At 36.0% G+C, this 72,089-nt stretch overlaps 1 protein-coding gene across 2 annotated transcripts; it reads left to right on the forward strand.

Annotated features, from left to right (window-relative positions):
• The first annotated feature begins 530 nt into the window (after nucleotides 1-530).
• LOC131029901 (ultraviolet-B receptor UVR8) lies at nucleotides 531-43,099 on the forward strand. Of its 2 annotated transcripts, none has more exons than XM_057960567.2 (6): nucleotides 531-866; nucleotides 17,083-17,367; nucleotides 17,453-17,802; nucleotides 40,744-41,145; nucleotides 41,396-41,783; nucleotides 42,058-43,099. In XM_057960567.2, the coding sequence occupies exons 2-6, from the start codon at nucleotides 17,128-17,130 to the stop codon at nucleotides 42,298-42,300; spliced, it is 1,623 nt and encodes a 540-aa protein (XP_057816550.1). In that variant the 5' UTR covers nucleotides 531-866; nucleotides 17,083-17,127; the 3' UTR covers nucleotides 42,301-43,099. The 2 variants fall into 2 exon arrangements, with proteins under 2 accessions (XP_057816550.1, XP_057816551.1); XM_057960568.2 differs by having other exon boundaries at nucleotides 531-761.
• The last annotated feature ends 28,990 nt before the right edge of the window (nucleotides 43,100-72,089 follow it).

A 72,089-nucleotide genomic window follows, 5' to 3' on the forward strand; every position in this document is an offset into this window, starting at 1 on the left:
ATTGAGCGATGAGGATTTTGGCTCTCCACGTAATATTAGCCCCAATATACACTTTTTGATGGTGATCCAAAGTGGGATTGAACTCATTAATGTAATACTTCTTCTTTTTCCCTAGCCCTTTACCCCACATCTGCTTGTGAAATTTATCCAACACAAAAGTCTTTATCTCCTTGCTATTTGAGGGGCACATATTAAAAAATATATGCCATTTGCTCATCCATATTTTGTTTTGCTGCATCCAAGTCTTCTTTCTTTTACATAATACCTCTCTAAAAATAATATTGGACCATCTATCTTCTTTCATTTGCTCAATTCTTTTTAGATAACATAAGAGACACATCATAGCGAGAGCTTTAAAAGAAACTAAAAGAAACTTAAAAAAAACAATAACTAATCAAATTCATTTGGAGGCAAGGGCGACCATTGAGCTATGGAGCCACGTGGATAATGCAATAATTTAGAACTCCACATAACTCCACGTCGGCGGAGAGGTGATGTGAGAAAGGCGAGGCATGCTCCGCCTCGCCCCTGATCAAATCACCCACTTTATTAAATATATTTTATAGCAATTTTTTTTTTTATATTTCCAACGCTTTGCAATGCAATTGAATTGAGCAATCTTTGCATTGCATGGGCCTAGACTTAAAATAGCGGTTTGATTCCATGATAATTATCACTCTCCTCTTTTCCTTGTTTTAGTTTTACAGAATTGTGTCTGTCTGCAGTTGGGAATCAGCTAAATTTTCTCATCACTCTCTGAGGTGCTCATTTGGAATCGAACCCCCTACCTCTTAAGTTACTGGATTTCATATGCATGTTTTCTGGGGTTTCATTGTCGCTATTTGAATCTCAAATTATAACATTCGGTATACTGGGCTCCTTTTATTCTGCTCATTGTTTTTTGATGTTTTATAGTTTTAAATTTATTTGTACCTTGGTGTGATTAAATGCAATTTATGCTGCGGAATGAAAGGGAAAAATGTATTTCAATTTTTTCAGTTTTCTGTTTTAGTTGTCTGCCTTGCACAAGATTTTTCCGTTTTGGTATTCATTTTTTAATTTTTTCTTAGATGGTGGACATATAGCTTCCTTTCTTATAATTGATATTGCCTGGTGGGTATTCTATTGAGTTGGGCAATTACAAGCTGAATGGTAGGCCACCTTTCACATTTGAGAATTGGAGTTTGAACCCAGGCTCTATTGAAGCAAATGCCCTGACTTGCCAATCCGCCATCTCTGATAGGCCTGCTTTCCCAAAGTTATTTTGTTTCGAAATAAGTATATAGAAATAAGGATCATTCATTGGGTTTTGCTTAAAGGAAACTCTTAGGTTCTTAGACAGCCAAAGTGTCAAGGCATAGAATTCCAACTTTGCACAGGCATATAACATCATTTGTCATTAAATTCCCAACTTTATCATAGAAATAGAACATCACACGATAAAGACTCCGCTTCCAGCCCAATCCGTTGATCACATTTCTCACATTATGTTCACATAGATTCATCGGAAATACCGTTTCATAAATTCTGTTGGTTGTAAGCGAAACTCTAGTCTCCAGTGCTGCTCCATCCAGATTCTTCAGATCCACGCTCTTCAGACTAGTAGCTCACATATTGAATTAGTAAGAGCAAACTAGATCTTTTTTAGTGAATTAACAGTTCCAAAAAGGTGGTAGTGTTTAAGTAATTGTCTATTGTTCCTGTATTAACATTTATGCATGTATGGTCACGATTTCAGTTTCCAGTTTGCATACCATGTCATAACTCTGAGTAACATCCCTTTACACTGAATCCTCTGAGGTTGGTTTCCCTTGATACTCTGACAATGTTTTTAACTGTCGGTCCATACGTACAACAAACAAAAACTGTCATCATATCTTGCAGTCAAAATACTTAATCTTGTAGAAAAATTCCAGCTCTTCATTCTCCCATGTCTTGCATGAACTTCTCTTTTCACCAAGTCCATAAGCATCCTGGGGTAAGGATTTTTGAAAATCCTAAAGTTTGTGTATTTACTTTCCATAAGTTTAACCCCCTATCTGCTAAGATATTCATAATCAATTTGCCTTTCTTAAGAATTTGTGCAATTTTATATTCAGGGACGAAGGCAAGTAGTTCTTTGCTGTCATCAATATCTTGATTGACTTATCTGGTGTATTGTATAAAATATGACAACCAACTTGTTGGTGGTTTACCCCAATGAATTAGGTAAGAGACTACATCGCACACATTGAATAATGTGATCTAAGCACAGCCTTGTGTACCAGTTGATTAGCAATATTACCTTCCTTGTACATTCTCCTACGCACGAGCACAATTCCAAGATGATTGTGCACATAGACGCATGGCCAGAAGTTCTGTTTCATGTGCAGCTGCTTCGACAGCTCTCTGCAAACTGCACAAGCCTTAGCACCTCTTCGTGGATCATACCCAAGAACAAGTCCCTTAAGCATCGTGCATCTCTGCACACGTTCAACACATGCGCCATGCTCTAGTGTACCTAGCATCGGACCATACACGTGCAACACATGGCATCAACTCCTTCATAAGGTACATTACCGTACAGCTGGCATCTCCTGTGCCATAGAAAGTGGCTTCCAACAGGTTTGACATTTGGCACCATATGCACTCATCATCTAGCAATGCTTATGCCACATAAAATGCTGCCATTGAGATTTGTTACCTGCCAACGGCCTCTCTGAACATGCCCCAAGACCATACTGGCCAAACACAAGCAAACATAGATGTGCAATTCAACATATTAGCCAATATTGGCATTATGCATTTGCATATCATGACTGTTTAGTTTGTTATTTGTAGCTGTTGCCAATGTGTGAATCTGGAATCAGTTCCATTAGGGTTCTTCCCAGAGCCTACATTTTCACCTGTTTGACATGCTTAATTTCTTTGATGCTCTTTGTTGGTCAATTTGTCTTTGATATGCAAGAAATGATCTTAATAATGTATTTAGCAATTTTAATTGCATAATACAAAATTCTAGCCCAAGGCTATGCTGTATCTGCCCAATAGTCCCACTATATACACATAAATGTAGAGATTCATTGGCTTTAGAAGTGCAAAATAAGGGTGTAAAGGAGATAGGCAGGGAGTGCAAAAATCATGAATTAATTTTAAATGGTGGAAGCTTATCTAGATGTTCTCTCCACCAGCCATCATATCCATGTCAATTGAAACCTTTATTCTTCCATCGTTAATATCATGATTAGCTACTGCTTTGGTATCAAATGAAAACATGCGAAGTGCCACCTGAGTAGCATTCTTTTATCAATAAGTTCTAGCACTTTATGAACACAGTGCCTAACATGGTGAAATTCATCTTCGCACATTATTTTAATATCATTATATCCCCGAGTAGACATTCGATATTCTCAGAGTTTGTCTGGGACGGAGAGAAATTTTAGACCGTATCTTATTGCTTTACATGCTTCATTATGTTTAGGTTGAATGCCCAAGGTGATAGCATAATAATAAATATAGTACCTTGACTTTTCCTCTGTGTATATCCAACTCCATTCATACTAGGATTGACCTTAGAGGTTCCATCCAAGTTCATCTTGAACCCAACCGCATGTTCTTTTTACGATATAACTTGATACAGATTCTGCTATTGGGAAGGCTGTTTTTAATACTATCATTAACAAATTAACAATCTTTATTGATAGAGCTCCCTACATCAATTTCAGTAAATATGCTTATAATAATGTTTGTAAACTAGACCCACACAATTCTTGAAAATGTGAAAAAGATTTGCAATGGCTTTTTATACACAGGGACTCTTCAGTTTTATTTATATTTTCTGAACCAGCAAAGACCATCAGAGTTTTATATTCCAACAATTCGACATATGAATATTAAATTAATCTTGACAGTATTGAGTATTCCTTTATTCTTTATATTGAACGGGCTCTTTATTCAATTCCAAAGTTAACTGCATTGGGTAGTTGAACATTTCCTTAAAAAGCTTGTGAAAGTAACTGTATGTAGTAGCAGTAGCCTGTCTTCCTTTCACCATTTAGAAATATGCCAGGTGTGGGTTACATGTTTTCTCAATACATGGCAACACAGTTAATGAATATATGCCTCAAGGTAACATGTGGCCTCCTATGTTGTGGAAGTTGGATTGTGAACAATGGCACCGAGGACAATTATTTCACTCTTAAACTCGATTCTATGATTCTTAGCTTGAATTTTGATTGGTATTTCACAAAATCTATACCCTTGTGCTTTGGGTTATGGTTCTGAAGTACCGGCGATGCACTTTGTTGCTAAGAAAATACTCAATGGACACCATTGTGCTGACCTTTGGCATGCCCTTTTTTAAATTTTGAATTCCCTCAACAGCTTAACAATAAATATTGAAGTTTTTGCAATGTATATAGTTCTGGAAAAGAAATTGCACCCTCTTTCCTTTTGAAGTTGTTTTTTCTATGCTTTATTTCTACAAATCATAGTATAAGAACTCTCCGAGTACTCATTAAACTCTCTAGTTAAAACAGAAAATGAGAAAACCACTTGTTAACTTGCCTAGCTGAGTTTTGCCAAGACAATGAATCAGTATTTTTTTAATTTGCCTAGTTTTGTCGAGTTTTTGCTGAGTCACAGATTCGATTCAAAAAACAATTATTCTCCTATCCAGGCATTTTGCTGTAGAGGAAATTTTGTGGGGCTTCTAGTAAACCACTTTTGAAAGTATCAATAGTATTGTATAGAGGAAATTGTGTTCAATATGAATTATATATATAGAAATGATGTTTGCTGAAACTAGCTTTCGTAAAAAACTTATAGAAGATTTTGATCAACGTTTCCAATCACACTCTCTGATCCATCTTTAGGATGAAAAATATGTCAATGTTGTAGACTACAGTTCTTTGTGTAGATACTTCTCAAATAGTGCAGTGCTACCAACTATCGACACATTGTGAAACATAGAGAAGACGTTATATAAACTAGCCATTATCACCATTAAATTGTCTTAATCACTAGTTCAAAAAGTATTAAATGCTATTTCTTCTAAGTTGGTGGGTCTTATTAGTGAATTGATTAGTTCTCTCCATGAGTAGCTTAATCCTAACCCTTATCTCTATTCAAATTTTGTGTAGGCTTGCTAAATGTCAATTGTCTCTTTCAAGTGCCTTACAAAATAGTTTTCCTCTATAGATAAGACTTTATTCTTTGTAATGCAATTATGGTGTATGGTTTTAAATGAATGTTCTATCAAAATTAGGTTGATAAATCAGTTTATATTTGCATCATAAAATCATTGATTGAGTGGCTTTACCAACCTACAACACCCCACAAGAACAATCAATCCTATGTACCCCACAATTTTGAGTTGTTTTCATTTGATCCTTGGAAGATTTGATTAACTTACATTAGTTTTTGCAAGTTATACATTGTTAAAACCAAACCAATACCATTTCCTTGTTCATTAGCATCTTGGGTCTCATTCTCTTTCTCTTATGTTTGGGTGGCATTTTTTAATGCATAGTCCATCATAGACTCAGCACTAACTCTATTGATGCCCAAGTTTGGTACCATTTGTTCCACCCTATTTGGTGCTTCTCTAATTAATTATGCAATGCTATATTAGTCGTCTCAACACTACCTCTCCTAATGCACACAATCATGCATGATGCATATCATTACACATGGTAAGTTCAACTGTCATCCAAGCCCTAGGCTTGTCTAAGGAAGTTGTATTGATGCAATGAAGAAGATGAACTACCAATCATGGAATGTTACACAACTAAATTGTTTTGTAGCCATTCTTGATTATAACTAATCTCTCTTGTAATTTTGTATATACACTTGTATTCAGCCTTTGGGGACATCAAATATGTGTTGAAATGTTATATACGCATTCTGTATATTTTATTCTATCATCAATCACTTTAGAGAGGAAGATTTATTCTTCCTTTATACCTATCGGTGGTGCCCCTTCACCAAGGGTCACCACTCTTTCAAGTTGGTCTCCAATTATTATATTATTAATAATAATATAATATATTTATAATATAATTATATTATCTCTCAATAATAATATTATCACAATAAATATAATATAATTATATTATCACAATATTATCACATCCTTTATGTTGTCTATGTCGGCCTGAAGGAATCCTACCATAGCATCAACACTCCCTCTTAGTCGATTAGGCTGATTAGGCCACTTACATATTTGTCTTCCTCAGGCTGGAAGTGATGACCGAGGCTGCCAATCTTCAACACTCCCTCTCAGCTAGGGAGGATACTTCCAGCTGCACAAGACATATCACCTCATCGAGATGACCAACACAATGACTATACTCATGAGCAAGCAGGAAGCTTATCACCTCATTGTGATATCACATTACGTCATCATGATGTTTTGACCACAATGGCTACATACATATGTGGAAAGGAGATATATCACCTCACGTGATATCAACCATTATGGCTTATCCATAGATATCACTTCATGTGATATCCACCATTATGGTTTATTCATAGATATCACCTCATGTGATATCAACCATTATGGCTTATCCACAGATATCACTTACGTGATATCCACCATAGAGAATTCCTCAAGTAATATCCACCATTATGGCTTATCCATAGATATCACTTCACATGATATCCACCATTATGGTATATCTAAAGATATTACTACATGGCATGTCCACGGATTTCACGTCACATGAAATCCACCATGAATATCTCATTATGTAATATCCACCATTATGGCTTATCCATGGATATCATGTCTCATGATATCCACCATTATGGCACATCCATAGATATTACTACTAGAGATATAAACCATTATGACATATCCATAGATATCACGTCCCATGATATCCATCATAATGGTATGATCAATCAATATCGTAAGATCGTCACCTTATGATAATGATCAAATGTACAAGTGTTCACTATTGAGAGGTCGTCACCTCACAATAATGTTCATAGGGGCTCATCAAGCACTGAACCAAAATTGTCATGGAGTCACACACATGACATCCACCATGAACCATATCAGATTGTGTAGATAAGGGCTTTCTCCTTAATTCTCTCTCAAAGAGAAATGCAATCACAAGAGTTTACACTTTAAAACATCTTTTGAAAAGAAGAATACATTAGTGAATAGCATACCTTTCCACCATGTCTCTAACATAGTCATACTTGATCTCCACATGCTTTGACTTTTCATGAAATAAAAGGTTGGAGTCTGCATCACTCTTGGTGTATTCCAAGCTCACCAAGTATTCATCTCTCGAGGAATATCATGACCTAGAAGTCAGCATAAAGGCCTTCCAGCCTACGTAAATGGGACTCCATCTCATGAATCATAGTCCTTTGACTGATCACTAGAGAAACCATCTTGACATGGTCCACTTCCTCTGAACCAATATAACCAAGATCCTCGGATATCAATAGAAGCACATCCTCTTAGCTGCTCCCTCTGTCACGGAAGCATCCCCTGCTCATATGGTCCCAATCATGGAAGATATCTTTCTTTAGGAGACTCTCATCGTCTGGTATGATCCTCATATGGTTGGAAGTGCTAGATCCAAAACCATCATGGATCTATTCTCATAAGATCAAGCCCTGGGCAGGAATATGATCATCTTGAGATTTAGAACAAAATCCCCTTTCAGTATGCTCCCTCTCACTGAGAGAGCCCTCTTGTCTCAATCTTGGCTTTGTAACCCTAGATGCTATCATTACTAGCACAAGTGCCTCTATGGCTTTCACAAGTGAACTGTTGCACCTCTGCAGGTAAATATTTGTTCACAACGGTATAATGTGGTGCAGAGAGAGCATCTCGGTTTAAGTCAATGTCTTGTTCTTTCTGGCCTTGTAGTTCGAATTAATCAGCAATACCATTTCATGCTACAGGCACCTTCCAGACCCCTATGAGGGTAATCGGCCTCGCTGTCAATACCACCATTCTCCAAATTGAAATGCAGCATCCATTAATCCACCAATGCACCCATGGTTGGGTGAAGTATCACAGTCTACAAGCTCTTGTTCAGACAAAGATATTAACTTCCCAGTCACAATCTGATTAACTCCTTCAACCGCTGCAACCATGGAGAAAGCCCAGCAGTTTATACTCTTGGGGTGGCATTGTGGCACAAAATCCAATGATGTCTGATTGAATGAGTTCCAACTCCCTTATGTATAGTGCACGATGACAATGGTTACATTCTAAGAGACATGTCTCATTTTCATTAGGTCTCTCTATAATCGTAACTTTTCATGCTCACGGACTACTTGTTAAGTCTTAACTAACTGTCACCACTAATTACTCCAAACACACATGTTATCTTTGTCTAAAAAACACATCAACAGGTAGTGATTTGAGTCTTATCTCAGGCGATGGTTATTTTGATCAGATTTTGAAGGCTAGCAATCTCAATGGGATGGCAATTGGACTGAGGCGAATTTCCCAATAAGGCTGGCGATATGATTTTGACAAGGTGCAGCGATCCTCCTCTGATCAGATGTTGCAAGATAACGTCTCTTGACAGCGATTTCAAAAAACAAAGGGCACTTATGCTTATATTGTTTCATAGCTTTAGACGATTTAGCTATACAGCGAATACACCAAGACTTATCAGCAAATTTGCATCTGGAAGACAGCGACTTCGTCATTATTTCACATTTGCAATACTTGGTCCAGGCTGCGCCAAATATGCATTCCCACATCAAATTCATTTGAAGTGCAACTTTGATTGGCAATAGCCGTCAAACTTCTGCGTGGCAGATCAACTCCATTTGGTCAGCCAAAGTCATTAATGAAGGCAGCAATGTTGACATAATCAGGCAATAATGAATTAAGTATATTTTATCTTAGTCGACATCCTTTGTAAAGGCATTTTCGGTTCCTTGCTCCATACAAGACCCGTGCGAATAATGATCTATTGGAATTGCGTTACATCATACTCCAATAATTTAAATTATGAAGAACAATATAATTGGCGATGGTATTACTGACGTGGCTCCACGCTATGATTGATAGTATTTGGAAGATAGTGCTGAACGCTTCAGACTTCGATGACTGGACTTTCCCTGTCGAAGACAACACAAAGTCTAGCGTACCTCCATATGCTGCAAATATTGTTTCAATCCCCAACTTACAACGTTAGCGTGATAATATGAATTCCACGGCCCGATGTAGGATCTTAATTCTCACGGATCATGATCTCTTACGGACCCATCTCTGGTTTGTATCGAATGCTCAAGCAATGATGCATAAAGAGTCTCCCCTGCTCATTGCTAGATTTTGCGTTGAATAAAAGTTGATGCATAATTTCTCTACGCAGCACTTCACACAGCCTCCACACAGTACTATAAGTGTCTTCCACACAGTCAGAAGGCTTCTTCTCGCAGACCGAGGCTTCTTCACGTAGACTGAGGCTTTTTTACTCAGACTGGAATTGAAAAATGTCTTCCATGCTTCCTCCACGCAGGCCATTTATATTCCCAACATTGTATTGCTGCTCTGATACCATGTTGAAATGTTATATACGCATTCTGTATATTTTATTCTATCATCAATCACTTTAGAGAGGAAGATTTATTCTTCCTTTATACCTATCGGTGGTGCCCCTTCACCAAGGGTCACCACTCTTTCAAGTTGGTCTCCAATTATTATATTATTAATAATAATATAATAATATTATCTCATAATAATAATATAATAACTATATAATATAATTATAATATAATCATATTATCACAATATTATCACAACCTTTATGTTGTCTATGTCGGCCTGAAGGAATCTGACCATAGTATCAACACTCCCTCTTAGTTGATTAGGCTGATTAGGCCACTTACATATCTGTCTTCCTCAGGCTGGAAGTGATGACCGATGCTGCCAATCTTCAACAATATGAACATAACCTCTGAAGCTACACATGCGGGCTCCCATGTTTGCAAGAGCACAATTGGACCAACCAAAGAAATAAGCTAGGATTTTCTTATGTAGTCTTTGGTAACAACAAATCTAATTGCCAATCATTCTATTTCATTGAAAACATATGTATTGTTGTTTTGCATTCTATTGCATGGTCATTGCAACAATAGCTTACTAGCTAATTCATTGTGCTGGGCACGATGGTGTAGATTAGTGCATATATGGAGCACACAAGGAAGGAAGAAACATAATTTATTGGTTTTTTGAGTGCACGTTCTTTCATCTACGGGTTGGTTCTGACTAAAATATGTAATCATTGTTGTTGCCACTTCCTCAATTAGAACTAGTTAGTTTCTATATTATTTGGGTTCTATGTCTTGTTATTTATATTAAAAATAAGTCAAATTTTCTAATTAAAAAAATGCATAATCAACTTAAAAAAACTAGCATTTCCGAGTATGAGTCAAAGTGGAATCAGGGACGGGTTAGAATTGATTAGGCAGGTCTAGGTTTGAGCATCCAGAATCAGATGGAAATGATGGAAAGCGCATCTGGGTGATTCAACTATCTATGTGGCAATTCCAAATCAATTCTAAATCATTTCCACTGTTGAGCAAAATTTTTAAAGTAGTTTTATGACTTCTTTATCTTGTAACACCCTAGATGTTTTTTAAAAACATAATGACCACCGTATGATCATGTTTCATTTGCAGCCTTGTCAAAACAAAGCAAAACTACCATTCTAGTTACAACAAAAAGGAAAGCTCTCTTATTTCATTTGTTGTAATCACAATGGAAGCAAAAAATAACTAGGTTAAGGAGTGCTCATTGCAACAAACAAAAAAAAAAAGAGTCTACTGCAAATAGGAACAACCCAGAAATTACATACAGCCAACGACCACCAGACACTTTTCAGCTCACATATTGACTGGACAACACAGAAATCACAAAACCTCAAATGATACAATGTTTAAAATACCATATAAATGCATTAATAAATTTACATTAGTGTTGCTGTTTACAGTTTTATTAATATTAATGCTGAGAGGCATTCTACAATGGCAATAAGTGGTGGAGTGTGATTGTGTGGGTGTGTTGACAAAAACTTTTATCTTTCATATTAAATTTGACAGCCATTAACACAACAAAATATTAATATTTAATAATAAACATATTATTTTCAAAATAAGCAGCCTATAAATTTTTTGTCTCCAAGCATATAGTAAATAAATTAGGTCCAAAGTAAAATAAATAACTTTTGAGTAAATAAAATAGCTCCAAATTGTTATCTCTTGGCATTTTTTGTATTTAAGATATCTGTACTAGTATTTATAATGCAAATTTGTGTTTTGTAATGTTTAAAATTATTGTTTTGTAATGTAAATTAAGTAAATAACAGTTTTTTGGTTAAATAACTTGGGATGGGCTCCCGGGGACCACAAAAAAGGCATTAATGCTGGATGCTGGGAATGAGATGTTTACCATGTTAGTGTAAATAGTGTCATTTAGTAACTACTTAGTTGCTAACACTTTCTAGATAGACCTATTCACACATAATCTTAAGTTTACTTAGGTATTTAGAGATTTGTCTCACTTCATGTAGTTGAGATATGTGTACTCACTTTGTGACACCTCTTCACACACACATGTCACTTCTTAAAACACTTGTCAATGTACATAACACGTGTCTCATCCTTGGAAGGATAGTCAGTTGTTATGTCTGACTTGCCTATCTCCACTTGCTTGCCTATATATGCAAGCTTATTTTGTGCATTAAAACCAACTCTTTGATAATATCAATTAGGCTTAAGTTTGTATGCTCACAGCTTGTGGTTTGGTTTTTGCTTTCTAATCCTGGCTGAGGGAGGCAGGGAGGCAGGGAATGAGGAGCTAGGAAGGTGCGAGACGGAGAAGAGTGCTTGGTCGCCCCGGAGATCGAGCCCATAGAATAGTAGGGACCTCACACACCGACCTACAGTTATCCCGAAACTCTCGTGCTCTGTGGGAGCGAACAAGGGTACGCTCGCGGTCCTGTTCTCTGCTGCGGACTGGGATTGCTTGTTCTCGGTCTATCCATCTCTGCATGCGGGGTGGTATTAATAAACCTGCTAGAATTCCAACATGGTATCAGAGCCAAGTTAGCAAAACCCTTCCCAATCGAGCACCTAGCCTAGTCAAGAGTTCCTCATAGAGCCATTGTTGCATTTAAATGCTAATTTAATTGTTTATGTGAGTTGTATTGTTGAAACTTTTTTTGGTCTATTTGGCCTCTTTGCAAGGTTTTAATGGCATCCTTCTAGTGTTTGCTTCTAGTTTTACGCCATTTTTTTTGCAAGAATTTTTGGCATTCATCAAATATTTGAAGACCACTGTAGAAAATATTTGTATTTTTTTTTTTGGGTGGTTCATTCTTTCAATGCCATATGAAACTTGCTATTTTCCAATCCTCGACGTTGAAGGTAAGAATGGCTATAAGGAATTTGTAGTGAGCATAGAAGTTAAAAGAAGAATTGTTATTCATTAGCGTGGATTTGAGAATGCTGAATTGGTTGCGCTAAGGGTTTTTGACAGGCTTCAGGACATCCATTTGCAACCCACCCATGTGTAGAATGAACAAAACATTCAAAAAAAATCTACACTAGTAGCCCTCATTGGCGGCTCAAGACTTGGGGCAGGCCATAGAAGAAAGGTGCTTGCAAATGCCCTCCATCCAGCGTGCCATACAAAAGTTTCCAGCAACATTTGCAACGCCCTTCCACTTTGACACCATCACATTCATGAAGACATCAAAAAACCCATTGTGGGTTTCTCTAGCACAACACAATGTCTACATCATGTTTTGTGTCTACATCAGATTGATTGCTTGTTGCAAATTCATTGATGAAGGAGATAACTGTAGGAGATGGCAACATGACAGGAAGATAGGCCAAGTTGCAAATTGACACCCTTTCAAAAGCAACGTTGCAATAGTCTTGGATCTACTATTTTATCCATCAACCAGCATAGCTAGCACATGTGGTGAAAGCTATGACCAAGTCTATCTTTGCTCTCATAGATTGCACTTTCAATCTGCTCCACACGCACCTTCAGCAAGTCCTCCACATTTCATTCACTTCCACGTGGCTTTCAACAGAGGTTTCAAGCCTCAATCATCTCCAAGAACAACACCTCATCTCCAACGCTATTTTAGCACCCTCACACTTGGTCAAACTTGGAAGAACGTGGCCTTCAGAAGCAAAAAATGTGGAACAACAGCTAATAACCAGCGCTGAGAGGTTCCCAAGTGGCACCAATCTCTTTCACATATCCTAGAGTGATGCATCTGCTGTTAAAAGGGCCTTCTTTCTTTCACAAGTGGCCTTAGTTTTCAGTTTGCAATGTGAGCAATTGAAGGCATCATGATTACTCTCTAGCTTGTTGGCGGCTATTTCTTTATTTACCTGTTGAATGCAATAAGCAATAGCTGACCAAGATTGGCATCATCTCCTCCAACAAGCAAGGCAATTAGCACATAATTTTTTTAAGCATAATTGGACTTGACCACTCCATTTCATCTATTTAAATAGTTAAGTTAGTGTTTTTTCAGTCATTTAAAATTGTTGTGAGGGGGGGCTTTTTTTCATTTTGTCATCATTTTCTTCGACAAAGGTGAAATTTGACAAATGTATAGTCAACAAAGAGCATTTCTTGTGCTGATTCCAACAAGTAGTTGGACACAAAGGTTTGATCTCATCTTAAAGCATCTTTTTTCTGTTCTAGTGTAGATGTAATTAAAAATAAGCCATTTTATGGGAAATTGATTGTCAAATAACTTTTAAACAGTAGCTCGAAATTGACCTTGATGCATTGTAAAATGCACTAAGTTATAAAGTGCCAAAAATTGGGGGGTATCTTGAGTCATGCCTATGAGCACTTCCACGAGTCGTGTCATGAACACTAACATATCTTCTTTACTTTATTTCTCTTGAAAGGTTGTCTTGAGTTATGCCTTTGAGCATTTTCGTGAAGTCATGCCTTTGAGCATTTCCACAACTTCTGGAGCACTACATGGAGATGAACAATGTAGTCCATTGACATGCATTGCAATCTCAACACTTATTGCTACATATGAATCTAGAAATGCTTCACAAAAAGCATGAGCAATTCCTTACAACAAGCTATGATACTAGTTTTCAGCACTACAAGTTTGGAAAATAGGATGACGACATTCAATCTTTGGATCATGTGCAAACTTTAGACAGTGATATTACTTACTACAGATCCAAAATGGGAAGTCATCTTGCACGTATTTGTGGTTTTGTTTAGTGAATGTGGATTATCTTCAATGGCCAGTGTCGACCATCCACTGACACTATAGGCATCACATTATGAGGGGCCATATAGTCTCTCATTTCTCTCTTATGGAGGGGAACATTCATTGGACTAGTGCATAGAAGTAATCCTTGGGGGAATATCACGAGTCCTTTCTTCTATGACCTATCCCTTTCACTTGTACAATTATTATTGTATCATTTCTCTTTTGGAGAGGAGTTTTGTTTCCACTTTCCATTGGGTTTTTCCCTTTTTTATTCTTTATGAGAAATTTGTATGAGTACCTAACATGGCCTCGTAGCTTGGACTCATCATTATATATACATTACTCCCTAAGTTGCACTTAAGGGTGGGTGTTAGTGTATATAGTGTATATAATTGATCATGGTAGGGTAAGGAAGGAAATACAAGGAGGGGGAATAGTTGTGGATCCCTCACTAGGTACACTACCTCATCTGGATGGCTGAAAGGCCACATGAGGCCAAGAGGGACAAAATTTCCGCTCTTGGGCCTAGGGTAGAGGGTTATTTTAGGGCACCCTATTGCAGTTTCCTCTACAACCCCTATACTGATCAATTGTTGGGATGAACTCAAGGGACACTCAATCATAAGAGGGTGAGAAGGATGGCGTGATGAAGGGGAATGGCTATGCAAGCCTCACTAGGTATACCATCTCATGAAGATGGCAAAAGCCACATGAGGCCAAGGGGGACAGAGTTTCTGCTCTTGGGCCTAGGGTAAGGGATATTTTGGGCACCTTATCATGTCTCCTTATCTCAAGCCCCATTATGGTTGAACCCCACATAATAGTTTAGATTTATTATATGTTATGAATATATGTTCTCTTTAACCCTAGAAATGGATGTGTCTCATGAATTATATCTTCATTGCTATCTAACTTGATTGCAGGTTTCCAAAACAAACTTATCTTATTATTGGGTGAGAATTATATCTCTAACTATATTATACTCTTTGTTTCGTTTTGGATTTGTGAATTTAGGGTAAAATATAAGGTGATCCAAGAAAGGGACACTACACCATCTCTATGGACTTGTCCTTGAACTAGGTTATATAACAAGAAGCAAGCATGGGATATGATGGTGACATTGTTTTGGAGATTTGAGATATCATGTTAGAGACTATGTGTACATGCATAGTTTGGACTAGAATTTGGGAGATCTATGGAGACCCACATATTTTTCCATTCCTAGATGATATCCTTTTCTGGATTGTCTTGTACCCTTGTTGTTTTTCCTGACCTATCATACGACAATGGTACAAAAAAGGAGCTTAATTATTTGGCAAGTCTTGATAGTTGTGATGACATTGAGACTTGTCTTGATGCTTCTTTGGCTTTTATCACTCCTAATCTAGATTTAAAGGCTCATATTTTTTATCTTTGAGTTAGTATTCTAAGGTTGAGAACTCTTGCATTCCAGCATTGCCAAATTCATCTCCAGGTGTTTATATTCAAATATCTTGTGTGGACACATCATCATGGGATGGCTAGTCTAGTTGGACAATATACATTGAGATCACATCTCCATAATTTGTTGCTTCGAGTGATTCTTTGAAACAAGTACATATTAGTCTTTCAGATCTAATTTAGTGGGATGAGTACTTGACATATATTGTAGGTTTATTTTGTGAGCCCCATCTTGCAGATTCGACTAATACATTTGAGGACATTTATCACCTCTTTGATTATAACCCCATCATAGATGTTGCCCCATCATCTTTATATTTGGATCTTGTTTTTCACCAATTTCCACATGGTCTTGGCTTGTCACCATCTTCATTAATTGGGTTTATACTTGATTTGATTGTGGAATTCTTTCATGTCACATATGAGAAGAGTTTGGAGGCATCATTCATTATAATTTTTCTTCCTGCATGTTCCTATTGGGCATTGGAAGACATCTTGCATACATATTTGGTTTTGCTTCTTCCCAAGAGGAGGAACGTTGTTCAACATTCTCAATATTCATCATCCTTTGTTGAGCATCCAACATCAATGCATGTGATTAAACATTGTGGGAGGCTGCATACTCTTTCTTCTTCTCTCCTATGGTGGGGACATTGATTGTACATTGGTGATGGAAGTACTCCTTGGGGGTTGTGTTGAGTCCTCCCTTTTTTCTCTTGTATATGTTTTCTTTCATCTTTTCTCGCTTTTGGAGGGGTCTTTTTCCTATGGGTTTTTCTCCTTTGTGATTTTTGTGAGAGATTTGTTTATACATAGGTACCTCACAAGGCCTTGTAGCCATGACCCATTTGTACATGTTTTCTCATTCTCCCTTAAGTTGTTCTTAAGAGGGTTGTTGGTGTAAACAAGGTATATTACTTAATTATTTCACATTAGATCCTATTCACACTTGGATACTTAAGCTTACATATGTCATTTACTTTTTGTGCTTCAAATTATAGGATTAAGACACTTGTCAAGATCTTAATTTTTTTTAGGTTTCATCCTTGTCTTCATAACAAGGGGTTTGTTTATGTATGTAATGTACCCTGTTGTATGCATCTAGTTGTTTCTTTGGCTTCATAGCATTTTTATTGCTTCTCTCATGTGGAAAGTTGTTTTGGTTGCAAATGATTCTTGGCTCTTGTAGGGTTATTCTTCAACTCTTACATTGATATTACCCAATTTTAATTTGGTAACTTAGGCCACTTTCACTTTATAGTTCTTTGTTATGTTTGCAAGTTGAAAGCCGTATAAGACAAATATGTGTAGGTTCTATTATGAGTGTGCTGAAACAAATAACATATTGCACAGTATCAGAACTTTCAATTATAGGAGATTGCCATACTCTTTTAATTTGTACTTCATTTTGCAGTTTGATATAATCACCTTCTGAAGCATAAGGGCACTGCTGCTTGTAATGCCCATGGACCCTACAGTGAATGGAAGCTTTTCACTGGTCTCATCTATACAATATCATGGGCTCAAAGATGAACATCTTGCTATTGTAATTCACCCACAAAGTTTTCCACATCAGAAACGACACTGTTTTGGGAATTCTTCTCCTGGCGAGTCTCCTTTGTTTGCTACCAATCCATCAATTATTTTACGTGTACTTACCGAATATGATTTGGATCCACGAGATCTTGCAACCCTTGAGGCAAGTTTTCAAGCATGCATTTTTTTTGTCTGTGTATTTTCTTGGATACAAATATTATTATGTTTCCAGTTTCTTTTTATTGCAGGTTACATGTTCATTCTTCAGGCAACCTGCAAACTTCTTTCCTGATTTTAGTCTATCTATATCTGAAGTTGCGGCACTGGATATGTGCCAAAAGAGAGCTATATTTAAACCAATGAAGCAAGAACAAAAAAATTTCTTGAAACAAAGATGTGGTGGTTCATGGAAGTTGGTATTGCAGTTTCTAAAGACTGGTGAAAGGTGCTTCCGGCGTGAGAAGTGCCAAGCCATAGCTGGCCCTGGTCATAGTATTGTGGTTACAAAATCTGGGGCAGTTTATTCTTTTGGTTCTAACAACTTTGGGCAGCTAGGTCACGGGACAAAAGAAGATGAATTGCGCCCAAGGTTAATCAGGTACATGCTTTTGGCTTGATGAAGTGTGTTGAGTACCTTGTTTGAGGCTATTACAGAAATATATTTCAGCAAGAGTTACAAATGGTGGTAGCCATTCAGTGTAATTGTGCCTATTAAATAGTCTTGCAGAGGGAAGCCAAGTTGGCTATCCATAACCAATACAAGCAAATAAGAGTAATATCTTAACAAAGTAACCAAAATTTTTAATTTGGGTAAGCTATGATCCAACGTGAAACTAATTCATATGTCCTATTAATCTTTAATATATCTAAGGTCCCTTTAATGACTAAACTAGATACATTTCCAAGCTTATCTCTAAATTTGACAGATTAAAGTCTACTAAGCAATTTATTCATTATGTATGCAATTTGCTCCTCTATAGGACAATATAATAAAGATAAGCATCTTCCTTATCAACAGATTGACAGATGTGATTTTTATGAACTTCAATCTGTTTGGTTCTGGCACAATGGACTGGAATATTTACTGTCATGAGGTCTCCTTGATTATTACAAAAGAGCGAATTGGTGTAGTGGAAAAAAAAAGGAACATTGAACAAGATTTGTTGCAACCCAACTACTTCAGATCCTGTACTAACAACTGCCTTATATTCTACTTCAATAGAAGATAAAGTGATTGTATGCTTTAACTCACTCTACCATGAAATTACTCTTGATTTGAGAGTAAAGATATGTCTAGCTGTAGAGCAACAAGTAGCAAATAATCCAGCCCAATTTGTGTTCCTTTGATATATTGAAGAACACGTTTTGGATCTTGCAACTGTTCTTCTTGAGACTTGGATATGAATCTGGAAGGACAACTTGCTTCAAAACAGATGTTCAGTTGGATGATAGTACAATAAATCAAACTACTTACCAATTGCTGGTAATGATGGACTGCACTCACATTTGAACCTTTCTAGAATAACTTTGTTATACTTAGTTTGTGATACTAATACTTAAGTTGCCAAAATTATGCATGTAAACAATAATTCAGAAACCTGAGATAAGTAATTTCAAAAGTAGAACAAATATCAGATATCACCTTTTGAATTGACTTGGCTCGAGCCAGATGGGAAGGTCATCAACATAAACAACCAGTATCACAGTGTCATTACCAGTGATTTTTATATAGAGATTTGGATTAGAATGGCTTCTTCTGAATCCCAAATTTTGAGGTTTTTATTAGTTTTATACACCAGGCTCTAGGGGCCTGCCTAAGTTTATGCAAGAACCTAACTAACCTGCAAACCAAATGTACTTTACATGGAACTTGGAACCCTTTAGGCCATGCCATGTAGAACTTCTTCACTACACCTCTTTTAAGAGGCACTTTTGATGTCCATTGATAGTCTTCCATCTGAATTTAGCAACAATAGAGATTACTAGTTGAAAGGTTACCATCTTGGTAGCAGGGGCAAGCGTCTTCTCATAGTCCACCCCTACCCCTTCTTGTTGTGACAGCCCTAGCTTTGTACTTGTCAAAAGAACCATATGATTTACATTTGACCTTAAACACCCATTTACAACCAATGGGCTTCTTCCCTTGAATTCAAATAACACCTAAGTCTTATTCTGCATTAAGGTCTTAAATTCCACTTTCAAGGCATCTTCCCATTCAAGTTTCCAGGTCCTTGATTTTGTTATGAAGTTTGAGAATGCTCACTCTTTTCTCCTTCAGGTCCCCCTTGAAACATGATCCCTTGATGTTTTTTATTTGGCTTCAGCACCAGAACTTGTTCTACAATCAGCAATAGTTACCTATACAATACTTTATGTGGATTTACTGTTATTTGAAAAGACATCTCATCTACAACATCTCTATAAACCACAATCTTATTTGTAGAGACATTAAGTAACTTGTATGCCTTTGATTGCTCATTGTAGGCAATGAACATATTCCTTTTATTTTTTGGATCTAATTTATTCCTATTTTGTTGAAAGAATTAGTGCAAAAGAAAAACAACTGAAAATATGCAGGGCACTCACTGATGATCTTTTTCTCGACCATGCTTTCTCGGGAGTGATTGTGTAATGTCTTATAAGGATTCTAGTTCCAGATGTAATCAACTGTATTCATAGCTTTTGTCCAGTGGTGCACCATGCCATTTTCCCTTTTGTTAAAAATTGGATTTTGGTCAATATTAACCCATTTGATTCTTCCATGGGTTAATCAATCAGACAAACTCTGGGAAAATAATTATTTTAATATTATGAATGTCCAAATATTTTCAATATCAAAAGGACATTTAAATATTAATTTAATACTTGGAAACAATTAGTGGGTGTTGGATTTTGTGCCATAATGGGAAGTTTGAAATATTTCTAATTAATGAATTTGCCACCAAGAGAATATTTGGCTAGTGTGGATTGGGAAATTAAAATATTTCTAATTAATGATTTTCCCACCAAGTGCTAATTTGGAAAAGAAGAGTGCAGTGGAAATTTGTAATATTTCTAATTAATGATTTTCACACCAATTTTGCCAAGGACAAGATAAATACAAAGCATATTTGGGAAAATGGATCTTTATGCCATTTCGACTTCTCAAATTTTCCTTGTATGAACCTCATGTTCTGCAAAATTATTCAGTGGACGGAAACCCATTGGAGATTTCAGGCTTGTGGATGGAAACCCATGAGTTTTAGGTGGATAGTGGACGAAACCCCATTGTTCACATAGAGCAACTTCATCCAGAGGTTTTGGAGCTTCAAGATTTCAACAGTTTCAGTAGTTTTCCATTGTTTGTGCTCAGGGCTTTATTGATGTTCTTGCAGTGATAACAGATATCTTTTGAGGGGTTTGTTGCTGTTATTAATCTTGCATCAGATCATATGTATATATTTTCCATTTGGAAATCAAACAATATCAGTTTGTGTTGTTTACAGTGCCATTGATAGTAATCAGTTGTAATAGTTTTTATGGGTTTTGCTTATAAATTGGAGTTTGAAGATATTTACTTTTCTTCTGTTGTAAATCAGGTTTCAGACCCAATAATATGCTTTTGGATATCATAAAAGACATTTCATTGGTGTTCTACGAAGTCTCATTCAATTTAATGTCCTTTATGCAAGACTAGCTAACTGGTTTTGGTGTTTTCGGTGAAATTTGGTATAATATTTTTGAATATATTTTCTAGATTTGAAAGTAATATTAAATTTTGGGTTGAGGACATTACACACTAGGCACCTTGTCATCTCTATAATTGTTGAATTTCTCCATTCCACAACTCCATTTGTTGTGGCATATATGGAGTAGGATATTGTTTGTGTATTCTGATCACTTGCAGCCGCGCGAAGTCATTCTGCCATCACGCGAAGTCAAACCGCAGTCATTTGGCAGCCGCCCGCACAGAAATCGCAGCCACCCGAAGTCGTTTTACCGCCGAAGACAAATCGCTCGAACGCCTTCACACAAAAATCGAAAACCAGGTTTTTAAATTTTCGATTTTGTCTCATTTTTATTTTTTAAACGCCGATAATTTGTTTTATAATTTAATAAATTTATAGTTTTATTAAATTTATTAATTTATAAAGTTATAATGTATTTTTGTCTTTTAATAAAAACTGTGAAATGTGAATGTATTTTTTATTTCACAGTATAAAAACTGTGAATGTATCGAACATTCACAGTTTATAAAACTGTGAAATACATGAAAAGTTGAAAACAGAAAAATAATTCACTCACAGCATTAAAAAAAAACTAATATATTTCAGAATTTACAATTAATATTATCAATTTTTCATTGTTTATTGTTTCATAATTTTTTTACCAAAAATTACTGTTAAATTAGTAAAACAAAATCTAGTAAATTAAAAAATTCTATATTATATAATAATTTCATAATTTCTGGTAAATTTAAAATTACTAAAAAAATTAATAAATTATATACTCAAACTAGCAAATACACGTTTTGGGTAGAATAACAGGGGTACCAGGTAAATCAGGTAGTCCATCAGCTATTTTTTTGTTTTTAACATTTTAATTTTAATTTTTTATTCAGAGAATCATTCAAAATGTCAGGTGGGGGAAGACAAGGGTTGTACCCACTATGGAAGTATGTTGATCGTGTTCCGGGGCCGAAAGGATCAGGTGGAACAGCCACTATTAAATGCAAACTTTGTAATTTGGGATGGAAAGGTACCTACACGAGGGTGAAGGTTCATTTCCTCCACTTGCCATGTAATGGTGTTGAAGGTTGTACAAATGAGTGTGAAAGATATGATGCTGTGAGAGAACAGGAAAGGGCTGATGGGAAAGTTGTTATGCGAAGCTCTCATGCTTCAACAACAGGGGCAGCTACTACAGCTATTACAGCTTACAGTCATGATATAGAGTCAGAGGTGGATGTGACTTCTAGAGGTTTAGCAACTGAACCGGCTCCCAAAAGGCCACACATTGGCAGTGCAAACCCCATTGGAAGATTGTTTGATGTGCAAGGACGAGAAGCAGTTGATGCAGCCATTGGACGATTCTTTTATGCAAATGGAATATCATTCAATGTGGCTCGCTCTCCATTCTATGAAGAGATGGTTCGTGCTATCAATAATGCACTAGCAGGCTATAAACCACCTGGGTATGAGAAGCTTCACACTACTCTTGTTGATAAAGAAAAAAGTCGATTAGAGGAACAAACTGCACCATTGAAAAGAGTGTGGGCTCAAGAAGGATGTAGTATTGTGATGGATGGGTGGACAGATGCTAGGAATCGTCCACTACTTAATATCATGGTAACATAGGGCCATATTTTTTGAAGGCAATAGATTGTTCAGGGCAAGAAAAAAATGCAGAATTTCTTCATAGCCAGCTATGTGACAACATTGAGGAGGTGGGGGCATCACATGTAGTCCAAGTTGTTACGGATGCTGCCCCTGTTTGTAAAGCAACAGGCATGTTGGTGCAAAAGAGGTACAGGCAGATATTTTGGACACCATGTTGTGTGCATTCATTAAATAATGCTCTCAAGGATATTGGCAAGTTCCAATGGATTTCAGATCTCATAGAGAAGGGCAGAAAGATACAAATGTTCATATGTAACCATCACCACACACAAGCCATTTATCGTAAATTTGCCCAGGTGGAACTTCTCAAACCTGCTGACACACGTTTTGCTTCTTACTTCATTCTTCTTGACCGCCTTTGTGAAGTCAAAGGAGCTTTGTGTTCCACGGTTGTTAGTGATGCATGGGCAGCTTGGAAACAATCTACATCAGATATTGCAGTTGAGGTGAGAGCTATGGTCCTTGATGAGCATTTTTGGGCTGATGTTAAGTTTGTTGTGGATTTTATTAAGCCCATATGTGAGGTGATCAAATTTGCAGATTCAGATAAGGCATGTTTGGGAGAGGTATATGAAGCAATAGATTCCATGTGTGAAAGAGTAAAGAAAATAACTGATGCAAAAGATATTTCTCTATATCCTTTGATAGAAGAAAAGTTACATGGAAGGTGGAACAAACTTAACACACCTCTTCATTGTGCTGCCTATGCCCTTAATTCTAAATGGTATGATATAGAAGTGACCAAAAAGAGAGCTCCACATCAGGATAGAGAGGTAATGAAGGGCTTTTGGGTTGCGGTTAAAAAGATCTATGGCCGAGGTGAGGAAGCTTCAGTTATGAGGACTCAATGGAATAAGTTTTCATGTGGGCAAGGTGATTTTGCTTCTGTGGAAGCTATATATGATATGAAAGTAAAGAAAGACCCTATAGAGTGGTGGTGGAATCATGGAAGTGAAGCCCCTGAATTGCAATCATTTGCAATACGATTGCTCTCACGAGTGGTTAGCTCTTCATCTTGTGAGAGAAATTGGAGCACTTATGGGTTCATTCATTCACTGAAGAGGAACCGATTAGGATCAAAGAAAGCAGAGAACCTGGTGTACATTCATAGCTCACTTCGTCTTCTCTCTCTTGTAGATCCTGGATACAATGAGGGTCCTTCGGCAAAATGGGATCAAATTTCACCTGATGGAGAAGTTGCAGCCATTGTAGATGAAGTGGTTGAAGCAGATGGACTAGCTGATTTACCCCCTGTTATTCTACCATCAGAGGAACCCGAATTCGAGAGTGATGACTATTTGGAGAGCCTCATAGCTGATGACCTTGATATGGATGATCATGGCGAAGAAGAGTAGATTATAAATATAAAATTTCTCATTTTTGCTTTCAATTTTTGGTTTGCGTATCAGCTTGTTGTTTATCAAGCTATCTTCAATATGTAATCAATATCACTAATCAGTTTGAAACTATGACACAATGATTGTATGGCATTTTGATCCTAAACTTCATAGTTAATAGTTAATACTTAATGTTATTTCTTGTTTTGAAAGTTCAATGTCATCAGATTTTCAGATTTTCTATAAATTATTAAATTATATTAAAAAAAAAATTTGGCGTCTCCAAGTACCCACGTCTCCTATTTTGACAAAATAGCTGTACCAGTACCAGTACCCGACGTCTCCAAGAACCCCCGTACCCATGCAACCTTGCTTTGAAAGAGTCTAGGCTCACTACAGTAAAAACACTTCCCTCTTGGTCCTTTAGATGTTCTTCAACCTCTTGATGGATCATGTGGTGCACTTCTAATGTTTTTTTTACCCCCGTACCCATGCAACCTTGCTTTGAAAGAGTCTAGGCTTACTACAGTAAAAACACTTCCCTCTTGGTCCTTTAAATGTTCTTCAACCTCTTGATGGATCATGTGGTGCACTTCTAATGTTTTTTTTGCCTTTGCCTCTCATCCATCCACTAAATGGCTTTTTTATAGATTCTGAAGTTAATGCTTCTACATGATCACATCTCCTCTCCTTTGGAAGACAAATTGTGAATGCCTTGGCAAATTCAAGTGTTTGTGTCTCTACAATCAAATGTAAATATTCAACAAATGAATCAAATGATGATAGAAAGCCATGTACCAAAGCTAACATGACTTCATCATCCACAGGCTTTTGGATGGTAGACAGTTGATCACATAGATCCTTTGAAGTTCAAATGCATCAAGTATTTGGAGATGAATCCATGCTTCTACAACTTAGAAGAAAACAAAAGTTCTTCAAATACAAGGCTTGACCAGCCTCTAATGTTTGGTATTTCATTTTTAGATTCTCCAAAAGAGTGGTTGCATTGGAATCATTTTGAACTTCTGGAATCAATGCATCTAGAATAAACAACTTAAGAAGCATTAAGGCTTTCTTATGCCTCCTTTCATAGTCCTATAGATCATGAACTTGTTTTCCCTCCTCCAACATGATCTGATCAATGTCATGATACACTCACAAATAGTATTTATGACTCCATAGAGCTGTAATTTCTTCTTTCAACTTCTAAGAGTCAGCCAATTTTTTTTTTATGGATATCTGCCTTTTCAGGATTCAAAACTGGAGTCTAGGTGTATCGAAACAAAAATTTGGTAGTCTTTTTAGTGCTGGAGTAAAACAATTTTAGATGGAACTGTATATAACTACACATAATTTGGCAATTTTTTAGGAAAAATGGTCTACCAGATTAAAAGATACATTATTAGTTTACCCAATTGCATATTTAATTATATTTTAAGAGTTTAAACTATATTAACTTAAATTTTTTAAATTAAATATTATAAATTTTAAATATCATACCATCATAACAGAACACCAACAATTTACTTTGGATTAATATTGGATTACTGGAGACAATGTATAATATCCCCCTATGGATATTAATTCCAGATTTTCACCCAATGATTCACAGTAATCTTAACAACAATTTCGCATTCAATTGATTTCAATACACCAACAAATTAACTGATATTCATTAATTTTCACACTGAAATAATAGTTTTGAAACTAGAAATAAACATTGCATGAAAATCCTCAAAAGAACAACATCAGAAATTACATTTAGAGTCATTTGAAGCACATGTGAGTCACCTGCGTGATAACTCCAACTGACAATGGGTTTCTGTCCATTGCCTCCAAGCTTAAGGTTTTGCGTCCTCAAACCTGCTGAAAATTAGAGCTTCCCAGAAACTCTCCAAGAGAATCAATTTTCCAAACATAATACCAAGCATATCAAAATGAACCTCCCCATGTACTTAAATAGCACATCCCTGTGACTCTTCACATATCCTGTGCCTGTCTCTTGGAATTCCCCTTTGATAAAGTCACTTTATTTTATAATTTGATGTTGTCATAAAGTCACTTAAATTTGCTTTAATAAATAATTAAATTAACTTGTCTTTTAAGTTATTATGTTTTGACAACTTAAAACTTAATTATTTAATTGATTTTCTAATGTCCCAAAAAGGGGACAATACAATCCTTCCTCCTTCGAAATTGCTTGTCCTCAAGCAATTCCGGGATCCCACACAAATCTGAAAAATGTTTCAACATTCATGTGACGTATCTGCATGCTACAACTAAACTCGGCATCCCGGTCCAATACTGCTAACCGTTGAACAATCCACAAAGAGCAAGCCAAACTGCATATGTTTCCTGGATCCCATGGCCAAATCTGAAATCTGTTGCCCTCATTATCTGGAGAAGTCAACTCGCCCTCTATTTCTCCTCTTTGTAACCCAGCATAACCATCTGAAAGATATAAACCAACAATCTTGCAAGCTGCAAATCCTTCCTCCAAAGAAGTGGTCATCTCATACCATGACGAAATATCATTCTCTTTATACCACTCACTCAATCTTTTCCCATTTGGCATCCAAAATATATACAACTCATCAACTCGCGGGCTGAAAGAGAATAGAGAATTGATATATACTCCTCACAATGCAATCAAGCTGATAAGTACTCCTTTCTGTAGAAAGTGATGCTCACATCCATTGGACACATACCCATCATGCTTACGTTGCTCTACTTTGTCAAAACTGAAGTTTGGAAGCCTATTATCAAATAAAAACCTATTTGCAATCCCGCTGTAACAAATGGTATCAGCACTATTAAAATTGATAATCTGATTTTTAACAACTTCAGGAATGGATTTCTTGACATCTGCTGGTAACAACTTGTCCACGCTCACTTCCCAAATACGAAAATGACTATATTGAGCACTCACCCTCATGCTATCAGCGCCCAACTTCACTGAAAAAACTATTGAAGGGAAATTTTTCATAATTACAGCTTCATTCATAGCAATTATTTCTTGAAACAAGTGGCGCTTCCTACCAATATTACTTACATAGAGCATATCAATCTCCTTATGTTCAACAAATCCAATCAGCATACTGTTGTTTGAACTTACATCGTCCTCATTATCTTTGTCTTGTTGAGAATCTCCTCATTCCCAACTTCTGACATTGGAAGATCATTAATCATTTTTGTCCCATGACATAAACCACTCTGAAATCTGCCCTAGAAATTGTTATAACAGCTAATTCACTATGGCATATTGGAGCATCATAGAAGAATTGGTCACCAAAATTCATGAATTTATCTTCTTGCTGATCTTTTTGATCTTCAATAACATAATGTGCCTTATTTGAATAGAGGATGGTGGAAACATTATGCTTACTTTCATTCTCACAAAGGGTATTGATTCCTTCAACAATTTGTATGATCTCCTTGGTTTTAGAATTAAATCCATCTTCCTTGTGAATGTCTGTAATAGAAGTTTGATTTCCAGCCTTATATAATGAGTAATGAGTCACGCTCAGCTGTAGACAAAGCTCATCCACCTCTCTTTCCTTGTCTTCTGCAAACTTGATAGCAAGATCCCTGTCCATTAGCAGCGGCAAGTAAATCTGATTTCATCATTTCAAAAGCTTCTTTGATTGTGCCCAACTGAGTGCTAGTGACTCCACTTGCAACTCCCTTGTGTCTCTTCTCAATTTGAGTTTTCCAAGTAAGATCCTCAATGTTTTTGTGGGATTCATCTGCCCTTGTTAATACTTGCATAACTCTCCCCTCTGTGACCAATAATTTGTCCTTCAAATCTTGCAATGCTAAAGGTTTTTGTTCAATTCATCTGAGGTACATGAGCTGTCACACATTAAATTTTTTGATTGGTTATCAACTGTAAAAACATTATCAAACTCAACTGTCTCACTAGATGATGACATGCACTCTTCATAAAGCTCTATTGGGACAACATTGCGATTATGAGTGGATTTATCAAAGATGTTTTTATCTTCACCTACTTTATCAATAATGACCTGCAAATCACCAATGAAGAGTTTTGAATACCCCTCACTTGTAGAGATGGACTCTTCCTCCATAAAATCAGCCTTAGCTGATTGGAAATCATTATGCCTTTTTCTTTCATCATGCACAATAACAGGTGTATTCAAATCTATAGTTTATTTTGCTCCTTGTGAGCAATGATTCCATTCTCATCTGTATCTTTGTCCTCATCACCACTTGGTAGGTCTTTCTCCTTATTAACTCCACAATTATGATCTCGTGTCCAAGTCTCCTGGCATGTAAAACAAATCTGCTCCCTTCTCATTTGGTTCCTACTTTTTTTGGTAGTCCTTGCAACCTGTAAGCCCATTGAGATTAATTCATTTTCAGTCATGTGTTCCTTGAACCTTTCAATTTTATGCTCAATTAATTTTTTGGAGAATTCATAAGCAATAGGTGATGCAGCATGTTTCTTCCTCCAAATAGCCAACAAGTCTGATTGCAACCGCTTACAAATATCATCATCTTCATCTAAGATTAAGGACATAATAGTTTGCATACAAGCCCTCACATTGTCTGGATGATGCTTTACGATTTTAGTTAAAAATCATCAAAATATTTAAGAATCATTTTTTCACACTTGAGATCCAACATAATGATAAATGATCTGGTACTTGCCATGATTTCTAAAATCTTATCCCTCTTACCAAAAGTAGGGGCTTTGACATCATGTATCCCATGTAGGTTCTCCACAATCAATTATAGAAGCTTCTTCAATATTTCATCATTATAAGGTGCTACAGGAGCTGTTATTCTTAGGATTTCACTGTGACAAGAAGCCACTGCAAGTCTCACCTCCTCATAAGGATGTTCTATAAACTTGTGTTGGACCAAAGCGAGCATTGAGGGCTGCAAAGTCCAATTCAGAAGCCTCCAATCTGTTTGGTCTACTTTTGTACACCTGGGGAATGTACAAAATTGTGGTTTCAACCACAGCGTGTGAGTATGATATTCTCCTAATTAAGGGAAGGCTCCCCCTATCTATAAACTATTCTTAAACTAAAAATGGATGAGACAACAGTCTTTCTTCTTTCAAGAAAAACTATATCCTTTTCTCTTCACAGAAAAGTGATAGCAATTGAAAATAACAGTAGCAACAACTTATAAAACAAAGTGAGAGAAAGGAAATGGAGTTTCATGAAAGCACAAAGACTTCCGTCATTTCCTTCGGGACGGGACAGCAATATCAAGCTCAAAGTCTTAAATATGTGAAATTCTATCTACCCTTTTCTATATTAATGATAACAAGAACAAAGTATGGCAGCACAAAGTCTGAAATATCTTACTCTTCTCTACATAAAACATTAAGAACTAGTATGAGCTCAAAGTCTCATAGCTATTCCTTATCACAAAATCTAATTCTAATTTCTCTCAAGAATAAGTGTAGACACAAAGTCCTACAACTTTTCTCAATAGAAAATCTACTTTAACTGATATTAATCTCCAATACTTGCAACACAAAGTCTGCAAATCAAATTTGATTAAGCTCTTATAGAAACACTAGCAAGAAAGATAATATTGAACACAAGCTCAAGATATTTAGCACAAAGTCTCAATCCTTGAGCAATCTTCTTCTATTTCTTTCAACTTCGATTTACACATAAAAAGCTAAGTTACCGGTTCCGGTTCGGATTCAGGTACGGATTCGCGGATTCGGCAAAAAAAATAAAAATTTGGGTACGGGTACGGGTTCGTCCGTACATATATATATATATTTTAATTTTTTTTAATATATATATATATATATATATATATATATGTTCAAACTTCAAACATCAAAATTATATATGTTCACAGTTCAAACATACAAATATGAAACATACAATGTAACTTTTTCATACAATGATACATAAATGATAACAGATAAATCATAAATCATAAATCCATAATTGCCACTGCCAATAAATATTCTGATATTGATGCGTGTCTCACACCTTCGTAGTCGTCACCTTCGAAGAAAAATACAAAAACTAAGAAGCCTGATTGTAAAGAAAAAATCTTCAAAAATGCAAGTAGAATAGGTTGAATGCATGTTTTGATGCATGAAATGCATCATAGAGGGGCGGATTAGGGTTTAGATGTAAAAATAAGATTAAAAAAATTGTTTTTTTATTGTTTTTAATTGCTTTCTAACCCGTGGGCCCTGTTTTTGGGAACCCACGGGCTTGGGTTCACCTGGGTCCTCTTAGGTTCACCCGGGTCCTCCTGGGTTCGCCCTGGGTCCCACCCGGGTCTTGCCCAGGCGGCTGGGTTCCCTGTGGGTCCTGCATGGCAGGACCCACAGGGAACCCAGCCGCCTGGGCAGGACCCGGGTGGGACCCAGGGCGAACCAGGCTGGGACCAGGACCGGGCACGAACCAGGACCAGGACCCAGCCAAAATAGGCAAGAACCGGTATCTGAGATAAAAAGCACAAAGTCCTTCTTGTTGTAAATTTAGTGGAGTTTACTTGCTTGCTTTTCCAAAAGATAAAAATTACGATAGACCCCCTCAAGTATTTATAGGAGAGGAGGCTTGAGAAAAAGGTGGGAGGATCTCAACTAACTTGAGAAATTCTCTCAACCACCATGACTCATTCAACTACTAAGACTTATTCAAAATTACAAGTCTTATTCTAAATTGACTTGTAATCAGCCAACTTGTAATTACAAAAATGCAAGTAATGACTTAGCTTGCAATTTACAAAATTGTTTTTACAAGTAGCTTGTCAACAAGGAAACTACAATACTGAAATTACAAATTTGAGACTACAACTAAGTGTTGAAAGACACTCATGTTACAACATGTTTGGCCATGAACCCTTCAAACATCTGGATGATCATTTGCAGTTCATCAGGATTCGGTTCGTGAGTATTCTTTGCAACGATCATGGTTTTCACAACGACATCGCTGCAATGAAGGATTGTGATGTTGTTGTTCTCAAGAGAAGACTAGATTTCCTGCAATAAGATTTGGTATTTCACCAAAGCTTGAATCAATACAACTGAAAATTGTTCATTCCTCCATTCATGGTGAATCTTCATCTGTAGATCTGAGAGAACTTCTTCTTCTGGCAACAATTCCCCATTCTGATCCATAATATTACAAGAGGTTTTCTCACAACAAGAAACAACATCTCGCAACGCTTCAGTGCATAATTTCATGGCATCATCAATATTCTCAATGAGTGAATTGAGAACAAGGACTTTGTTCTCCAAGAGTTCTTCAAATTCTAGATACCTGACTCTGGAAGGAATTGTTGAGACATGGACCAGCTAGGACTCGAACCTAGGACCTTCCATACGTTGCTGGAGTGCTCTACCACTGAGCTACTGACCTCTCTTGGACCAGTCCATCGTCGGTCCGGGTGTGGCTTATTTCCAACACCAACACCCCCCCTTAAGCCACACCTCTCGTGTGTTTGGGGCTCCTAGCCTGGACCTGGCTCTGATACCATGTTGAGACATGGACCAGCTAGGACTCGAACCTAGGACCTTCCATACGCTGCTGGAGTGCTCTACCACTGAGCTACTGGCCTCTCTTGGACCAGTCCATCGTCGGTCCGAGTGTGGCTTATTTCCAACACCAATAGGAATAATGTCATGTTCTTGAAGAACATTCAACTTTTCTTGAGGCATCTTGTGCCAAACCGTCAAATTGCCTTCAAACTCTTTCCAGGTTCTGTTTGAAAACATTAGAAGCCTGGTTCAATTTTTCTTCAATGGTTTCCAACTTGATCATCATTTGGAACACATCTTTCAATACTTGAGTACATAAATCATGAAGTTGATTTATCCAAGAATCCAATGCTTGTACCTTTTGAGTAGCTCTTTCAACTCCTTGGACTGATTCTTTTGCATTTGACGAAGTTGAAGGATTGTCCCCTTCATTAGAAGACTTGGCGATCCTTTTAATTGCAGCAACAAGTTGCACATTTTCCTCTTCTAGCTTATCCTTTTTCGCTAGAAGTTCATCATACCGCTGCACCAATGAGGCTACAAAATGTTGAGCATCATGTTCGACCACTTCATGCGTTTGTTTGCCCAACTCCACCCTTGTGATCCTGTAATCAGTAGCTTGCATCTCTTCCTGTGGCTTGTCTACAATTGGCTCGACAATTTCAGCCACCTTCATTCTATTACTATCGATTGGTACCCTGGAAATCATCTTAGCTCTTTTGGCAACCTTGGGGTTTGATTGCTTGAGATGCTGGAAATCAAAGATGTTAGGAGAGATTTCTTGCTTCTTTCCTTTAGGTGTAAAAAAACTAAGCCATGGAGGTAAAGCCATCAATTCTCCTTGAGCAACGATTGAATGTGAGGGAGAAGCAGTTTTTGTTTGAACAACAGTCGCCATCCTGGGAGAAGTTACTGTTTGAACATCAACTATAGAATGCTCATTAACCAAAGGTCCTGATGATTGCATCATGAACTCATCAAAACTAGAAATAGAAGTATCAATCTTTGACAAAGGGGCATATGCAGGATTGTCCTCAAAGATATTCATCAAATTCTCTTGAGGATGATCAAGAGATGGCTCTGCTGCTAAAATCGAAATGACTCTCTGAGGAGATTCACTCGCTGAAACAGGAACAATATGAACAGTGGAAAAAGCATCCACATTCGTGTCAAGAGAAGACATAGGTAATTCTAAAGGAATTTGAGGGGGAACTTTATGAGGTGACTCCGAAATGGTTGACTCGGGAGCATTATCTGATTGTAGTTCCTCCTCTGGATCTTCAACATCAATTACATGAATATGAAGCTGAGGCTTTTCTTTCCCTCGAACTGTCACTTCTTCAGGAGGAAGTACCATTGCTCTGCTAACCCTCAACTTGATTCTCATGCTTGAAGATGATGCACCTTCCTTGTTGTCTACTTTGATTTCAGACTTGAGTTTGACAGGTCCTGTAGAATCATCTTCTTTTCCAATCTTGATCTTGATGAGTCTAACACCGTTGCCCTTGAGCCAAGTATTGGTATTAGCTAAGATAGATTGAAATCTGTCAAGAATGGAAGTGCATTCCTTATGTGACCATTGAATTGATGGAAGTGGTGCTTCATCAACTCTCTTTTCAACATATTCAGGATCAAGTATCTCTCCATCATCAATCATTCCTTTAGGAATGTTTACCAAGTTCAGGTCAACAATCTGCTCAAGAGTGAGTCTGCAATAATCCATCTTACGAACCTCCTTTTCTGTACGAAGATCAACCCAAATGTCTTCTATCCGATGCACATGCGTGAAGGACTTTTTGATCTTCTCCTTCATGCCTCAGTAATCAAAATCTACTCTTGGCTTGAATCTTTTGAGCTTTATTTCTTGCATTTCGATCTCCATGGCCTTGGCTTTGGTGGATGTAATGAGGGAATAATGGCCAATTTTCAATGGGTTGTTTGTAGAAATTCCCATTCCAACCTTATGCTTAACAGATTGATGTGCATGAACAGCCATGATCTATCTTCCTAACTCCATAAGAATGATCTTATCAGTTGGATATCTAGGAAGCATATATGTCTGACCGCTGTAACATCCAACTCTCATGTAAGTGAAAGTTGGGAATTGAAGGAATAAGCAACCAAATTCATTCACCTTCTCCCATGCGGCATCTGACACTCTTATGTTTTTCAATGTCTTGTCAAACAGGCACATATAATGACCAAAGAAGGCATCTTGGACCCTCCTGTAATGCAATCTGCTAGTCCTTAAAGGCAATTGGTCATAGTAATCCCAAACGGGTATAAGCGAGGGATCATCCTTTGTAGAAAGACCAGGGAAGTGTCTGAGTGATGCTGCTATATACACTAAATATGAGTTCATGTAGAACGTCATAGTGGAAGAAACTGCTACAAGTTATTCACAAAGGGTATCACTGATGATTTCGCCCCAAGAAATGTGTTGAGACTGCCTTATGAGCATGATGATCTTATACATCCATGGTTCAAAAACATTAGAATGTTCCAAACCCATCATCCTGCTAAGAAGAGTGATTGTGTCTCCGATTTCCCACTTGAAATCAGTACAGTACAACTTTGCCCACCTTGTAAAAGCAACCCGTGGCTCACTGATCCATCTATTGATATGGTGCTTGCAATCTTTTTCTCTTGAAGCATAGTACTCAGCTACACTATCTTTGGAGATCTCTGTGTACACAGGTGCTGGCGGTATTCTGAAAACCTTCTCAATAGTGTCTGCATCAAGACGGATTATCACTTCCCCATCATCATTCCTGATAGTTCTTGTCTCTTTGTCAAAATGATTGGCACAAGCAAGAATGAACTCAGGTTCTAGGGCAGCCATTGGAAAAGAAGAAGCATGGTGAATGTGGCTGTCCAACAGGCGCTGCGTATTGCTATCCTTGGGATCCTCCACCCGTTTAACGAACTCTAACATGTCAACATGCCCCATTTCCGTATCTTTGATGTGCTCCATGGGAGTTAAAACTTGGGATGGAGAGATCTTGTTTTGGTACTTATCATATTTATATTTCATCCTCTTTTGAGAGGAAGATGACTGGGAAATCAGACATTGAACAAGAACCTGGCGCGCTGCGACGAAGATCTAGAAGTGTCAAAGCAACATCAAGATCAGCCGAATGAAACATATCTCTTCTTTTCAATTGGAAAACACTCTATCCCTTTTGAGAGGAAAATGGTGAATAAATAGGAACACTTGAAACTTGGCTTTTGGTCAATTTTGGATCTTGGGAGATGTGTTACAAGTATGCAAGTGGGGTAGAACATATTCACAATTGAGTTTGTAAAACCCAAATGCAAGTATACTTGTAATAAGAAAAATGGAATTTTGACATGGAAAAGATAATGGGAATGGAATGTGTGAACAAGGGTAATGAATGCAGATGAATAAGGAAAGAATTTTGGATGATCATCTTCATTTTAACCTCAAGGGAATGGGAAAAACCTTCACTTGTAATCAGGTTTTTAAAACTTGAAATTGGAAAGACAAGCTTTTTACAACTTTGAAACTTAAACTTTTGGCAAAAGATGATGAAATCTTTTCAGCCAAAGGGGAAAACTCACTTTTTCATCTTACTTGCAATCGAATTTTAAAAACCCGAATGCAAGTAAAGAGGGAAAAATGGAGGGGAAAGACAATGCAATTCTTAAATTACATTCAAGACTTGGATAGAAATCGGAAGATCTCTCTCAAACCCAAATTGAAACAAAAACAAAACAAACAACTATCATGATCAATCAAGGAATTTCAAAAAACCAAAAATAAAATAAAGACAAAACTGAAAACAAAACATACCTTGCTCGATCAAGATGCCCTCCAAAGAAATGGAATAACTTTGAAAGAAACAATCAGCTCCTTAAATAGAAGGCAAAATAAAAACATTGAAACCTTAGCCACGTTTTAACAAACTCGGATTTTAACCATAATCACCAAAAACAACATCCAAAGGGGAAGAAGAATTGAGTCCAAATGCCTAGCAAAGGTATGTATTGAAGCAAGGAAGCAAAACGTTTAGGTTAGAGAGACCAAAATGCCTCCATTGATGTTGAAAAAACGGTATGAAGGATGCCAAAAACGTGGCAAGAAAAACCACGACTTGCTGGTTCAAAACGCCTAGCAAAGGGCAAAAACGTGGCAAGGAAACCATCCAAAATAGAAGCAAGAACTCCCACGCCTCTTTACCTCAACACTTGGCACCATCAAATCCGGATTCAAAGCAAGAAAAATGGATTCAAATTCGAACTCCTTGAGGAAAAAAACACAGGTTGGGTTCTTGGGAAGAAAGAACAAGTTTAAAATGCTTCCAAAAGACGTAATCGGATTTTAGAAACCTTTTTACAAGTTTTAATTTTGCTTCACTTTTCCACTCACAAGGCAAAATCGGGTTTGTGAGAGAAAAGAAGAAGACGACATGTCAAAATAACTTGTAATAGGGAAATAAAATCCCCTTTACAAGTTTTAATGACTTAACTTTAAAAAAAAACTTGCCATAGGGAAATAAAATTCCCTCTACAAGTGACCAAAAACATTAAAACATGTAATAGGGAAATAAAATCCCTATTACATCTCAAAATCACTTAAGTAGGAATTTTTGAAAGAAATTACAAGTTCTTTTTTAAACTTATAATTTTAAATTCACTTGTAATTTGTCCAAAAAGTTTCTACAACTTAAAAGACATAAAAAAGAAAGAGGGAAATAAAAAGTAAGTTACAAGTTTAAAATAAAGTGCACTTGTAATTGTTTTAAAATTTCCTACAACACTAAAACAAGAGAAAAATAAAACTTGCAAACAAAGGAAAATTTTCCACCTGCAGTCAGGAAGAAAAAACCCAAAAATGAAGAAAAAACATAGCAAATGAACTCAGAATGCGATGAAATTTGAAACGTGGATCAAGGATGGACTGAGGATTAAGCCAGTCCAAGGGTGAAGAATTTTTTTGCCTCGGGAAGCGTTCTTTAGAGTAAATTTTTCATTTATTAACAAATTTTTTAAAGTGGTTGTCTATTTTTGTGAATACAAAATAACGGACAACACTTTTGAGAAAGAATCACTTTTCTGATCTGCCATTGTCTTCATTCTGTTTTCCTGAATACCACTGTAAGGAGTAACCCCTGTTCTATTTCAATTCATTGCACTCCGGTTCCTAGATTCTTCCAATGTTTTACCACTGTAAAAACCCTTAGTTAATATTCCCCTTAATTTGTGAATTTACAGTTCTGGAGTTTTGTCCATTACTTAGTATGACAGATGCTGACCCTGTTTTGCGAGTGTTTACAAATTTGTTTTGCTGGACAAGTACCCTTAGAGTAATGCATTAACGAGTTTTAGTTCAGGACTAAGGTTTCAGATTGCAATTACCCACTATGTTTCCATTACTTGTGCACAAAAATATATCAGAAGAGCAAACAAGTAAATGTCACATAAATTACTACAGTCCAGTTTCACTTGTATCATTCAGAACTTAGAAATCTTAGCAACTACACATAGAAATCTTGAACAAAGATTTAGCATTGGATATCACTGTTTCAGTATAGACGACAGAACTTTCAGCATTTTCAAACTATCCATTCAGAAACTAATCACTATTGATCTGCAACTTGATATACCAAGAAGAGTGCAGTATTGCACCTCTAATTGGCTGAAATATAATAACTGTGGTACCTTGGGAAGAAATTCCCGTGGAACTTCACCCGAGTTATTCCTCCCACACTCCAGCAATGTATGAACACACTTCTACTTGCAGGCTTGTAAGCGTATTCTTCAATGCTTATTTGTTCACTCCAACTACTGAAAATGTCACTAAACACTCAACTACAACAACCTGGGCGCCAAAATAAGGAAGGGCAAGTCACATAGAATGCTATCATCACTTCCCTTGAGCAGAAACTCTTTCTGAACCATTTTGGAACTCAAGATGTCTTAGAAGATAATGAATCAGCAATCCTCAAAGGCAGATATACCTCTGCAAGCTTCCCTCATGCCAATCACAACAAAAACACTGCCTTTTTGGCTGGAGTGAACTCCTGAAGAGTCAATATCTCTGTATCCTTATTTCCAGTAGCCGAATACATCTAATTCACGCAGCAGGATTATTTTGGTATATTTACGGCAACGATAAATTGATTGCTGTAAGGGCTTGAGCCAATCATAATTCTCAACGTCTATGTAGAGGACTCGAGCTCCCAATGTGAATTCTATTAATGCCTTGCTCGAAGATATTTATCGCACCAGGAAAGATGGCTGCACACAAATATCTCCGGATCCTTACAAGATTAACAGTTCATGCAAAGAATCTGAAATATTTATATTACTCACTGCACATACTCATAGCCTTCCTATTATTCCCGTCCCCAAATTTTATTTCAATGATGCCCACAACTTACAAATCATATGCGATAAGTATAGAGGAGTCGTCATCCGAAAATTAGCTCGATATCGGAAAAGCACGATACTTTAATAATCAAACTTCAGATGTTAGACCCCAAGATAAAAACTTCGAACTGGCACTACGGCTGCATTAACCCCCACAACGGTTGCTTCTACCAAGGAGCTTTGAAGTCCAAAAAATACACATAGGAAACCCCACAATCTCCATGATTTGGTTGAAGATTGCTCACCCGTCCAAGAAAAGGTATGCACAGAAGCTCACACTCAAGGTTGACTCAATAAGGAAATATATTTCTAACAGAAATATTATTGTTTTCCATGGCTCTCGTTAATAGTTGGTTTCGAAAAGAAATGCTTCAGCTACTAGGGAAGATACAAACTCATAGAGTAGAGCCATGTTTTGGTGAAAAGAAACCATGAACCAAATAATCCCTCCACGAAATGATTCTGAAGACTTTTCATATTCTTATATGATGCAACTCAAACTATGGTAAAGCCGTTAGCATGCTGCCGTCCAATAAAAGGAGTCATGCCAACTCCGCCAAATACAAGCCTGCACCAGAAGAAGATATTCCGTCAAAAGAATATCGTTAGAAATAAAATGGAGCCTTCGATAGTATTATGCCCTGATGAATATTTCAACCGATATGCATCACTTAGAAATCAAATATTAAAGTGCAATGGTCATAACCTTAATCTCGTCTCTTTTATTAAACCCGCACAAATATGAAGCAATACTTTATTTTCCTTTGCCACGACTTATCCCTCCAAAGACAAAGCTTTTGAGAGTAATAATATTAACCTATGTTGAACCGGCCTCCCTTCAAATAGCGCGGCAGATAGAAAACACAAAAATCGAGTTCCACAATTATATATTACTTCAATAGAATACTCGATAAAATGGCTCCGTAATTTAGAATATCGGCCTCCCAAGACATTAATCTCTAGCGGCTGAAGTTGGAATCAAAAACTCAATTATAGTTTTCACAATATTATTTCACAATTTCGAAGATGCCGATTTCCCTTCCAACGGTGCAAAATATAAAAAAATAACCTTCAAAGAATCCACACAGGAAAATTAAACCACACCCAGTACCACAAGGGGGTCTTCAAGAAAAAGTGGCATGAACAATCTTTACTCTGCCCCGAAAATATTATGCTGGCATTAACATTTTCCCAAATAATATAGTCATCAAATACTTCACATCTGCAGATATTTTATTATCACAAATTTGATCTCAACTGAAAATCAATCCTCGAACTGAATACCTTAAAAAAAACACAGTTACCCAACAGGCTGGCAAGATGCACAACTCTGATACCACTATAATATCCCCCTATGGATATTAATTCCAGATTTTCACCCAATGATTCACAGTAATCTTAACAACAACTTCGCATGCAATTGATTTCAATACACCATCAAATTAACTGATATTCATTAATTTTCACATTGCTTAAAAATCCTCAGAAGAACAACAGCAAAAAATTACCAATCCTAGCCATAGCATTTACAGTCGGATTGGACAACCAGCAAACATGCATTTGAAGCACATGTGAGTCACCTGCGTGATAATTCCAATAGACAATGGGTTTCTGTCCATTGCCTCCAAGCTCGAGGGTTTGCGTCCTCAAACTTGCTGAAAACTAGAGATTCCTAGAAGCTCTCCAAGAAAATCAATTTTCCAAACATAAAACCAAGCATATCAAAATGAACCTCTCCATGTACTTAAATAGCACATCCCTGTGACTCTTCACATATCCTCTGCCTGTCTCTTGGAATTCCCCTTTAATAAAGTCACTTTATTTTATAATTTGATGTTGACATAAAGTCACTTAAACCTGTTTTAATAAATAATTAAATTAAGTTGTCTTTTAAGTTATTATGTTTTGACAACTTAGAACTTAATTATTTAATTGATTTTCTAATGCCCCAAACTGGGGACATTACACAAGGAACAAGTCCTTGGCTGCTGCATGCAACCATGGTCTCAGATGTTGCTTAGCCATACCTCTGCCTCTGCCTGTGAGCTAGAAAAAATGCATGGCCAACACTGCATGTGTGCTTCTGTAGATAGCTGCTGCTCCAAAGCACAGGCTGCTCAAAGGAGAAACTTTTCAAACATGGACATAAATCAATCTGCCTGGAAGATTTTGATCAATGCAAATGGTCCTCTAAAGCATTCAAAACACCACACTCGTGCTCTCCATGACTGCAGGCTGCAGCAGATCCTTTACAGCTATTACAGCCACCTTATGACCCTCTTCCCTCTAAACACTGCTCTGTGCTGCCATTTCTCAATTGCTTCAGGGATTGCAGAGATCAGATCACATGCCTCTCCTTTATGCCTATGCCAACTACAATTATTCCCAAGATCCTATTGGCACCATATTAGAGCAATAAATTTCAGCAAGAGCTAAAAGCAGGTATGCAATTATGCTTATTAAATTGGCTTATAGAGGGAAGCCAAGTTGGCTATCCCTAAAACAACCTATACAATCAAACAAGTACAATATCTTAACCAAATGTCATGCAGTTGCTACCATAGCAATACTGAGCTATAAGATAGCTCCATGCCAAACCAAAAAGTCTAGTTCCAATCTTATCACACAGGCTTCTGACACTATTTTACGAGTCTGCAATCAAATTTGTCAAATGGGAATTTGAATAGTCCAAAACTTTTTTCACTTGGGAACTCTACGCAGGTGAATAGCACACGAAAGTTCCAACAGACAACATCAATAGGAGCCTGCATTTTATATTGCTTTCTCATTTTTAGCATTTCAACTATATAAGAGTTGATTGGTTCTTCTTTTGAATTCAGGTGTGATGTAATGTTTGAGGTAGTAATCGGAGTGATTGCTGTGTTTTAGAATGAAATATGATATGCAATCAGAATAACAATGTGATTTCCATGCCTTGGCAGGTCACTGCAAGGCATTAAAATTATTCATGCTACTGCTGGATTAGGGCGCACAATTCTTGTCAGTGACATGGGACAAGTGTATACATCTGGTAGAGACTCATTTTCAGAGTCTGAATATGATGCCGAAGGCTCTAATTTTATCACCACTCTGAAGCTGGTGGATTCATTGGATGGCATTTTTGTAGTACAAGCTGCTATTGGAAACTTCTTTACTGCTGTTCTCTCTAGAGAGGGCAAGGTGTATACACTTTCTTGGGGAGATGATGCAAAACTTGGCCATCATACAAATCCTCATGATCAGAAACCACATTTGCTGAAAGGTGTTTTGGAGGATATTCCCGTAGTACAAATTGCAGCAGGCTACTGTTATTTATTAGCTCTCACATTTCAACCGAGTGGCATGTAATGTGTATATTTGTTTCTCTTTTATTTTTCAAGTACATTATTTTTATTGTGGTTTGGCTATTGCAAATATGGCTCAGAAGCCTTGTGATGAACTCAAAAATTGGCCAGCATGATAAAAGCAGCAGAAAGAAAAAGTGTACAAGTGCCAATGTAGTCTACGATCAAACATACATTAAGCATTATTGTTGAAGAAATACTTAAGTTTATCCTATCAATCTGAAAACATCTGTTGTGAATGGATGTGCAGGTCAGTATATTCAGTGGGCTGTGGGTTGGGAGGGAAGCTTGGGCATGGCTCTAGGGCTGATGAATGCTATCCTCGGCTAATTGAGCAATTTCAAAATCTGAACCTGCAGCCAATTGCTGTAGCTGCAGGTACATGGCATGCTGCTGTTGTGGGCAAAGATGGACGTGTCTGCACATGGGGATGGGGTCGATATGGTTGCTTGGGACATGGCAATGAAGAGGCTCAATCTGTGCCCATGGTAGTTGAATCACTCCGAGATATTAAAGCTGTCCATGTTGCAACAGGTGATTACACGACTTTTGTGGTGGCTGAAGATGGGGATGTTTATTCCTTTGGGTGCAGTGAGTCATCAAACCTTGGCCATTTGAATTCAGACTCTGACGATCAGGTGTGAAATCTTTTTGGCCTCAAAGCATTAATGGTCAGACATTTTGAATGTGTATTGATTTTCTGAATATCATTTTAATAGTGTAATGGCTTTGTTCTTTAGGGTTACTACATCTTGTCTTGTATGTCATCATTTTGTTTGACAAAGTTGTTTATGTGGGAGCTTTACTGGAGCAGCTGACATGTATCTTGTTGTTACTTTAATTAAATCATTTTTTCTAACAAATGACTAATTCATTCAAGTCATGCAATATTTTTTTTGGTTTAATCTTCAGGCAATTGTTCATGAAAATGTTCTCCACCCAAAATTAGTCTTGTCATTGAAACAGAAACGGGAACAGGCTGTGCATATCAGTTTAACAAATTCAGTCTATTGGAATGCTCACACTCTTGCACTGACAAGATCTGGAACTCTTTATTCATTTGGAACGGGAGATAGAGGGCAACTTGGAACAGAGATGGTTGCTCAGCAAACTGAGAAAGAAAACCCCACACGTGTTGATGTTGATCTGAACTAAAGACAGTGTGCCTCATTCCAAACATGTGGATATGAATCCAAACCAAAGCTGTCATGTCTCCTTCCATTCTTTGTAAATTCTCTCCAATTGTGAAGTCTTTTTAGTGCTGGTTCTTGTCTAACCTGTGTAAGGCCTTTAATCCTTTCTACTTCTCTCCTTTAGATGTACATTCCAAATCCTTTACCCGCTAACAAAGATATCTACCAACTTTATTCCCGCTTTACACTCAGCTGAGCTTTTTCAGTACCATCAGATCAAGGTTTATGCATAAAAAACTTAAACCTCAAAATTCAGGCAGGTTGAATAGCATGGCATATGAGAGGACATTGGAAGGATTTGCAATCATCTACTATTTTTGATGACTTTTCAAATTTACTGCTTGCTTTTAATAGCTGAATGACAATAATATTGCCAATTTAGTTGAATGGTAGAAGTTATTCTCGGTTTTATAGTTCCTGACAAAATTAGGCCAACCTAAGAATTTGTGGAGGCTCTAAAGAGAGCCATGTGTCTATTTGGGTTCTGCATTCTCTCCTCATTTAAATATTGTCATTATTACGTAAATATTGGCATCAAGAAAATATAATGAAAACAAGGACTATGGTTATGCTACAGGTAAGATCCTGTACCAGTGAAAATGAAATTTAAGTATTTTCACTGATTACCAAGGGCCCATATATTAGTGTGTTCATCATTTTTATGGAGAATGAATGTATGGCACAACTAGCTTTGTGTGGCATGAGATACAAGATATTTGATGTGCATCGGATTTATCAATATCATTAAAAGTTTAAACACTGTTTTATTGCGCCACACTTGAATATATTTGAAAGAATATCACTAACTTTGATTTTTTGATGTGATTTTACAGAACTAAAGGTTCCATCTTAAGTTAAGTTGATACTTGCTATATTTCTTTTGATATACGCTAGTTTGAACATGTAATACTTTTAAGAGCTGGATACCAAATAGATAAAAATTCAATGGTTTCACTTTCTATTATCTTTTCTAGACATGTAAGTTACTCATGAGTGAGAGAACGTTTTCAATAATCTAATTGTAGGATTAAGGCCGCTTCCTCTCTTGGGCAGTTTGAAAAGGTCTTATTAGATTCATGCAATTTTGTATCCTATAATGTAATGCAATGATGGGAAAAAATAAAATAAAATTTCACCTAATGCCATTTTCTAAGATGTAGGTCAGGTTAGACTAACCCTTGCATTAGCTCTCTTTTTCAACCTATTTTTTATTATAAAAGCTATGTCAAATCAGATGGCCTGCATGGTGTTTGAATAACTATGAAAGTATGAAATGCCTTGAAGTTTTTGCTAAATAAAAACAGTTTTCTATAGTTGCATATTGCAGCTTGATAATTTTTAGTGAGCCTAAACACAATACATCAACAAAACATTGTTGTAAACTTTAAATAAGCTGCAATGATCTGTAAACTAGAGAAAGCCCGGACTTACTACGAGTCATCACAGATAGATATTTGAAAGACAAATGAATTACACTCTCTAAGCAAATATCTTAAAAGTGAAGTAGAAAGAAATGGAGAGCAACAACACAATAAAGATAAGATATTAGGATTTACTGTGGAGAACCCAAATTCGAGGAGAGAAAACTGGCAAAAGTGATGCAAAACACTCATTTATTCACTATCTTGAAAGGAGAATACAATCTTAGACCTCTTGGGCAGAAGCAGCTTGAAATCAATTTCTTTTAGTCCCTAAGATGTCTACAAAAACTCTCGGTTACACACTTTAAATGTCGTTATTTGCCTATGACAATCAATTGAATCTATGAGCTTACACATGACAAAACTGCCGCTTTGTGCAATGATGAAAACACTTAAGCGATTATGATACTGCCTTTTTGTCTGAATCAATACTTTCACCACACAGCTGCTGAAATTTCATTTTTCTCTAAATTTCTAACATTTGATGCTTGCACCCTGCTTCAGTCTTCTGAGCTGTGTTCTACTTCTCTAGTGAAGTCATTGGATCATTTTAGGCTTTAGTGATCATGCAATTAAATACATGTTGGTAAAAACCTCTCTATGGTGAAAACATCTCTCGTCTTTGTAGGATTCCATGGAGATTAACCAAGTAGTACACGATAAAGATGTTTTCTTAGTTATCAATAGTGATGGTGACATTTAGAAGAGATTGTGGAATATTGTACTGGATTTTCTTGATAACCTTCAACCTTATTCAACTTGTATATTTGACCATTAAGAGATGAAGCTGACATATAAAGTCAAACTTCCATGTTATACCTCCAGTAGAATCTTGGATACTACAATGCAAAGATGCAACAGTAGCAAATTGTCATGGATGGCACAATTCAATCATGTAGGAGATAGCACGTTGTATTATTAGTAAGGTACATCAAATATTGCATGCAACAGTATATTTTAACTTCCTTACAAGGACTTACAATGCTGAAAGTTTACGACCTTCGTTACAGGATTTCACATTGCTTTTAAGAGTGACTATTCGGGAATCCTTTGTTTTTTGGCAGCCACTGAAAGTATAGGGAATTTTATAGAGTAGAAAATAGTTTATGTATAATTTGGAAAAAAATTGGTATCACATTAAAGGGAAATAACACAAACTTGTAAAATATCTATTGCCTTGATTCAATTAATCATAACTCTAGATATAAAAGCTGAGTATGATAAATCAATAGAAGTAATGTAACATAGATTGTAATTAAACATGTGCTAAAATAGAATAAAATGGATTAGGGTCGCATACCTGGAAATGTGAACTTTGATTGATATACAAAAGACTAATGTTCGAGATTTGAGACTGAAAATTGGGTTGTAGAGTACATATGATTGATATTTGAGAAAATGAGAATCTGGAATAGAATCACAACAGCAATTTTGTTTAGGGGCATGATTTCGTTTTAATTTATACAATTCTTTCCTAAATAAAATCATATCATTGGTACCTACCATATTTTTTTACTTGATGATACTTGAGGCAAGGTAATGATGTTGGTGATAAGATGCAACATAGGGCTTGCCATGCAGGGATTGGAGTTTAGGTTTTTCTTGCACCTAGTGAATGTTGTTGATGCTAAGATATGATAATTGATTATTTATGTATGTGAAAGAGGGGAATCTTTTGATGTTTTTATGAATGCTATATGATTATTATGTGATTATCTTAGAACGTCCTAAGATGAAGCCCTTAAATACGTAACCCTAGTCATATAATTTAAATTTTTTAGCGCACATACTGATGGTAACAATTAGGTTCTGAAGTTGTTAACCTTGGAATATGGGTATTAAAAAAAAATTATTTTTAGTGTACATGATGGTAACATTTAGATCTCAGGACAATTAACCTTGGAATGTAGGAATTTAAAATTTGAAAGTGGAGGATAAGATTGCACCAACTATTTGTTTAGAATACAATTGTAGTGTGATCTTCTCTGATACAAGTCGGATTTGAAAGGTTTTCAACATACTAATGTTGTATATTAGATTGTGGGTAAGTGTGCCAAAATGGTCAAATTATGGGTTAGAATTATGCATCCATGAAATCACCCAAAAATGTCAAAACAAGAGGGGAGTGTTTGGGTATACACTTGTCTACATTTGACCACCATTGTGGTGTATATGCAAAACTAAATGGGTGTGCACATCAAAGCAGAAATGCATAGACCAAGTAAGTTGTGATAATATTAAAATCAATTTCTTTGGATTTATATAATGGGAGCCAATGAAGTATATCACTTGTGAGATTGTGCAAAAACCAAAAAAAATGGGATGATTTGATAATAGTCCTACTTATATTGTGTGTACTACTATGAATTATACATAAATTAGGGACAATGAATGGAAGCTTAGATTGCTAATCTTGAAAAATTGAATATGAAAAGTGGACATAATATACAATGTTGTGAATAGATGTGCACCTAAATGTACTTACCCGTGTAGTTGACTAATATATTGGAAATTTTCTGCCACTTTTGTTGCAAGAGTGGGAGTGAGGATAAGGGGAGGGAGGATAAAAAATGTGACAATCAAGTAAGAGCCTAACACTAGGTGAAGCATTAAATGTATAAAGGAGCAATCAAATTTGAAAAATATGGGAACAATTAGAGTAACTAAATTTGAAATTAAAAATAATTAGAATATCTAATTGTAAGAGGTGGGCATCCAAGTTACAATTTCACCAATTTGAAGGGAAACAAAATGACCTTACTGTGCTGAATAAGTAAATATGCCAATTAAGCATACGAAGTATGACAAATTGATTGGAGTAGTTTGACATAGATTGTGATTAAACATGTGCTACAATGGAATCAAGACAAATTGAGGATGTGTGCCTTGAAATGCAATTTTTGGCCAATGACATTGTGATGGGAGATTGATTCCTAAGATATGAGGCCCAAAATTTGATTAGAGTGTAGACAACTAATTTCTAATGAGTAGTGGGTTTGAAATAAAATCTTGGCAATGGTTTTATTGAGGGGCATCATCTCATTTGTATTTATGTGATCTTGCGTTGAATAGAATTGGGTCTTTGGTACTTGCAATACCTATATGCTTGATAATTGAGGTCATAAAACAATAATGGTGCTAGTTAGGAATATGGAGATTGAAATTAGGATTTCCTTATGCCTTTCTTAGGCTCCGAGATTGAATTAACAGTAAAAGAATTAAACAATGGGGTGGCAACATAATCTAATATAGGGTGGAAATGAATGGCCCTAAGTTGATTGTTGATTGCTTGCTAAAGATTAATGTGAAACTAATGGATGATTTGTTAGAGAGTATAGTCAAAGTGTGTTCTAAAAATGAATGACGCTCAATTGAATGTTGCTAATGCCAACACATGATACCTTATGATTGATGCAAGAGAAGATATTTTGATGCTTTTGTAAATGTATCTAATTATTATTTGATGATCTTTAATACATAACCCTAGACTATCTTTTATCTTTTGGTGTCAATGCTATCAAGTAATGATTAGATCTCAAGAATGTTGATATTATAATGTAAGAATTCAAAATTTAAAAGTGGGGGGTGAGATTGCACTATTGAAAATATTTATGAGATAAGATGATTGTTGAATCTTGTTAAAGATTAGTTGTTTAATTGTAACTAGGAAAGAAAGGTTCTAAACATAATGAAGTGGTCAATCAATTTAGGGTTGGGTATTAGGTCCATGACAACTCTAAAGTACTCAATTTGTGTCAAAATCATGCATTTAAGATATTAATCAAAATGGACGTAAAATAAAAGGGGAAAAATATTGAGGATATGCACTTTTCTCCTCTCTTGATATACAGAGGGTCAAAGTTATATGTGGGATGGTCTTAGAACATTAGATTAGTGGAATTTTTTGTGCAATGTAGTTATGATATGAGTAGGCCCTTATTTTGTTTTAAATCATTATTAATGACTTGTTCTACTTTTAAGCACTTTGAAAGATATTTGTTACTCAATTATATTACTAGGCTTGTCACAACCCCATTTCCTAGGTCATGAAGTCCACAAGTTCTCATAATAAAGTTTCATGGCTGCTTGTTTTCTTAATCAAGTGTATTTTAATAAGTTTTTGTAATTCCGGGAACATGCTAGTTAAGTAGGTATACTATTGAGAATGAATCATAGTTTTAGAAATCCAATGACAAATATAATACAAAAGAATGCCATAATTCTATATGACTAAAAAATATATAAAATTAGAATACATGTTATTCATAGTACACAAAATATTCATCGTTTGCCACGTGAAAGTAAATGAAACCATAATATCATTGGTCAACTAAATTAAATGTATGCACTTTTAAAATGCGTAATTACAAATGACAAAACATTAGTTGTGTTTTATCAACCTTAACACATACATATATAATTTATGGAATGATTGTCACATTATAATATGAATTTAGTTACAATAAATGTGGTTATTCTATTAAATACTACATTTCAACATAACTAAAGTGCATGTCATTTTCAAACATAATTTTTGATATCTATATGCATTTTTATTACATAAAAGTTACAAATGTTGTCGTTAACCAAAGCTACATTGCATGTTTTTGAATGTTAGGCATTGCATATCATCTAAATTGTAACACAACTATAAATCAATTACAACAAAACAATCCAAATGAATTGCATATAAGTATACCTTATAAAGTATTGATAAAATATGAAATATATCATTGAACAATCTCCAATACATTTATTGATATTCAAAAGAGAGTAAATTAGTTGTGGGATTTTACTCACACCAATATAGTTGATTGAGGCTACTTCATGCAATGTCTTGTTTAAGTGGGACCTTTCATGAGCGTAGTGATAATAGAGTACTATATAGGAGAAAACGAAGTCAAGTCCAACATAAACGATTTCCAAGTCAATCTAAAAATCTAAATAATTGATCATTCCTATAATTGTTAATCATAATCGAGGTTTATGTGTTAAGATATAATGACTATATCTTCTATTACATTTAATGATAGTTATAATGGAGTATATTATACAAGTGATTTTTCTCCAATCAATGCACCATCTTGTTGAAGTGGGTTCCTTCCATTCATGAGCATAGTCATAATAGAGTAGGGAAAACTAGGTCAACTCCAATATAAGTGTAACAATCAACCCTACTTTTTTTTGCAATATAAAATATGCAATGCAATTGCCTTCAACACTTTTTGATTAGCTAGATCTTGAAGTGGGCAAGGTGAGAGCATATGGAGCCTCTAACCACATAGTTAATCTAAATGGATGCAATTACAATGATATCACGTAAAGCTAGCTAGAATACGTAGGGGATAGATCTACCTTAATCAACACGTCTTCAACAAACCACAAAAAATGACATGTAAGTGGCCAAGCTAGCTCATCAACACCTCTTCAATAGAGTATGTGTATGCTTGGCATGTTTTTTAACACCAAATTAGTTGATAATGTTAGCTTGTTAAATGCTAAATAGTTTCAATCATTATGTTATAATGGTTAGTGATAAATTGTCCCACTTACAATATGAAATGCATATGTAAGCTATTGATCCTTAGATGATAATGCCACCTAGGGTCTGTGTGTGCGTGTGTGTGTACATACATACATACATACATACATACATTCATACATACATACTTTAGCGTCCTAAATTGTATTCCCTTACAATTTAGACCACATTTGGGGCTCTCACCTTAGTGTTTGCATCCCCATGCTTGACTGGGACCCACTTATGCTTGTACCATGCAAATATGGGCTTAATATCACATTCTACCTTGCATTGCCCCTTTGTCCTAGCCGTAAAATGGGGTAGGACCAGGGCATGGCACCTTGGTCCTCACCAAGACCACGACACCACACCATGGTCCTCCCTAATTGGGGCCCAATTTAAACCTTTTGCCCTATCTCAAATTTGAGTGGGTAACCTTTCTCTGTGTCGGCCTATGTCAAAAATTTAATATGTTTTCCCGATGGGCAAGTATATAAGGAGGTTTTCCCCTCTCATTTTGATATACATTAATAACAAGGAGACTTATAATCAAGTAATCAAACATTCAAGCATTCATCATCGAGCATTTCTAGATGTCTTCAAGGCTACATATTATTCATCTCTCTTGTGGAGCAACGTTAAATCATTCCTATGCAAGCATGTGTGTGTGATTATGGTTTTGTCATGTTCATGCCATTGCATACAACATATGTGATTACATTAAAGAAGCAAAACATCATTATCAATCATTGTAGATCTGAGGTGTATCTTTCTATTATTTATTTCTGTATTTACAACATTTCATTCAAGGTTGATTCCTCAACCGGAGTTTGACTTGGGAAAACCCCTATTCCCAACCTATTTCCCCTTCTTTCTATGTGTAGAAAATAGGTACAAAGCTGTGATCTTCAGGATAAGCATTATTTATAGTGATAAATGAATCCCCCTTCGATGTGCAAAAAGTTTGGAGGACCATGGCGATGGGTGCCACGGTCTTGACATTTTAGGAGCTCTTTTGGGGAATAGATCCAAATCTACTTATATTTATCAGATCCAAGTGCATGCCTCAATCTGACGACTATAACTCATTTTTTATGTTCTTAACTGCATTTTCAACACTTTACCTTAATTTCAACAAATTCAATAATTCAATTTAATCTAAGGGAAAGAAGAGGCACATCCAATACCCCTTGGAATTAGATCAAAATATGGATCCATTAGGTTTAGATCTATCTAATTCTCATCTTTCCCTAATGTGATGGTCTCCAAGCAAAATTAGTGGTTTTACTACATTCAATGGTGGAAACCCTAATTTTCTCCATTACATACATACATACATATATACATACAAATATACATATATATGTATATGTATACATACATACATACATACATACATACGCATACATACATTTACATATATACATACACATACATATATACATACATACATGTATATGTGTATGCATATGTATGTGTATGTATGTATATGTATGTACATGTATATGTGCACACACACACACACACACACACAAGACAAATTGAACGAAGGCTTAATTTAATCATGGGATATCCTTCCCACAACATCAAATTATTAATCAAACTAAACTATTACTCTAATGGTTGATGCAAGAGGTTGATATAGTTCTGATAACACTTTGTTCAACTAATATTAATAACAAATTAGAATTGGAACTCTTTGTCAACTCTCTAAAAATCATTACCAACAACCCAAATACTAATTTTTTTTTTTTAATCTTTGTGACTATTACACTCTAAAATCCTTGGTAAACATGTCAAAACAATAAGGTTATCACCCAAAAATATTCATACAATGCTCAACCCAGATCCAACAAACTCACATTGAACTACCACTTCAAATCATACTATTGCTGATCCAAACACAAAGTCACAATCATAATATCAAATTGATATAATTTTCAATCAAATTTATGCTTGAAAATGATCATGATACAAGTATAGATTGGTACAACACCCATAAATCATCCCGAACTTTCAAAGTTTAACATCAAGGGGAATGACTAGTAGTTATATTTCCATGGAACCTCCAAACAAGGAGTAATTGACTCATAGTATAAAGTGCTAACTCGACAATACTTCACATGCCCTCTTAGGAATGTATGACCAACATGAAAAATATCTTCTATTCACTTCCAACTTGTACAAATTGCAAATATAGGTCGGTAGAAACACATTTAATAAAGAAAAATATGAAATACACTCCAAAACTATGGAACCTAGATGTTATGGCTAGCAACAAGTATTGTTTGCAGGCAATGTATGACCAACATGAATAGTACGACATTTTTCAAAATTTCTTCATTCATTCAAAAACAATCTTCAAGAACCATTGAAAGATTAAACAAACAACATCAAAATCTTTAGTATGTCAAAACACATCAAAATATCCATCTTTATCAACAAACTAACCTTCACTTTGCAACACAATGACAATCGTTGTATGAAATTGTTGTAATGGATGTTGAGAGAGTTTTTTTCTAAACCCAATAATTTTAGCATACAAATGATTTTTCAATGAAATCACTCTATCCAACTAGGAGGGTTTTGGTCCCCAAAATTGTTATTCTATGAGGGTTTTCACTCTCAATAAATATGATTAGAACTCAATTTTTCTTACTCAAAGCAAATAAAAAAGTGCAAATAACAGTCTAACCTTTCTTCTCTCACAACTTAAATAGGCACTTTTATAAATTTTTTAGGACAACTAGATAATTTTCCTCTTAAAAATTTATTTTCCCCTCAATAATAAAATAAAGCGATTTTTCCAAAGCTTTTTAATTCAATTTTATTTTGTAATCCTCCATTTTGATGTCACTTTTAAATAATAACCTTTTAAGTTACTTGTACCCCATGCCTAGTGCTAAATTTTTTTGACCCTCCTTTAAAACACTATATGGAGGCTTCTCTTCTTTAAGATAAATAAATAAGCATAAATTGTCTTTATAAAATAAAGTCACTTTAAGACAATTTGAATTATTTATTTAATTACTTTTATCCACACATTCCAAAGATGTAGGAAAGTTGGTGCTCTCCAAGGATCTTAGAAATCTCCAAAAAGTGTGGCATACTTCCTAAAAGTTGGATTTGCATTGAAAAATTCATTGGATACATCTTGATCTTTGGAACATTGTTAATCGTGTAAGAATTATTTTGATAGAATTTATGCTTTCAAAAACCTTGTAACCTATTATTTTTTTTGGAATGGACCACAAATGACATTACTAGTAATCCCTTCCCAAAATTGTTTGTTCTCAAGCAATTCAACCTCAACCAATTGTTCATTCCTTGAATAGTCAATGTGGCTCTTGGATCCTAAATATATCTAGGAGGCTTGTGAGTCATTATGTTTTATGTATTGTGTTGCATTAAACCTTCAAATTAAGTTTCTTTACTCTTGTTTCTAAAAGTACAACAATCTTTTGCAAGAGTTAAATAAACTCTCTAGAAAAATGCTTTGCTTTACCCTGTTCTCACTACACCATTCTGATAATTTTGGGAAATTTGTGCAATTATTTTTTGCTTTCACTATTAGATCTTATGCATGATAGTCATAGTTATAGAAATCCATTGTCCCATATTATTTTCAAAGAAAAAATACTAAAATTCACAACATATACCTTTACTAGATGATCTTCAGTAATGATGTTGTAGACTATTTCTTCCAAGATAGGACACCAATCAGCTTGTGTACTAGCTGAAAATAAATCTAGACAACCATGAATGACTTAAGGCTATGTTGGTTGAAATATTGATAATTTTCAACTCAAAGCATTTTCCAACATTCTCCAATGGATCCATGACCTCAAAGGGATTAAACTTCTTTTTGCTCAAGTTTGAAATTTTCAATTTATAATTTCATTTTATCAAGTTTAGCAACTTGGTAACAAAACAACTGAAAAAATTAAAATTTTCTCGTGCTATTAAGAAACATGAGTGTTCTAATGACTAAAAAATAGTTTTGTTAAGGTTAAAAATTTCTTCCCAAAAGTCATCAATTGGAAAATGTTCATTCTTTTATTGAAATTACTTGTCATTCCACCTAGAAGTATGTGATGGAAATTAGGTGATGAGAATTGAACCAAATTTTAAATTGCAACCCATGATCCTCCATACTATTTTCATTATCTTCCCACAAACCTCCAAGGAACTTTGTTGGTGAACTCTTGCATGAATATCCATTGGTTAGGTAACTCCACCATGTTTATCTTGTGTTACTCTAATAATCATGAGAACGTCTCCTAAAGATCTCTTCATAGTGGTTAAGACATCTTCACTAGGAACAATATTTCCATACTTTAATCATAAATATCATGACCTCCTTCTTGATGCTATTTTATGTTACTATCTTAAAATAATATTATTATTTTTTAATTAACAAGAACTAAATAATAAAAATAAAATGAATAACTGATTTTGTTGACTCCTTTCAGGAGGATGATGTCTCCTCCCAGGATGAGGTGCTCCTTATTGTTGATGATTTTGCTGCTCCTGATCCACAACCTTCTCTTGTTGATTTTGTTCCTGAGGTCGTTCCTTTGCAATAGATTGTTTTTGTTTTGCTACAGCTTGCGGTTGTTCTACAACAACACGCTACTACCGCTATTTATTATAACATTGTGAGGCCCCTTCTGAATGATCTCTCTCTTAATGGTGTTAATGATAGTATCACCAAGACTGTAGTTTGTCACAGGCGGAAGGGGAAGACTTTTCCCCTCCCCAAAACTCATCCTTGTCAAGGCTTGGGTACCTCCACCCCTCCTTGAGTTGGGTTTGGGTTGCTGGTTGTCAACTTTGTTAGTTTGTTGTGGAAGCGTCATTATGGCTACTTTTATTTTTCATAGTTTACAATTAACGTGTTGTTAATTTGATGCTATTGGTATCTATTTGACTCTATGCCCTTTGGGCTATTGTATTAAGGGTCAACACCCTTGTTTTGCTACTTTAAATATCAAACACAATAAAACGAATAGTAAAATTTTGATAAACACAATGCATATTAAATGTGTTATTAACCCCACAACTAACTCTCCCTAAAGTGTGAAGTACTCAAGTAATGGCTAATATCAATCAACAAAGGGTAAGGTCCCATGGAGGGGGGCTTCCTAAAAAAAATCACTAGGTGTTGTTGAGAATTTTTAGGATTATTTTAAAGGTAGTGGTCCCATGTTTAGCACTACAAATCATCTTAAAAGTTTAAGCTCCAACATTTAGGGAAGTGGGTGAGTTCATGTAGATTGCAAATAAAAAATTAATAAATAAACATCATTTTTTTATATTTATTTTTTAGTGGGAATTTAAAATAGTTGCTAATTGACAAGTGGTAGAAAAATTCCTAAGTTGGTGGGAAATTTCTAGCCCCATCCCAATTGCACCCATTGAAATATGTGTAGACATATAAATCTGACCACCTAATTAAATAAATATTTGATGTTTATTTAATTTACTAACAATTCTTCTAATAATTAAATTAACATTTAATTAATTAATTCCCTTCCTCTATTAATTAAATAAATTATTCAATTTAATGTTTAGTATTATGTGGTATCTGTGAAAATGCGCATCTCGAAATTTCTGTGATCAAAACTGCTCCCATGCAGAGTGATGAGGAAGGAGAGTTGCAGGTGGTTTTGGGGAAGAAAGCTAGGAGATGTTGGAATTCTCAGAAGCTCTCTTCGTGGGATAGTGATGCATCTTTAGGTAATAATGGTGGTCCTCTTTTGAGCGGCACCAAATATGCATGTTTCTTGCCATCTCTCCCCAACTCATCTGGCATTGTCGATTGCTCTGTGAGGAAAGTACGGGACTATAGAAATATACTGAATGGTAGATGGTTAAATTCAATTCAATATGGCTTTTCGTCACCATGACCCAATACATATTCATAGCCGCAAAGGCTACTACAGGGTACTCACCATAGCCCTAGGGTTTCTTCTAATCCTCCCATGAATTTCCTTCCAATACAATCAAAGAAAGAAGATAAGATAGATTCGCCTCCGGTGTTAGCTAATTTTGGTCAAGCTATATTGTTCAAGCAATAACAGGATAGGAAGGTCATTAAATTACATTCGGTCCTCCTGCAAGATTACTAGAATTTCTACTAAAATAAGGGTATTATTGCCTACTAGAACGGACAACATCAAATCTTTGACGAAATGAAGGAATGATGGAAGGAGGAATTCTCTAATCAGGTAAGTATTTCTAACCTAGGCTTCAACTGCTTTCTCATTACCTGTGCTAATCCGAACATTAAAAAAGAAATTTTGGTTTGTGAAGTAAAATTGATAGAAGGATACGTTTTTCAATGTTTTGATTGGATGTCGAATTTCAATCCCCAAACCTTCAAACCTAAGTTTGTTGTGAAATGGGTAGATATAGGTCCTTTGCCGGTAGAATTCCATTGCCCTGAAATCATGGACTTCATAGAATCGCAACTAGGACTTTTCCTAGGAGTAGAAGGTATCTTGCATACTGATAAGGCAAAAGATATAAAACTCCTTATTCATTTTGATCCTGAAACCCCTATTTTGAACCCCATTGAGTTAATATTTGAGAAGGGCAGTTGGTGTATATCTCCCTCACTTTATGAAGGTGAAATTGACGCCTCTAATATCTTCATCCGAAACCCCCATGACAGAGAAAATCTTTGAAAGTGACAACTCAACCTCCAGCTCAGGTAGCAGAAACCAATCGAATTCTACAAAAGGGGCCTCAAATTTAAAACTTGATGAACACCCGTTGACCTCCAAGGCTATTTCAAGGGTAGATAGGGCAAACTGTGACATAGTAAGTCTCACCTAAAGACCAAGGATTCAATGTGCCCCCAGAAAAGTAAGAGCTCTCCAAAGTGTCCATATGATATCCCCATATCATCGCTAGTTGCGACACTTCCCACAGTAGGTGAGAATTTATGCCACAAAAATAATTCTTTGGGGGCTTGTAGCATTAGTCGAAGTTATAGCTCTCCAAAGAATAGGATTGAGAGGCAATTGGCATTTGATAGAAGGACGAAATTGTTAGAAGCAATTAAGAAGGAAGTCTGAGAGGGGGGGGGGGGGTGAATCAGTCTTCACTGGATTCAAAAAATTAAACTCCAAAAGAAAACTGATAAACTTTAGCAATAGACAAATGAGAAAATTAACAATACAACACACAACACCAAGATTTTTGACGTGGAAAAGCTGGTTAAGGGAAAAACCATGGTGAGAACCTACCCACAATAAGATGATACTCTGCAGTAGTATGTGGAAATATTACAATGGGGAACACACATGCATTCAGGCACACTGCCTAGAGCTCACTGCTCAAAAGATATTTTCCTGAAAGGGTACAACCCTTGGGGAAGTCTCACTGACTTACAATATGATTCAGACTACAATTCGAAATAAATGAATTACAATGATATCATCTAAAAATGCTTGATGATAGTTCCGATTAAGCACAATTGTGTGCTTTGCAACACCAATCTCACTTTACTGAATGATAAATCTCTTATTCGCACATCCACCTCTCTCTAAAAATGCAGACACAACACCTATACACAAACTACATGAATAACTCACCTATATATAAAATTCATCAATCTTGATAATAAGGTCAGCTAAACCCTCAACCCTCAATTATGAAATTACATGACACGATACAAATATTGACCACCAGACCAATATAATGATTTACATAGCATAACAAGGACCTAATTCAAATTCCAAAATGATTACATACATCGAAAATAATGCCAAGATCAACCACAACATGCTACACCACCATAAATACCGCATAACACAAAAATCAATACCGGTTGATAGAAATCACCAAAAAATTGCACAATGATCAATGTGGATCACCAAAACAAATAGGACACGACTAGGAAACACCAAAAAGCACGTTAGAATCATTTGGAATAGTTGCACCAACGCCACTTTTCAAATATTCATCTGTCAACGTCTAGAAGCTTAAGAACACAATCAACAACTGCCATGAATAATGATAACTTGCGGGGCACCAAATCATGAAACATTCTAAAATGAAGTTACACAAGATCATCCAGATCAATTTCCCAAAGGCTTAGCATCAGATTTGATCACACCGGAATATGCAAGAGGAAATACCGGATTCTACAAAACAGTGATCAACAAAACCAAGCTGCAAAACCGGATCAAAAAATCTTCCCAATCTCACCGAAATAAATCACAGGAATGTGTTGACATCAATGACAACAACATATCCTAGCAGTAGTTATGAAAAACCATATCCAACAATCTCCCCCTTTGGTATTGATGGCAACATATGAATGTGAAAAATAGTCAATGCAAAGAAATAAGATATCACCAGCAAACTCCCCCTAAGATCAAGATAGATAATGCATTTTTTCACATGATCTCTCTCCCCCTTTGACAACAATGCCAAAGATCTTCAAAATAGAAAACCAAACTCTCTCCTCCTAAAACACATAACCAGAAATCTCATAAATCTCTCTCGCAAAACATAGACTACTCCAGCAAAGGAGCAACACCAACTCATCAATCCAGATAAAAGAATAAGGCTCTGAAATCCACTGGATTGATGCAACTCAATGCATCTAGTTCTCATTAGGAGGGGTGGATACCCCTAACTTGTCTCTCAAGTAAATAAATGTATCTGCAGGCAAAGGCTTAGTGAAAATATCAACAATTTGTTCCTTTGTAGATACATATTCGAGCTGCACCTTCTCTTCACTGACTTGCTCTCTCAAGTAATTATATTTGATTGATATATGCTTAGTCTTTGAATGTTGCACCAGATTCTTTGAAATGTTTATAACACTAGAATTATCATAGTATATAACAATAGGCTCATCATGAATAACTCTGATATCTTTCAACATTTGCTTCATCCAAACTATATAAGTGCAATTACTAGCAACATCAATGTACTTAGCTTCAACAATAGATAAGGATACTGAATCTTGTTTCTTGCTAGCCCATGAAAACAACTTCTAACCCAAAAAGAATGCTCCACCGATAGTACTTTTTCGGTCATCAACATCACCAACCCAATCTGCATCAGTGTAGGCACACAACATGAAATCATCATTCTTTGGATACCATAAACCATAATCCACAGTTCCCTTTAGATATTTGAATATCCTCTTAACTACAATGACATGACTCTCCTTCGAATCAACTTGATATCTAGAAGCCACACACACATCATGAATAATGTCAGGCCTAGTCTGAGTAAGATATAGCAGTCCACCAACCATAGATCTGTACAAAGTCTGATTAGCTTTACCGGATTCATCATTTTTAAACAATTTACAACCATTCATCATAGGAGTTCCAACCGGTTTGGAATCATCTAATCCAAACTTCTTCAACAGTTCCTTCACATACTTAGTTTGAGATATAAAGATGCCTTTTCCTATTTGTGCAATCTGCAAACCCAAGAAAAACTTCATCTCACCGATCGTAAACATCTTAAATTATTTTTGCATCACTGGAAAACTTCATACTCATATCATCATCACCACCAAAAATAATGTCATCGACAAAGACTTCAACAATTAGGATGTTACCATTTTCAATCTTAAAGTACAAATTACTGTTAGCAACACCCTTAGTAAATCCCAGTTTCAACAAGTATTTGTCTAATCTAGCATGACAGGCTCTAGGAGCTTGTTTCAATCCATAAAGTGCTTTCTTCAACTTACATACCATGTCTCCATCATCCGATAGTGAAAATCCATCAGGTTGCTCAATGTAAACTTCTTCCTCTAGATCACCATTCAAAAATGCAGATTTGACATCCATTTGATATACCTTGAAATCTTTATAAGCAACATAAGCAAGTAACAACGTAACAACTTCACTTTTGGCAACCGAAGCAAGGGTTTCTTCATAATCAATTCCTTGTTGTGAATATCCTTTGCAGACCAGTCTAGCTTTATTTCTAACTACTTCATCGACTTCATTCAATTTGTTCCTAAAAACCCACTTAGTACCAATAACATTTCTATCCTTAGGTCTAGGCACAAGTTCCCAAGTATTATTATTTTCAATCTGATCTAACTCTTCTTCCATTGCTCTTATCCAATTATCATCTTTACAGGCTTCAACAACATCTTTAGGTTCAACTTTAGAAATCAAACATACTTCTTCAACAACTAACCTTCTTCTAGTCATCACACCTTTATTCTTATCACCAATAATGTGATTCTCAGAATGATTCAATATTACATACCTTGGAGTCTTCTAATTGCTCAGGTTCTCAGGTTCCTATACATCTTCACCAACAACATCAACATCCAGATTAACAGTTTCTATCAGATCATTATGCTTAGGCTCTTCAAGTTGAATAGGAGCTAAAACAACATGTTGACCATCATCATAAGCTCTAATCTCCTTCCCAAGGTTCTCATCCACCTTCACATTTGCACTTTCAACTATCTTTCTCAGTCTCTTATTATAGCATTGGTATGATTTTCTCTTATTTGAATATCCTAAGAAGATACCTTCATCACTTCTAGCATCAAACCTTCCAATATCCTCATCTCTCTTGATATAATATTTGCTACCAAATACTCTAAAATATTTCACCGTAGGAACATGACCAAACCAAAGCTCATAAGGGGTCTTACCGGTATCACCTTTGATATGAACTCTGTTAAATGTGTAAACATCAGTGCTAATAGATTCTCTCTAGTAGACCTTCATAACATTTCCTTCAATCAACATGGTACTTGCAACATCCAAAACAATACAGTTCTTTCTCTCAACAACTCCATTCTACTGTGGGGTTCTAGGAGCAGATAATTGTCTTCTGATTCCATGCATCTCACATAATAAATTGAACTCACTGGAACAAAATTATCCACCTCTATTAGATCTCAGACACTTCAGCTTCAATTTGGATTCAGTTTCAACTTTAGCTTTGAATATCTTGTATTTATCAAATGCTTTTGATTTTTCCTTAAAAAAGACAAAACACATCATCCTGGAATAATCATCAATTAGCAGCATAAAGTATCTATCACCTATCACATTTCTAACATTTTTAGGTCCACATAGGTCAGTATGCACAAGATCTAGCAATCCATCAGATGTATATTGTTTACTCCTGAAAGAAATCCTTGTTTGCTTACCCAACTGACATTCCTTACATACCAGATTAACAGGTTTAACAATCTTAGGCAGATCTCTAACAATTTGTGTAGAACTGATCTTGATCAATGAATCAAAGTTTACATGACACATTATCCTATGCCACAACCAACTCTCATCTATCTTAGCAATCAAACAACTTTTCTCACTGACATTCAAATTAAAAATGTTACCTTCAGTCTTAGCCCCAGATGCAATCTCTATACTAGTGGCATTTAAGATCTTGCATTTTCCATCCTTGAATTGTATATCATAACCCTTATCAACCATCTATCCAACACTCAAAAGATTATGCTTCAAACCTTCAACATACAAGACATCATCAGTGTTATGCTTACCATCAAAAGAAATAGAACCTCTCCCACAAATTACATAGGCTTTGTCATCTCCAAATCTAACTATTCCACCATCAAACCTTTCCATGCTTACAAATTTTCTTTTATCACTGGTCATATGATGTAAACTGTTAGGATTGATGATAGTCCCAAAGATATTGAGAAGGGGGGGGGGGGGTGAATCGGTATCTAACTGGTTAACAAATTCTTTAACCTTATTAAGTATTTTGCATTCCAAAATAGTGTACCGGTAAACAAGAATTAATGCAGTAAATAGGAATAGTAAAGACAACATACAAAACACACCATAACACAAGATGTTTAACGAGGAAAACTGGTGTGGGAAAAACCTCGGTGGGATTTGTGACCCACAATATTCACTCACTGGCCAATGAATGGATATTACTTACAAGAGGGGCCTGCACATGCAGGAAGGCCAACTGCCTAGAGCTCACTGCTCAATCACAAAAAGGAAGTCTCACTGACTTACAAAATGGATTATGAAAATCCAATATAATGTACTGCTACAATTCAGCATCTGCTATGCCAGTTTCAGTACCGGTTTAAGCTCATACAATAGCCATAAACCTTATACAAAATATGCCTTAATATTCGCTCATCACTTCTACCATGTTCATGTATCCATCCTATCATTATTACAAATGATTTATAAGATCTCATACATATATGAGTCTATTACAATATGTCATGTCGGATTTACAAAAGATATTTACAATTAAATACAATAAACAAAACTTTATTCCTGTTGGTTGGAGTGCCAATATACATTGTTGTCGCTGCCGGTGAAGTGTCTGTCGGTGTCGATGCCTGCCGACGCCGGTGCCTGAAGGTGTCCACAAGGTTGCCGGTAAGTTGCCATCAATGACAACACCATCATTTCTCACTAGAGTGTAGAATGCCAACATAAACAACCGCTGTCAATCACCCATTCATCCTTTTCTTCTACCTTAGCAGCCAAAGCTTTCTCCTCAATGAAACAACTAGTGGAATCAATAGGTACATGTCTATCTTCTTTAATGGAAATAAACACAAATTCATCTTCTTTTGATTCATCATCTATAACAACATCTACAACATTATAACAATTCTTCTGGTTCCTAAACTCCTGGTTAGACTTATAAGGCTTATCATACTTTTCATGTTTCTCATATCTATCATTCCTATCATGCTTATCAAACTTATCATGCCTGTCATACTTAGTCATTCTCTCTGGGCATCTAGAAACAAAATGTCCTAGCTTGTTACAAGAAAAAATTTCAAGGGCAACTTTCCATCATACTTACCGACACCTTTAGGCAATCTCTGGGAAATCAATGTTTCAAGCTCATCAAGCTCTCTTTCTTGCTCTGCTATCTCTCTTCTTTCTCTTTCATATCTGGATATCCTGCACTCATCAGGATCACATTTATACTTACCAGATACAGATGCTGATGCTCTAAATGTTGTCTCAGACTTTCCATGTGATTATCCAAATTTGCTTAGCTCAAATGCAGCAAGTGTTCCAACCAACACATCTCTTATTACTATAGTTACACTCTGGATATCATCAATAGCAACAACCTTATGTTTATAAATAGGAGGCAAAGATCTCAACACCTTAGCAACAATCTCATCTTCGTCAATCTTTCCAGCGACACATCACCAAGGACGAGTTCATTCACCTTAGCCATGTATGAATGTATGTTCTCATCATCTCCCATCTTCATCATCTCCCATATTCAATGTCTCATACTTTCCTTTCAAACTCTGCAACTTAGAAAATTTCACCTGATTATCACCTTCATACAGGATCTCAAGCTTCTCCTAGATCTCATGTGCGGTCTGAAGTCCCATTACATTTTTCATCTCAGAATCAGTCAGGGCACTAAGCAATGATTCCTTTGCTTTGATGTTATATTCAATTTCCTTAACCTCATTAGGAGTAGAATGTCCATTCTAAGGAGCAACATAGGCATTCTTAGTAGTCTTCCAGTAATCCTCTCCAAGACATTTCAAATGCACCTCCATCCGGCTCTTCCATACAATATAGTTACTTCCATCAAACCTTAGACTGTCCTTCTTGAAAAGAATACCTTGAGCTGTCATCCCAGATCTCCTCAAGCGATTAAGCTTCTACCGAAGGATATAGCTCTGATACCAATTATTAGAAACAATTAAGATGGAAGACTGAGGGGGGGGGGGTGAATCAGTCTTCACCGGATTCAAAAAAATTAACTCCAAAACAAAACTGATAAACTGCAACAGTAGACAGATGAGAAAATTGACAACACAACACACAACACCAAGATTTTTGACGTGGAAAACCCGGTTAAGGGAGAACCTATGGTGGAAACCTACCCACAGTAAGATGATACTCTACAATAGTATGTGAAAAAATTACAATGGGGAATGCACATGCATTCAAGCACACTGCTCAAAAGATATTTTATCGGAAGGCTACAACCCTTAGGGAAGTCTTATTGACTTACAATATGATTTAGACTGCAATCCAGAAGAAATGAACTGCAATGATAGAATCTACAAATGCCCGGTGATAGTTCCGGTTAAGCACAATTTTCTTCTTTGCAACACCAATCTCACTTCACTGAATGATAAATCTCTTGTTCACACATTCACCTCTCTCTAAAAATGCAGACACAACACCAATACACAAACTACATGAATAAATCACCTATATATACAATTCATCAACCTTGATAACAAGGTCAGCTAAACCCTCAACCCTCAATTACAAAATTAGATTACACGATACAAAGATCAACCACCGAACAAATGTAATGATTTACATAGAATACCAAGGACCTAATTCAAATTCCCAAATGATCACATCCACCTAAAATCACAGCAAGATAAATCGCAACACGCTACACCACCAGAAATACAACATAACACAAAAATCAATATCGGTTGATAGAAATCACCAAAAAATCACACAATGATCAATACAGATCACCAAAACAAATAGGATATGACTGGGAAACACCATCAAGCACATTAGAATCATTTGGAACAGTTGCACCAATGCCACTTTTCAAATCTTTATCTATCAACATCTAGAAGCTCAAGAACACAACCAATCATCAACTGCTACGAAGAAAGATAACTTAAGGGGAACCAAATCACAAACCATCTGAAATGAAGATACACAAGATCATCTAAAATAATATCCCAAAGTGTCAGCACCAAATCTGATCACACTAGAATATACCAGAGGAAATACCGGATTCTGCAAAATAGTGATCAACAAAACCAAGCTACAAAATTAGATCCGAAAATCTTCCCAATATCACCAGAATAAATCACAAGAATGTGTTGACATCAATGACAACAACATATCCTATCAACATCAATGAACAACCATATCCAATAGAAATTGCAAAAATTGTTGTTAGGAGCAGAGGAATTTAAAGCGGATGTGCAAGAGCAACTGGAGATATTGGATCAACAAGTAGTCTTACAACAGAATGTAGTCAAGTGCCCCGATCTAGATGAGATAGATAATATTGGTTTAAGGACTAATTGTATCATTGAGCAATTCATGGTTTTGGAAGAGGTTGTAGGAGAAGGAGATCGAGAAGAGAATCAACCATTAGTTGGATTTGTAGGGACCATAGGAGGAGGTAAGTTGGGGTTAGGTAATTGTGTAGAAGGCAAGACTAAACCAGATTGTGGTTTATCCTTGAAAAAGAGAGGAAGGAAATCCACAATCGAGCTTAGGAACATTGATGGAGAAGTAGTAGGAAAAGCCAAAATAACCTCGATTCTAAATGCAAGGAAGGGTAAGTTCCTTCCCACTCAGCCATGAAGATCACTGCGTGGAATGTTAGGGGTATGAATGCCCCTAACAAGAAACACATTCTAAAGTGTTGCATCCTAACCAAAAAAGAAGAATTAACTTTAGTTCAGGAGACTAAGCTAAATCAAACTGAGATTGAAAACTTCCCTAGAATATTAGGCTATCTAGATTGGGAAGCGATTCCTATAGAGGGAGCTTCTGGTGGTCTGGGTATCATCTGGGACCCAAGACGGATCTCAATTAATCATTTCAAGCAATAAATCCTGTATGTGTTTCTTTATCAAACATTTTAGTAGTAATTTGAACTTCACCCTCTTCAATATCCATGGCCCCATCTCTACACATGAGAAGATAACAGTATGGAATGAAATAGGTTTGCTGTTAGCATCACATTCAGAGTGGAATTGTGTCTTAAGGGGGGACTTCAACACCATAGAAAACCTTTTAGAAAAATCGAGGGGTTTAAGGAGAGAACCCCAAGCTTTGATTGACTTTAGGAATTGGATCAATTATCACAATATGATAGACATCAATACCGATAATGTCTCCTTCACCTAGAACAATAGAAGGCAAGGGTTATGAAATATTGCTGAGAGATTGGATAGGTTTATTTTCAAAGGAAATATCCTGGATTTTCATTACCTGCTTAAGGCTTCCATCCTTCCCATTTTAGGCTTGAATCACTTCTCGGTCCAGCTATCCATTGAGGAGGACTTAATATCTAAGAGGTGCCCCTTCAAATTTGAAAAAATATGGATGAAAAATGAATCTTTTTTGGAGAATGTAGGTAGATGGTGGAAAGAGGTGGATGTCTTGGGGTCAAAACTCTACTGCTTTGTAATTGAAGTCAAGTATATTAAGAGGAAACTACTTGAATATAATAAGAACATATTTGGCGATATATTTTCCTCTAAGAAGGTCATAGAAGCTAACATGGCCCTTCTAAATGATAAAATCATTAGAGAAGGAATGGATCAAGATAGCTTTTTGAAAGAAAATGAGCTACTCCTAGAATATGAAGATATCTTGACTAAGGAAGAAATATTCTGGAGGTAGAAATCCAAAGCAACATGGATTGTAGAAGGAGATCAAAATACCAAGTTCTTTCATGCCTCTGCAAAGTATAGAAACGGGATTAACAAAATCACCAAAATTTGGGACGAATCGGGGGTTATACTAAATGATCCGAGGGATATTGCAACAGAGCTGTATCTTTCTTTCAAAGACTACTTAGTAATGAATTGTTCTTTGATTTGACAACTCAAACTGACCCACTTAATAACATCCCCCAATTAATTAATGACAACCATAACAACTTATTAAACCAAAAATTCACCAAACAGGAAATAGAGGAGGCTTTATTTCAGCTCCATCCAGATAAGGCCCCTAGCCCAGATGGATTCCCTGCATACTTTTGTCAGTCTTGTTGGCACATTATAGGTGATGAGTTGGTAGATGCCCTAGAGGGGGCCAGAAGCTCAGGTAGATTCCTTAAAGAAATAAATAAAACCTTCTTAGCACTTATCCCCCAAAAGGAGAGTGTGGATAGTATGAATGGCCTCAGACCCATCACTCTGCAATACTATATACAAGGTTTTCTCAAAGGCGTTGTCCAACTGACTTAAACCTTTTCTGTCAAATATCATATCGGAGAAGCAAACTGATTTTGTTCCTGGCAGGCCCATTTTCGATGGGGTCATCATTGCTCAGGAGGCCATCCACTCTATCCAACACAGTCACCAACCCGGTATGCTGATGAAATTAGATATTATGAAAGAATACGACATGGTAAATTGGAGATCTCTATGTAAATGCTTAGAGGGTTTTGGTTTTAGTAGATCATGGATTAATCTAATTTTTGAATGCATCTCAAGTCCCAATGTTTAAGTTTTAGTTAATGGAAATCTTGAAGGCTTCTTTAAAATCTTGTGAGGTTTAAGACAAGGGGACCCACTATCCCCCTTCCTCTTTATCATCATGGCGGAAGCCTTAGGAAGGACCATTCTAAAGGCTCAAGAGTTGGGGAACATCTTGGGGATAGAAGTCACCAACAATCTACCTGTTGTTACCCATCAACAATTCGCTGATGATACTTTACTGTTTGGGGATAATAGCTTGGTAGAAGCCTGGAACTTCAAGCTTATTCTAGATTGGTTCCCTAGAGCATCAAGGAAAGTGGTCAACAAGGAGAAATCAAACTTGTTCTTTTTTAACATAGATGCTAGAACAGAGAGACTCATTGCCAAAGTGTTGAGATTTCAGCTAGGGTCTTTACCATGCAAATATTTAGGTCTCCCAGTGGATAAGGAGAACATATCTTCCAATCTATGGGGACACATCTTATCTAAGCTAGACCAAAAACTTCAAAACTGGGAAGGTAAATGGTTGTCAGCGATAGGTAGAGTTATCATGTTACGATATGTTCTATCAACCCTCTTCCAATATTAGATGACTTGTTTCCCTTTACCAATAGGTGTTAAAAAAAATTTAGATAAAAAACTCAGAACCTTGTTTTGGTAAGGGTTGGTAGACAAGAAGATATTCACTTTAATAGCATGGGATAAGCTATGTCAACCTAAGGAGAAAGGGGGTTTAGGGCTTAGAAATCACGCTTTCCAAAATAAGGCTCTAGGGGCCAAATTAATATGGAAAATGTACAAGGAACCCCATAGGAAATGGGCGAGCGTTGTGTCAAGCAAATACCTAGTCTCTAGGAATCCCAATAGCATTTTTAGAACTCCGAACCCGCCTAAAGGTTCAAGAATTTGGAATTTCCTAGTCAGCTGTAGGGAGGTTCTCACCCAAGAGCTCTCATGGAATATTGGGAAAGGTGACCAGGCCTTATTTTGGGAATATTTGTGGGGTGGCTATCCACCAATACATAAGGTTTTGAATGACTAGATATTGAAGGATACATTGGAGACAAAGTTTGGTAGATTTGTGGTTGATTACATTGTTAGTAATCCTGAGGACCTTGTTTTAGACTGGAGGTGGAAATATTTAGCTAAGTTGGGACTACAAAAAGAGGGACATAATAAACTTAAGGAAATCTTAGACCAAAAAAAGATCACACTTAGAAAAAAATATGATGCCCTCATTTGGTCCAAGTCCCTGACAGGAGAGTACAAGGTCAAGGATGGGTATAATTTCTTTTGTAACAGACTCTACCCCAACAATATAGAGTTACCTATTTCCTTATGCTGGGACAAGCTATGCCTTCCAAAAGTAAGGCTTTTCTTGTGAGCAACAATGCAAAAGAGAATTCTGACTATAAATTGGTTTAAGAAGCTAGGTTATGTTGGTCCTATCAGATGTTCCTCTTTGCCTCAATGCAGAAGAAACGGTTGACCATCTATTACTCAATTGCAATTTCACTAATGAATGTTGGATGAGGTTGATCAAAAAATTAAATTATCTTAGATCTCTCCCCAACCTTCTGCTATAATTCTTCTTAGGATGGCTTACTTTTCTTAGATCAAGTCTTTTTGGTTTACTATGGATTATCTCCCCATTGATCCTCTTGTGGGAAATATGGAAGGAGAGGAATAGGAGAATTTTTAAGGAAATATCTATGCCAATCGAACAACTTTGGAACAAAATTGAAGCTTCTATAATCAAATTGCCAACTGCAAATTAAGTAGTGGGAATTTCAACAATTTTTCATTCACTCCAAGGGATGAGAAAATTAGGAAAAATTGGCAAGGTCTCATCATCCCCCCCTTCTACGGTTCAGGAGGGAACAAAGCTGTAAATATTTGGAAAATTTGCAGGTTGTCTCCTCTGCCCAAAGGGTGGTTTAAACTTAACTTTGATGGGGATTCGAGAGGTAACCTAGAAATTGCAGGGATAGGGGGTGTGATTCATTTGTGGGATGGATCGGTGGTAGCAAGATTCTCAAAACCTATAGGGATTTCCTCTAATAATGAGGCAGAGTTAGAGGCACTTACTGAAGGTCTCTTGCTTTGTAAAAATTTAGGTATCAAGAAGTCAGAAATTGAAGTGGACTCTGCAATAACAATTAATGCTTTAAGATCAGCCAAGACCCCAAACTGGAGATTGAACAACCTAGTTTTGAAAGCCTCAGAGCCTTTAAAATTGTTTAAGTATTCCATAGTTAACCATATCTATAGGGAAGATAATCTAATAGCAAATTCCTTGGAAAACCAAGGAGCTAATGGCATTTGGGAGGAAAGAGTAGGAGTTGGTTAATCTCCCTGTTAGGTTGTGGGGTCTTCCTCTAGTACTTAAAGTATAATGTCCTCGTGGTCAGTTTCAATTGTGAATGTTGCACTGTTAGTATCCTTATTCTCCCCCAGTGCTTTGATCCCCATGTGTTTTGCATTTAGAGGTCTATTAGTTAAAATATACACATATGTATACTCTTATTTATAGATGTTTTAGCAGTCCCTTCCTTCGACCTTTGACTTGCAGTTTCTCTTTTTGTATACAAAATATATAGAATAATAATTAGATAGTTTAATATCTATTTTATAGGCTTGAATTCTTTTTTGTTTCCATCCTCAAGACATTATTTGAGGTTGATTGGATTTTGGTTTTTATGCTTTCCTTTTATGTTCATATATATAGAAATAAGCATTATGCATATGTATATGTGTATGTGTATGTGTATGTGTATGTGTATACATATCTATATATATATATATATATATATAAACTCATAAATATATTCATGGGTATATGCATTCATATCTATCTATGTAAATTAATATATATCTATATTAATTTATATTTATTTATGTATATATATATATATATTCATTTTTTATTTTTCTATACATACACACACATACATACATACATACATACATACATACATACATACACACATACACACATATATATATATATCTGTGTGTGTGTGTGTGTACATATATACACTTAGGTATATATATATATAACTCTTTTAGTAATCTATGAATGCATATATATATATTTATATACTTAAGCATTTACCTTTTCTTCTCACCTAGTAAAGTTATTCATATAAGCCTATAATGACATTTCAATGATTTTCTCTGAGCTACTTGATAAGACATGAATTGTTTAAGTATACTTATTGCCTTCGGTTAGCTATTTCCGCACACCTAAATTAAGATATATGTGTTAATTATAATTAAAAGTTCATGCACTTTAATAAATTTTATTATGTTTCCCTTTATCGTTATTCCTGCACCTCATTTAGGAGCCCCTCAAATATTGCCTTTTAGTACTTTGACAAGAAGAGCTAACTTGGTGATTATTTATACCGCCAACTTAACTTAACTAGGAATGATTTGGGAGGAAGATATTATCATTCCCAACCTAAGCGAATCTGTCTCGCACATCATTTATACAGACACCTCACATTAAATTAGATGGGGGAGGACGCTTATTCCGTAGGCTTTATTGTGAAGTGGTAGCATTCTTGATAGTGAATTTAGTTCGCACGAGTGTAGAGGTGACAATTTTTTCTCAGTTACTCTATTTAGGAGGGAGAAACACATTTACTCTAGCTGTAGGTGAAGCTTTTGGGCTTATTCTGATTCTTAGTTAAGAGTCTGCCATAGTGAAATTGCAGTATGGATACTCCGCTAAGGTTGAGAGGTTTGAAAAGACAAATGGCATTTTCAGGAGAAATTAAGGATGAAAGGAATTCTTGTGTTTCCTCATGATCTGGTTACAAGGGCAGTTAGGAGGATTCTAGGGGAAGAGTATGAAGATAGGAGAAGGGCTAACTCAGATATAGTAGCCATGTTTCTAGCGGTGGCTATGCATTTCGAGTATGACAGAGAGATGGTGAAAAAATTATGGCATAATGCATTAAAGAAGGACCTTTTGGGAGAACTAGCTAGGGTGGTAGTTAATGTGGTAGATGATCTTACTGTGCCAAAACCAAGGCATTATGATAGGTTTATATGGAAGAACAAACCGATACTGAGGTATCCAATCTTAGAGATTGAAGATGAGGATGAATTTGCAACAAGGAGGCCGGTCATGCAACACAATTTCAAATGTTTGGTGTGGCTTCTACATATTAAGTGACTGGGTTGCAAGAATTGGTTTTCCATATACCTGAAGGAGGAAGGAATTGAAGCTGAGCTAGGGGAAGAGGATATTCCAAATGTCATTGCGCAAAGCTAGGGTAAACCCTTTGATAGAGCAGAGACATAGGAGGGAAGCTTCGGAAGAAGAGGAAGTTCTCTTCTTCCAATCTCTAGGGCTTGTGCTAGGTCCTCTGGTTTTCCTTTTTATTAGTATCTAGATTTGTAGGTTTGAGGTATTAGGAAACTATATACAAACTGATGGACTGGATTTTAATCATTTTTTGGTGCTTTTAAATGATGTTAAGTATGAAGTATAGACTACTTGTCCTTAATAGGCCAAAGACAACTGATCTCCTAAGGCATAAACTCATTATAATGTTTACAACTTTGCAATTAGGCCAAGCTATGTTTTCTGCATATTTTAATGGATGATATAGTTAGACTAAACTGCCTTGGTTTCCTGCAGAAACATGATTACCTTTGCAGTAGGTAAGTGGAGTAATTAAGTTTCAAGGTTTGGTTGAGAGGAGGTTTAGATATTCACTTCAGATAACTTACTTTGCATTTTTATGTAGCTTCTATCAACTGTATATATACAGTATATATATATTGATTGATACTTATATATATTGATAGATATACATACATATATATATATACATATATATATATACATATATATATATACATATATATATATACATATATATATATATATATACATATATATATATACATACATACATACATATATATACATACATATATATAAATACATACATACATACATATATATATACACATACATATATATATATATATATATATATATATATATATATTTATATACACACATACATATATATATATATATATATACACACACATACATATATATATATATATATATATTTTCTCTTGTTTATGTTTATTCTTTTAAATTTTTATAGTTATACTCATAGTATCTCTTTACACTGCTTGCTATATTCTCTTTGTCTCCATAGATATATAGTTATCATCAATACAGATTAGTACTACTACATAGTTTCATTCAAGTTGTCCGTTAGAGGTATCTATTTTGATCTTTGGCTTTTATTATTTTAGCGGTCTATACTCTGAAGATTAAATGAAACTATTTTATCACTATCTATATGTCTTCCTTCCTTTCTTCTTTGCCCTATTGTGCTTACTGTATCATCTTCGTATCTATGGAATCTCAAGATTTGCTTATGATGATATCTGTGTGTATCCTTCCACTATCTTATGCTCTTTGTAAAAATGTTTATGTTGAAGATGTCAAAGAGCTCTCATGATATGTTTTCATTTATAGGGTAGATAGGAAATTACAAATCTTGATAAGATGATTGGTAGGGCTTGGTTTAACCCTTGATAAGCATTTACACGATCCCTATGGAATTTTTATTTCTAACCTATTT

Source organism: Cryptomeria japonica, chromosome 3 (genome assembly GCF_030272615.1).
Source record: "Cryptomeria japonica chromosome 3, Sugi_1.0, whole genome shotgun sequence".
NCBI lineage: Eukaryota > Viridiplantae > Streptophyta > Pinopsida > Cupressales > Cupressaceae > Cryptomeria > Cryptomeria japonica.

What these genes read in the sequence shown, in the direction of transcription:
- LOC131029901 (XM_057960567.2), top strand. Translation starts at nt 17,128, where the DNA reads ATGCCCATGGACCCTACAGTGAATGGAAGCTTTTCACTGGTCTCATCT. An exon ending in TTGCGCCCAAGGTTAATCAG is followed by an intron (nt 17,803 to 40,743) that starts GTACATGCTTTT and finishes ATGCCTTGGCAG; the next exon opens with GTCACTGCAAGGCATTAAAA. An exon ending in ACATTTCAACCGAGTGGCAT is followed by an intron (nt 41,146 to 41,395) that starts GTAATGTGTATA and finishes ATGGATGTGCAG; the next exon opens with GTCAGTATATTCAGTGGGCT.